Raw genomic sequence first — 72,089 nt, forward strand, 5'->3', positions numbered from 1 at the left:
CTACAGACTGGATACTCTTTTACTTTTTTATGGACTTTAATTTAACAAACCTATCCTTCCCCGCTCTGTAATCTGTATTTGTGTGCATGTAACTTCGAGTGCGTGTGTGTGTTTTTGTGTATTTGTGTGTGTGTGTGCGCGCGTGTGAATGTGTGCGTGTGTGTATGCACATGTGTGTGCATGCGAAAGTTGGTGCACATTTTATTATTTTACCTAGATTGGTTTTAAGTATATTAAAACTAACCTCTTTCTTTGTTAAACTGAAAACAACCTGTCCTATTGGTTGTTTTATGATCACAGCACATAAACAGTTAAGTACTCACTGAATTAGCAAGTATCTTTTTCAAACAAAAAACCTGTTGCGGCCAAACCAGGATAGGGCAAAGAGGGGACCACACCTGGTTGTAACAACAGTCAACAGCACTTAAAAAGTTAAACACTCGCTGAATTGGTAAGCATATCCTTTTAAAAAGAAAAACCTGTTGAGGTCAAAAGAGGAGTGGAAAAAGAGGGGAACCAGTCTACATCTCCTCACTTGGTTGTAACACTTAGTAAGACTATTGGTAGAGTACTGTGTGCAATTCGGTGCTCCACATGATAGGGAGGATGTTGAGACAATAAAAAGGGCACAAAGCAGATTTATAGGGTGCTAGGTTCTGACAAAAGATCATCAACCTGAAATGGTATCTGTTTTTTCTCTCCACTGATGCTGACTGACCTGCATTCTTTCCAGCATTTTTTGTTTTTATTTCAGATTTCCAGCTTCCACAGTAATTTGCTTTTGCTTTTACCCATAGGATTCTTAATGGTATGAAGAAATGCAAAGATAAAAAATGGAAAAACTATGGTTGCTTTAGGACAGAGTATTAAAGACTGATTTGTCAAAAGTATTTAGTATTATGCAAGGGTGGAGCTGAGTAGATGGAAACAGAAAATTTCTAGTAGTTAAGGTGTTGTGACAAAAGGAAATATAGATATAAGATTAAATGTATGAGATTTACAATGAAGAACAGGTAAAGCTTTCTTACACAGAGGTTGTGAAGCTGTGAATTGCGTTACTGAAACAGAGACCACGTCAACATTTAACATTTAAAAACAGGTTACATAGATGGTTGAAGGAAAGTAGCAGGGCAGGCCTGTAAGATTATGGCAATGATCAACAACGGGGACATGTTAGGTCAAGGGGGCTGCTTTTGGGTTGTACTTTATATTTAATTCTATGCAATTTTGACCATATTGGCCAATTGTAGTGCAATAATTACCACTCTGGCTGTGATCAGTTAACTCAGTACGGATCAGGAATAAGATCTGAGATTTTCCTAGGCTGTATTATTCAGTCCACACTGGACAGTGAATTAACCAGCCAAGACACAAGGGGAGCGTGGGAAGATTTTCATTGGAATTCTTCAGTTGACAGGGATAGGAGATCCAAAACTGACACCAGAATACACCGCCTGGGATTTTTCAGCCCCATCATGGCGGGTCCCGGCGCGGGAGATTCGGCAGCCCAGCCAAAAGTCCATCGGCTTTTGGCGGCACCAGACGATCCCAGTGGTGGCTGGGGCCAGAAAATCCCGCCGTGCCTAAGGCAGCTTCACTTGCTGTTGAAGAAAGTGAACATTTAAACAGAAATTCAAATTATGTTTAAGAGTAAACTTTCCAAGTCTCCAGACTGACTTGTGAGGCCTTGCACAAAGCAGAGATTATCAGAGAATCACAGGCAAGCTGCCCAGGTTTTCTCCATTGAAGTCAATGGATGGAAAAAATCTGCACCACACACCTGCCGTTTTCATTATGTGCTGGCTGATTTCAGGAAATTGACCCTATGCTGTGCTGCAGAAGTGCTCCTGATTAAGTTGCAACCAAAATGTCCGGCAAGATAACGTCAGATATCAATTGAAAGTGCGCAGTACCATTGTAGCATGTTTTAGTCAACAAACCCAAAGGAGTGCAGAGGAGGAACATCGCTTTGAGTTTTGTCACAGCATGGGCCATTTTGAAGTTGCCCAGCATGCAGAAGATACAAAATGTTCCTAATTTCTGCCCTTAGCAGAATACATCACTGAAAGTCAAAGAGCTTTGAAAAAGAAGATGAGAGATTGAGGAAGGTCGTGCATACCAAGAAAGCTCCAGGTTCGATTCACTGACCACCAAGTTAACTGATCTCTGCACTCAATACAGGGAGGGAATCTAAAAGCACCTCAGCCCATCAGGTTAAAGAAGAAAACAGGCCAGCATCCTATTCCTGACTCTATCCGGTGGCCTCTGCTTGGAGTGCATGTGTGTTTGGACATTAGGTGAGCACCTATGATATAACTCAAGGGCAACTAGGGATGGCCCAGCCAGCGAAATTCACATCTCATGAATGAATTAAAAAAATACCCTGTGATCAAATAGCCTGTAGCACTCAGTGTGAAGCCTCACCTTTTAACATTGGTGATTTTGGCAACGTACTGGAGTGTGGCTGACAAATAAAATTATACCCCCCAGGAAATAGTCCGTTTTTCCAAATAGTAGGAGAAGAAAATTTCAGAACAGCAGAATGCAACAGAATATTGAGATGCTTTGTAGTCAGAGCCTCACATTTCATTGTAACTGGCCACTAAACTTTATGGTAACAGTTTTGGGGGATCTTAACCTCCTAAGAGTGATGGGTTTGGTTCAGGTGGGTGATTAAAAAGCCACAAACTTGAAACAGGAACCCACTTCAAATACACCCACTTTTGCTTTTAACAGAGGCGAGGAAAGGACCGGGTGTCCAATCCAATCACAGGAGGAAATTTCAATATTTCATTTTAACAGTGTTTCTCTTTTTATCCATTGTCAATCAGGTTTTTCCGACCTTGAAAAAACCAGCAGGTGAAAGGAGGCGAGAAGAAATGAATCCATGAAATAAGTACCTTTACAGCACAGCTTATGGGCACAGGGGAGGATAAAGCTGTTTCCTCCAAGCCTGAGAAGCTTACCAGTAAAGCCCCCTCACTGCAAACTGTCTGATCCACTCACCCAGTGATCGGATCCTACAAAACACCATCAGCTACCCCACCACCATGGCTCCACCCCACGCAACCTTATCCTCACTCACTCCTGACCAAACAACCCAGCTCCCCTCTCCTCACAATCTCTCCCATCCTCCTCCCCGATGGACTTACCTGCTCTCAGCTTCGATGTGGCTGTGTGCTGCAGGATAACCGCCTGACAAGCAGCGAGGCTGGCTGTGGGTGGGAAGCCTATGGAAAAAAATTGACATGTGGGATGTTCAGGAAACTCACACTTCCAAGTTTCCCCTTCCTAATTTCCCTCCCCCTCTCACCGCTATCTTACTCCCTCCACACATAAAACACAGATCAGAGGTGAGATTGGAATCTTTGTGTCAAAAGATAGAATCAAAGATTATTGTCAAAATGTTTCACTGGTTTTGTATTGTATATTCTTCTAATATACAAACCAAATCCCAGCTACTTCCACTGTACAGAAATCCAATGTACCAAACAAATCCTAGCCATTTCCATTTTGCAGAGATCAAGTGTACCATCCAAATGCCAGTCATTCCCAATATGCAGAGTTGGAATCTCTCAAACAAATCCCAGTCATTGTGCAGTATCCAAAATACTGAGCACTTTGCTATTGTACAGATATAACCTGACATTGAAAAACAAGACCCTAGTCCAGGATGCACTATTCTTAGGCATCAGTGTAGTAAGTATAGTCCACTACGAAAGAGCAGCATGTTTTAGAATTGAACTCTATCTGCTAAAGTTTATGATTTTTAAGAAGTTGCTAGTTTTCCTTACCTTGAATTGTTCTGTGTTACACAAGTTAATTGTTAAATTCAAGGGCAGAATTTTCCCGTTGGTGTGGGGGGGCAGGCCCCGCATGCTCACGCGTAAAATGATGCGTGGTAACGTCAGGTGAGTGTCCCGATGTCACTGCGCGCCATCGCGATATTTCATTGGGTGGGAGCATGATGATCTCCAATGTGCGCCCGCCATTAATTAACCGGCCACTTAAGGCCCTTGAGGTGCCAATCGACAGCGATTTTTTGGTGCCCATGCAATCTTCGGGTCAGCGCACGGGCACAACGGACAGACGGGTAGGACACATTTATCCATGGGTGGGATAAGAGGGCTCAGTGGGGTTGTCAGTGTGCTCTGTCAAATATTGATGTTTCAAAGTTACTGACACTTGCCCGTGAGATCTGCAATACTTCACAATGCATACCAGCTGCTTGGACTGGACTCACAACGTTCAGGTCAGCACTCTGCAGTGAGGAATCTTTTTTGGGCCTGCAGGTTTCAGGCAGCTTTCCCTTAGCCTGGGAATGGGAGCTGAACTCTCCACTGGAGGCACCTCCTCTGATGAGGAAGGGAGGGCTAGAAGGGGGAGGAGGCCAGGAGTGCACATTCAGCCTCCAGGGGAACCACCTTTGCGAGGCTAGTCGCAGGCACAAAGGATAGTCCGAGGCTGAAGGGGCCGCAGAAGATGCCACTATCCTGCTGCCAGGGTATACAGGCAACAAAGCAGCTACCTCAATATGTCTGAGATCCAGTGCCGAAGGAGGCTCCATCTCTCAAGGGAAACAGGCAACTATATCTGTCAGATGATTAAGCCTGAGATCTCCCCTAACTGTGTGGGTGGACACCCAATGCCATCGGCTCTAAAGGTCACAGCTGCCTTCAACTTCTATGCCCCTGGCTCCTTCCAGGGGTCAGTGGGTGATCTTTGCAGTGTCTCCCAATCAGCTGTCCACACTTGTGTCAAGCAGGTTACAGACGCTCTGTTCAGCCATGCATTGACCTTCGTCCTCTACTGTTGGGACCAAGCAAGCCATATGGAGAGAGCCAGAGGCTTCACGGCCATTGCTGGCTTCCCCTGTGTCCAGGGTGCAATAGACTGCACACGTGCGGCCATCAAGGCGCCAGCAGGTGACCCTGGAGCCTTCGTCAACAGGAAGGGCTTCCACTCCATGAATGTGCAGATAGTGTGTGATCACAAGATGCAGATTCTATGAGTCTATGCAAGGTACCCAGGAGGCTCCCACGAAGCTTACATCCTCAGACACTCCCAGGTGCCGGGGCTCTTCGGTGCTCCAGTCTGGCTGGATGGATGGCTGCTGGGTGACAAGGGCTATCCCCCCTGAAGGTGGCTCAAGACGCCTCTCCACCATCCAAGAACAGAAGCTGAGCAGCGGTACAATAGGAGATGTGGTGGAGAGAGCCATTGGTCTTCTCAAGACGCGCTTCCGATGCCTGGACCGCTCAGAGGGTGCACTCGAGGACCCCCCAGATCGTGTGTCGCTGATAGTGGTTGCATGCTGTGCTCTACACAATCTTGCACTGGAAAGGGGGAATGCAGTGAATGACAAAGACATCAACGCAGTAGCTGTGGCTGCACATGATGACTCCAGTGGTAAGTCCGAGGATGAGCATGCACAGGGAAATGCTGAGAGGGTAGACGCTGACCCGGGCATACTCCAGAGAGGCAGGGACACCCGGGGGGGCTTTAATCCAACGAACTTTCAGCTAGCACACTGCATATGGACCTCCAGGACAAGTCTGGGCTGTATGCCCCATATTCGAGACCCAAGAGCAAAATCTGCCTGATTAGGAACATTAACTAAGTTCCTTGTTAATAAAACTGAATATCCCACAAAGCACTCATTAAATTATTGGAAACCATCCACCTGCAGAGCAAAAGAGGCACCCTGAGCCATGGTGACATGTCTGAATTTAATATTACAACCAAAAAAACTTAATAAAACAAAATGAAAAAGGTGTTAAAAATCACACCAACTCATAAAGACCTCATTGCGGGCCAACACAGAAGCACCAATGATAAACCCGTGGTGTGGATAATATGCCTTATGTTTACGTTTTTGGGTGCTGCGTCTTGGTGCTGACCCCTCGCTTGGAGTGGCATCTGAGACAGCAGCTGACTCTGCTGTCCTGTTGGCCTTGATGACCTTGGCGGTTGTCCTCTGGCCCGTGGAGCCTGTGCTGGCCTCACCTCCCCAGTCATCACAGCCTCACCGGATGCAATGGTCACTGGCAGAGGGGCGGAGGAGCTGCTGCCCTCATCCGGAGCGCCCTGAGAGGAGCCCATAGAAATGACAGGCAACTGCTGCACCGACGTGAGGTTGCTTTGGACCTCCCTGTTCACCATGGATGGATGAGCACCGAGCTGGGAAAATTGGTGCCCAGACCACCTTTGACCAGCTGAGGTCAATGCCGATGTGAAGGCTGGCTGGTCCGAGCTCATCCCCAGGAAGCCCTGATGGGTCTCCTGGAGGAGCCTCTCCACGAGAGTTGCAACTCTCTCCATGGAGGACACATGGCGCTCGAACATGAGGCTTAGTGCTTCGGCAATAGTCTATGTAGACTCATCCACCACAGGCACCAAGCCAAGCCTCATGTATCTCCCTATAATGCTGCCTCACACCCGGCTGCATTTCTTGCACCTGCTGCATCGCGGACGACTCCGGAGGCACATCTTCAGGCACCAACTGAGCATGTGCCTGGTCCCCTGCAGTCCTCCGACTGCTGGCTCCATGGGCACTCTGTCTCTGCCAGCTCCTCCAGCGACTTTGAAGTGCCCTCACCATTGTGCCCTGGGACACTAGCCGATGTTCTAATTCCCACCGGGGTGCTAGTATCTGCGCTGGTGCCTGCCTGGCAGAGATGGTGTGACACTGGCAAGACTTCAGGGCCCTCTGCTGCTCCTCCTCCCAGCCCTGCTCCACTGATGCTGAAAGGAAAAACAAGGACATTGGATCAGTTAACGTGGAGACAATGTCAATGTGCATCCCTGTCCCCCGGATCATTATGCGCTCATCCTTCCATAAGCAATGGTCAAGCCATGTTGCAAACTTCAATCACTGAACATTCAGCACTGTCATGGCTGTTGGGAGAACAATGGTGACCTCACTGCTGGGCATAAATACCTGCCCGTGGCACCCCAGCTTCACTGACACCGGTGGACCTGGGCGCATGGCGCCTCTCCAAATCCAGAGCCTCCTGCCCGAAGCGGCTGAGAATCGCCAACTATGCTGACCTGCATCCAGTCCTCACCCTCTCGGCGGCATTGTGTGTATTCTTCTCCTGAAAAAGAGAGAAGACCAGTGATTAGTGTTAATTGTACCTGGACTCTCTTTGCGGACGGCCCACCCCAACCAGAGTGGGACATATCAGTGCTCCAGTACCTCCTCAACCCGCTGCTGCTGAACACTCACACAAAGATGCTAGGCCTGCCCCCCCACCCCCCCACCCCGATCCCCTTGGACACATGCTGCCTACATCACATTAGGCACGACACGGTATATCCTTCCGTAGCAAGGGGGCGCAAGCACATAGAGTGCAGAGTGCAGCAGATGGTTCATTGCCACGCCACCTTGAAGCTCCCCTCCCAGTATGTCATCACCCTGACTTTGACATGTCCTGGAGTTCCAGCACTGCACTTAGGTGCAGGTCCTCCAGGTTTCCCCCAAAACAGTCATGTGGGTCTCAGTGCACCACATGCTGCGGTCAGAACCCATCTCTTCACCATCCCCTCAGGGTGACCTTGGCATGGGCAATATCTGCTGGCCCACCCAGTGAAGGACACATGCCATCAATGATTCAATGCAGTCACTATACTCAGATTTGGAGGGGCATCAGGGGGGAAAGCCTGCCTGCTGGGTTAAGTGACTGATGCCAACATGGCGCTCACCCTTCCTGAGCACAACAGGTCACTGAGCGCTTCAACACTTGATCCAGGTGCGCTGTACCACATCGCAGGAGCTCACCACCTCCACCACCTCCTCCCAGGCATGTTTGGTCATGTGGGGGGGGCCTCCTCCTCCCATTCTGACGTACCAGCACCCCCTGCCATGCTGCTACCTCCTTGAGGAGGGCAGCAAGGCAATCATTGGAAAAACGAGGGGCACAGTGCCCCCCCTGCCCTACCCTCCTGCTTGGCCTGCTCACCAGCAGTGCTCTGCGGTGCCCTTCCACTGGTCATGATTCACAGCCTTTGAAAGGTTGCAGGTGCTTTTTAAAACAGGCTGGGTCGCCATTGGACCCGCCGGTCACTGTAGTCCTGCCGCCCGCCCTCTCCCACTGTCCTCAGGGACCGCAATTCAATTCCAATTAAGGCTCGCCCGTGTAAAATGGCGGCGCGGACCCAATCGTGGTCGGCGATCAGGTTTGCGCCCGCCCACACCCACTCCCATTCCACCCCCGTCCGCCAGCCAGAAAATTCTGCCCCAAGAGTTTATAATGACAAACCACACGTTATACTGATCATAGAACCAGAAGTCCCAAAAAGAGAAATGCTTTTATCCAGATAAGATGAAGATTGCACAGAAGTACGGAGAATAATCCTACAACTTGCTATAACATACAGAACATAATACCCCCAAATTATTATACTCCTTTTGCTAATATATTAACATCTTGTGATCAATAATGGGGGTACGGTAACACAATTGTTATGTTGCTGGACTGGTAATATGGAGGCCTGGACTAATAACGCAGGGAATATGAATTCAAATCCCACCATGGCAGTTTGAAACTTGAATTTAACTTAGAAAATCATTGACATAAGAAGCTGGTACCAGTCAAGATTGTCATAAAAGCGAAATGGTTCACTAATATCCTTTAGGGTAGTACCTCTGATCCTTAGCCAGTCCATCCTACAGATGATTCCAGTCCCACACCAGCTCTTGACTCTTAACTGTCCTCTGAAGTAGCCTCGCAGTTTTTTTTTCTTTTTAATGGGACGTGGGTGTCACTGGCTAGGCCAGCACTTTTACTGCCCATCCCTAATAGATGGATCAACTCACTGCAAAAACTAAAAGCACCTTCATCTTCTCATGGGCAGCTATGTATGGGAAATAGAAGCCTGTCTTGCTAGTAACACCTGCATCCCGAGAATCAAAAAACCTGTCTGGTGATTAAACTATGATCATTTAACAGGACAAGGATAAAATATATTTCTGATGAGCAACACTTAAAACTTCTGATCAAAGAATCAACAACCAATAATCGAGAACAGTTTCATGAATTTTTAAGCAAAGCCACATGAACACATGGACTAATGAGGCCATATCAAGCGTCTTAGCCAAAATGGGGCTCCCACCAAGAGAGTTCATCCTGAATTTAACTTGTACTGCCTGCTGATTAGATTAATCGCATTGTGCAGCAGGCAGTGATTGGAAATTAATCCTTGGTAGAGGATTAGTCACCTGACTGTGGTGGCCTCCTGTGCCTTAGAGCCTGCACATGGTATCGGCAAGGTAAAAACATGATGCAAGCAGCCCGTGAGCTAAGAGGTAAGAGTGGAAGACCCTGTCAGGGCTTCACAACAGAGCAGGAAGGCCCATTGGAAGAACTTCTAGAAATCTTTTGAGCAGTGTTTTGATAGCTGGAGTGGAAGGGGTTGGTGCAGGGATGTGTGCATACAGTTGTGCAGAGAGGGTGGGGGAACCCCAAATATTCTTAGCACCCAATATCCAGGATTTCTTAATGCAGCTCTGGCTTTGAGCTTGGATGACACTGAGCCTGCTGAAATGAAACTCTTGGTGATAAGTCTCCGAGCTCCATTTTCTTTAATTCTAGCACTTAGATTAGTGAAACAAGTTTGGCAATGGCAGATATGCCAATTATGTTTACGCAGTTATATTTGCTGACAAAATACTGACTGCGCTTGGAAGCAATTCATCGGCTGGCTGATACTTTGCGATATTCTAAGAATGTGATAAGGCACTGTATAAATACAACTTTTATTTTCTTTACGGATATTGATCCGAATTGGTCTGTAAATGGACACTTTGCTGACATATGCTGCAGACAAACCTCATCCTGACCTCACTGAGGTGTAGAGATAATGAAAGAATGTAAGAACATAGGTAATAGGAGCTGGAGTAGGTCAAGGCAGTTCCAGACTGCTTTGTTATTTAACAAGGTCATGGCTGAACTTCTACCTCAACTCAGCCTTCCCACACTATGCCACATCCCTTAATCTACCTATCGCTGAATTGAATATACGCATTCGCTGAACATCCATGGCTCCCAGTGATAGAGAATTCCAAAACTTTGCAAACTTTGAGTGAATAAATTTCTCCTGATCCATTATTTAAAGACTGTGACCCTGTGTTCTAGATTCCCCATCCAGGGGAAATATTTTCTCAGCATTTACCCTGCCAACCCCTTCAGAATTTTATAAGTTTTAATTAGGTCACCTCTCATTCTTCTAAAATATAATACTGGCCTAGTCTACTCAATCTCTCCTCATAAGACAATCCCCTCATCCTAGGAACCACTCTTGTGAACTTTCATTGCACTCTCTCCAGGGCAAGTATGTCCTTCCCCAGGTAAGGAGACCAAAGCTGCACACTGTACTCCAGGTATAACCTGCCCTGCGTAGTTGTAATAAGATTTCTTTACTCTTATACTCCAATCCCTTTCTAACAGAAGCTAACATATAATTTACCTTCCTAACTGCTTGCTGTCCCTACATGTTAACTTTCTTTGATTCATGTACAAGGACGCTCAAGGTCCCTCTGAATGCAATCACTCACCATTCAAAAAATATTATTTTTCCTATCAAAGTGGAAATCTTTATAATTTACCACATTGTATTCCTTCTGCCATGTTCTTGCCCACTGATCCAACCTGCCTAAACCCCTCCACATGCTCCTCACAAATTAGTTTCCCATCTAACTTTGTATCATTAGCAAACTTGGATATGTTACACTCAGTCCTCTTATAGAAGTTATGAATATAGATTGTGAATAGCTGAAGTCCAAGTACTGATCCTTGCGGTACCTCACTAGTTACAACCTGCCAAGCCAAAAATCTTCTGTTTATTCATGCTGTTTTCTGTTCATTAACCTGTCCTCAATCTATATAACAACATAACAAGTTTTTTTCTACCTGCTTAATGAAAGCACATTTTATTTTCTAGAATAAATTTTGCATCTTTCCAAATACTTTGAATATGGATAAGGACAAACTTCTGCATGGGGGCTTCCCAATTTTGGCTGCAACATGGGGGAAAGGCAGACCCTTCCACACCCTTCAAAGTTGAAGGAGGAACCATGGAGCGGATCAGTGAGGGAACTCTTCCCCACTCCTACAGCCCAGTTACCTCCAGCTACTTTAAATCTTTGACTCACTATGAGCAACACCACAGGAGATCTGCTGGAATTCTTTAGTTGGGTACCATTTATGCAAGAATAGATTTTACTTATTCTATGGAAGGAATCATTTGATAGAATAGACTTTATCCTTTGTTATTTTTCCTTCATTTCTGTGATGTCAAGATTATAATGATGCATTGGAAAAAGAAAGCTATAATGTGATATGTAATTATAGCACATCACACGACCATTGAAATAACTGACCTTCCAGCTTGCTTTGGACTGAATGATTAATAGGCACATTATTATACAGTTTATATGTTTCAGTATTAAGTTCCATACAAATTAATAGCTGTGATATGCTGTTAAAGGAATCCAAAGTGTTTCTGGGATGTGCTGTAGCTGTAAAATAATACATAGCCATTACTCAAAGTATGCTGGATTTGCATTCCTAAAGCATCAGGTATCATTGCATAATAATATCTAGTAATGGGTACTGCTACATCATCTGATAAAGCATTTCAATTTCTGGGTAGTGTTTACCACCTTTGTTTCTCCTACATTTTTTAAATACTAATTTGCATATTTGCTTCCTTTTACTTCCCTCTTAAATCGCTCTCTGCCACACATTGCTTGAGAGACCAAAGCAGGCCTCTTTCAATATACTCGTAAGAAATGACACAAATGTAGCAGAATAACTCTGCCAAGTCCTCATCTGAATGGAACAATGCCTTTCAGCCCCTCAAGCCGGTTCTGCCCTTCACTTACATCTGGAAGTGTGCTTAGGTGCACTTTTCTGTTGTGTAGTGTATCTGAATTTTCAAAAAACATTTAATAAGGTGGAACATAAGAGGTTATTACACACAATTGGGACTCATAGGATTGGAGATAATATATTATTATATTAATCTAAGAAACACTACATATTCCTTTAATAGCATGTCACAGCTATTAATTTGTATGGAGCTTATTACTGAAACATATAAACTGTATAATAATCATGTGCCCATTAATCATTCAGTCCAAAGCAAGCTGGAAGGTCAGTTATTTCAATGGTAGTGTGATGTACTATAATTACATAGCACATTATAGCTTTCTTTTTCCATTGCATCATTATAATCTTGACATCACAGAAATTAAGGAAAATAACAAAAGATAAAGTCTATTCTATCAAACGGTTTTTTCCATAGAGTAAGTAAAATCTATTCTTGCATAAATGGTACCCAACTAAAAATTCCAGCAGATCTCCTGTGGTGCTGCTCATCGTGAGTCAAAGGTTTAAAGTAGCTGGAGGTAACTGGGCTGTAGGAGTGGGGAAGAGTTCCCTCACTGATCCGCTCCATGGTTCCTCCTCCACCTTTGATGGGTGTAGAAGAGTCTGCCCATCCCCCATGTTGCAGCCAAAATTGGGAAGCCTCCATGCAGAAGATTGTAAGTGTTTGGAAAGATGCAACATTTATTCTAGAAAATGAAATGTGCTTTCATTAAGCAGGTAGAAAAAAAATACATTTGCACAAATAAATGGATTCATTCCAGTCTCACAGATTGAGGCAGCTGAAATAGGTGTGAATTTTATGCTGAGTAACATGTTTGTGAAACATAAAAATAGGTTAACTTGCCATTTTCTTTACTAAATATCCTAGCAACAGTACCTCACAGTTATTGACATTTCTAACCAAACTCCTTCCTTCGGAAGCCTCCTCAAATTCTTTTTTTTACCTATGCTTTTGGGGGCTGATTGGATCAGTTGGCTGAGAGTGTTTGCAGAAAAATGCCAACAGTGTGGGTTCAATCCTGTACCAGCTGGGTAGTTCTTGGTCTTGCCTTGCACCATAGAGATGCAGCTACCAAGCTACTGAGATGTCTTGGATTCTCCTTATCTCCAGGATCATGCACAAGCAACCGAGAGAGTGGAAGCAGCAGCATGCACCCTTCCCCCACTATAATCAAATTCCTTAGTGCAGCTTTAGTTGTAAAGCTCGATCTTCAAAATTACTTACTGCTTAGGCATACTTGCACAATGAGAAGTCTTCTTCAACTGCTATTATCTATGCCTTTGGTCCCCTCCCCCAACATTCCCCCTTCAATTGACAACCTTGGTTTTACCCCACTGTGAAGTAGTTTATTGGATTAAAGACACTGTATATTACAAGTCATTATTGCTGTAGGTGGGCAAGTCAAATTTGAGGCAATAAAACACTAGTGATTTGCATTTCAAGTGTGCATTGCACAAACATGGTATGAAATATAATTCAATATCAATTCACTATGAATCTTGGATGCAATGTGTCTTCAGTATGAATCATGAGCTGACATTACAGCAGTGTGCTGAACACGAAAATAGCTTTACTCTCTCTGTACTGAATGATACAACCTCTTACTAAATAGGCTAGACAATTGTAAGAAAGACCTCCTATAAGCATGGGTCGGATTATATTTCAAGGTAGTAACACACCTTAATATTGAAATGACAGTGATAAACAGCTCAAGATTATGGCCAGAATTTTCTGGCTCTGTTGGCGTTGGGCGTCGTGGTGTGCGGGGGTGGGGGGACAATATGGCAAGAAGGCCAAAAATCGGTTTCATGCCATTGTGAAACCAATTTGCGATCATCCACTCTATCCATCAAAAGCAGGCCACATTTGTTGCCGCTGCACATCAGGATCCTGATTTCAATACTTTAGCATCTCATTATAAGTCCTACTCGCTGGAATCATCCCCTTACCCTGGATCATCAGGGCAATCACGCTGATACATAAACAACGTGCAGCTGGCAACCTGCACTTCGCTCGGGACTTTGAGGTTTGTTTGCCTACCTTGCTTCAGGCAGCACTCGCGGCCATCAGTGCCAGGCTCTGCAGGCAGCACCACATCACTTTCAGATGGGCTTATGGGCAGGTGTCTACCTGTCAGACCAGCCATAAGGCGGGGGTGACTTTTAAAGGCTGCAGGGCTAGGGCTTGCTTAGGGAAGGGGGAGAAGTGGCCTCCAGCAAGTGGAGAGGCTGCAGGGCAAGGGTTGTACTGGGGAAGGGTGGGGTATTCCAGGGTGTGCATGGGCGCAAGTGTTGATCTGTGCAAGTGGCCTCAAGATGGTGAAGGCTGAGGCAGCAGTCTCCAGAGGAGATGAGGTCAGATGGGGATGTGAGGGTGTGTGTGAGAGAGCATGAGTGGTGATGTCCCTTGAACTGGCAGTGAGTGAGATGCCAGTGAATGTGAGATGGCCTTATTTGTGTGTGAGTTCAGAGTGATTAGATGGTTGCCTTTCCCTGACAGCACAGATGAGATCATTCATTTGTTTTCTGCACTAGATGGCTGACCTCCTATGTGCAGAATTGGCCCTGACCACCTCTGTCACCGCCTCCCAAGCTGGAGTGTTGACATTGATAGGCCTCCTGTGGCCAGAGCAGGGGCAGAGGACATCGTGGCGGGTCTCCACAGTGTCCAGAAGGCTTCCCAGGGATGTGTCACTGAACTGGGGGGCTGCGCTCTTCTTGGCTTTTGGGCCCATGTCTTCACTGGAGCATTGAGAAGTATGCACGCGGCTGCATCTGAAATATGGTGCCCTACATGAGGAAGCAGCGAGGTAATAGCGTGGCAGAGGTCTCCCGCCAGCGAGATGGTGTGTTTCCTGTGGCTGCTTAATTAATGAGGCGGGATGAGACAATACAGCATGAGAAGTCGCCATTGCAGCCGGCAGGTAAAACGTATTTTTTCCCACCCACTACTGCACTTAGTGCAAATCTGGGATGATTCCATCCTATGTTTTATAACTTCATTTGAATTCAGCAATGTACTACTGCCAAAGTTTTTTTATACAGATATCTGGAAACAAGTGGAAACGAGCAACTAATCAAAGCATTCAATAGTAACACAAGTCCTGCTGGACCTGTTTGTGACTAACAGTGAAAATAGTGGCATCTTAGCCTTGACAAATAACATAGTGTGTCTATTAGAAAAGCCTGCTGCTGTTGCAGATTATTCTGATTTGTATTATGGCTGCAATAACCTGGCAATACACTGACAAAAAACAAAAAAGGGAACTGTGCCTGTTACAAAATGCCGCATTCTAGCGATTGTTTATAATCTTGATCATGCTGAGGAAATTCTAATCTAAACTGCAGATATACGGAGGAAGAAACAGGATTTCTGAATTGAAACTTTAGTTTTCTTTATTGGTTACCTTCCCTTTTGGTGCTTCCTGGCTGTCACATACTTTCTACTTGCCAGAAGGTCCAACAGAGCCGATCTGCCCTCAGGCCTCTGTAGCTAGCTACATGGAGTTATGGAACAGCAGCACCTCACTGATTCATTCAAAGGTTCCTCCTCCAGCTTCCATGTGGAAAGAAGGACTTGGTCTTCCTCCATGCTCCAGCTAAAATTGGAAAGCCTCCTCAAAGAAAAATGTTCCACATCTGATTCTATGATGCAACACATTCCCAACACCATACTGCTGGGTTGCCAATGACACAGTGCTGACTTGTTAACTGTGTAGTCAGTTTTCCAGGGCCTTGTGACTTCACTTACCTGGAACATCAAGACTGCATCCAACCACCTAGCTATAGCTGTTTAAAGAGTTATAACCTTCAGCACCATAGATCCATCATTAGTTTAGTAACAGCTTTGCATTTTATCCCCATCTGTTTTCAGCACAAAGGCTTGTAATAAACATTACTCACCACAGGCTACGCAATGCAGAAAGAACAATGAAAGTGGAAACCAGTTAGACAATTTGATTTCAAAGTCATTCTACTTGTAAAACAAATTGTGGAACATATGTAATATGAAATGTCTTTGCATAATTTACCAAGGTATAAAGTATAACTTGAGTTTGTTACACACATTACAATGTGTTGTACACTCTTCACAAAATGCCATGCACATGAATTAAAATATAGTCTACAACTTAGTGGCATTACATAAAATATGCCATGTGTTGTGCATATATTACCCAAAACAGCCAATCTGAGAAGTATTAACAATCTCATTGGGTATCATTAAATGTAGGTCATGCTTTGTTCTTATATTTTTGGTATCATCTAAACATCTTGATTGTGTTGCAGGTTAGTGCCACTTAAACAACAGGTGCACTACAAAAATTCACTGATCTGGCCAGCCACTCTTGTTCCTGCAACAAATCCAGTTGCCACTTGAGCACAATTATACTGACTGTTTCAGTGGTCTTCCCAGACAAATTTAATTCCCTTTTTTCTCCTTGGTGAGATGAAGGATCACTTTACCCTCCTTACTCCTAACGTTCTAATTGTTTTAATTGTGTTCCTTGTTTTTCAACCTTTCATTAAATGGCCAATGTCTTGTTCATTACTGAAAAAAGAGACATGCAGGTGACATTTTTCATCTTGCACTCATCAGGACAATTCACAAGAATACCAATTCTAAAGGGAACAACAATTTATACTGCATGAGAAGAGAGTGCTGATTGGTTAGCAAGTAGACTTTGATTGGTAGAGGCATTGCCATGGGGAACGAACCAGAGAATGGCTATCCCTCAAGCTTTTTGTTTAGTTGAAAAAGGCAAAGTACGTAGACACATTCTTTCTGTTTGGTTGTCTGTAATTCTTAGCACAAACAGGATCGGTTAACAAGTGCAGTCCAATCGTGGAATCACATCTAACATCTAGGGCCGGGATTTTCTGTGCACGCTGGCTTCGGACGTGTTCAGTGGTGTGAGCGGGCAATATAGCAAGAAGGCCAAAAATCAGTTTCACGACGTCGTGAAACCAGTTTGCGATCGTCTGCTCAGCTCATCAATGACAGGCCGCATTCCCCGCTATCGGGCGTCAGGAGCCTAATTGTAACACATCAGCATATTATCATAAGGCCAGCCCTCCGGACTAATCCCTTCCACCGCCCCCCCCACCCCCCCCCAGCTGAACCATCCGCCCACTCCAGCGGGAAAACATGCTGGTGTGTTTCACAACAGCATATATAAGGTGTGTACTTGGCAGGCCACACTTTGCTCGGGACTTCAAGGTTCGTTTTCCTACCTTGTTTCGGTCAGCACTTGCAGTCATCAGCGCCAGGCTTCACAGACAGCACCACTTAACTTTTAGCAGGCTCATGGGCAGATCTCTATCTACCAGACCAGCCATATGTAGCTGGCTTTTCAATGGCTGCAGGTCTAGGGCTGGTTTAGGGAAGGAGGAGAAGTGACCTCAGTCAAGGGAAGAGGCCACAGGACAAGAGCTGTACTGCGGAAGGAGGGTACCCTAGGGTATGTGTGGGGGCGCGTGTTGATCTGTGCAAGTGGCCTCACGATGCTGAGGGCTGAGAGACAGTTTCCAGAGGAGATGAGGCCAGATGGACATGTGAGGGTATGTTTGTGAGAATGGGTGGTGATGTCCCTTGAGCTGGCAGTGAGTCAGATGTCAGTGAATGTGTGATGGGCTTGAGTGTGTGAGTTTAGAGTGACGAGATGGTTTCCATACCCTGACACTACAGATAAGATCATTCATCCTCTCTCTGCACTGGATGGCCAACCTCTTCTGTGCAGCATTGGCACTGACCACCACTGCCATTGCCTACCAAGCTAGAGTGGTAATGTTGCTGCCCTTCCTGCAGCGAGAGCAGGGGTAAAAGGCATCACAGTGTGCCCCCAATGGTATCCAAAAGGCGCTCGAGGGCTGCAGTCTTCTTGCCTTTCTGGTCCATGTCTTCTTTGCTGCAGCCCAGGGCTGGAAGCACTGAGCTCAGTTTTACTTTAAATGTGGTGCCTGGCACAATGAAGTGGAGAGGTGATGGCACGGCAGGCGAATCAGAGCCGCCCACCATTGAAACAGCGTGTATCCCAGGAAAGCATAGTTAATGTGGCGGGTTTGGGACAATACAGCATGAAAAGACGCCATTGCAGCTGCCGGGAATAATGTCGTTTTTACTGCCCACTACAGCATATAGTGCAAATCTGGGATGATTCCACCCTATGTTTTGATTTTTTCAAGCACGGTCTGGTTGCATGCATTCAGTGCTTTGCCTGTTGTGAACAGACGAAGAGATATGCGGTTTGAGAAGATCTACCAGTTGTTGGGACATATGGCCTACATACCTGGCATCACACCAGCACTGAAATTCAGAACCACATTACTAATTTGTGTGATAGGCAGAATGTCTTTTTGGCTTAACAGCAGCACCCTGTTAGTGAAAAATACTACTCATGTTGCTATTGCATAATAGTAGCATGAAACGGCTAGCTTCAACTGTTATTCACATTTTCAAGACACCTTATCCTTCCAGGGTAATCTGATGTAGACTAGGCACTTTTCAAGAGCAAAAGTGGCAGCCTTAGACTCATTCATGCGTTTGCACAATATACAGCAGACAACGATATGATCAGGATAGCTACTATCCCGCAGGATTGATTGCCCTGTTCCAGCATCAAGCTTGTATGGTTAGCAAATGGCTCGTGGTCTATTTATATTTATGCTAAGAATTACACTGACAACCAAACAGAAAGAACGTGTCTGCGTATTTTGCCTTGTTCAACCAAACAAAAGTTTGGGGGACAGCTATTCCCTGGTTCATTCCCCATGGCAATACCTTGACCAATCAGAGTTGGCCTACCTGGTTTGAACTTAAACAAAAGCTTGGCAGTTGCATTTTCCATGGCAATGCCTCTACCAATCAGCGTCTGCTTGCCAACCAGTCAGCACTCTCTTCTCATGCAGTATAAATTATTGTTCCTCTAGAATTGGTATTGCTGAAAAAAGACATGTTGAAGCTTTTTGTCTTGCACTCATCAGGATACTTCCCCAGAATACCAATATAAGGGGAAAACAACAATTTATACTGTATGAGAAGAGAGTGCTGATTAGTTGGCAAGTGGACTCTGATTGGTAGAGACGTTGCCATGGAGAATGCACCAATGATGGTGACTGACAGTTAACTGCCACGCATCATCTGAAATTTAAACCAGGCAGTTTGACTCTGATTGATCAAGGCATTGCCCTAAGAAATGAGTCAGTGAATGGCTGTCAATTATTTTGTTTAGCTGAAACAGGTGCAATGTGTGTACATGTTCTTTCTGTTTGCAAAGAACAGGGCCCTGTGTATTAATATATGTAACTTCCAGTACACACACATGTGCCACACTGCAAGCCCGTCTGACAATCTTAAATTGGTTGTCAGCGTAATTCTTAGCACATTGAGGATTATTTAGCAAATGTCGTCCAACTGCAGAATTATATCTGATATTGGAAATTGTGTTATGGGTTTTGCAAGCTCGGGCTGGTTGGTTACGGTCTGTACCTTGCCTGTTGCGAACAGTGACTGGGACATGCTGTTTGATACGATCTGCCAGTCTTTGGGATGTACGGTCTACATACCTAGCATCACACTGGCACTAAAATTGCAATGTGTCCTGATGAGTGCAAGACAAAAAATTTCAATGTGTCTCATTTTTCAGCAATACTCAAGGTCTGTACTGTGAAATGACTAAATGTCTTGGTTCATTGTGAAATTCTGGAGGTAACAGTTATGGAGAAACAGCCCCATCTATTTACTCTGCAAATAGTCTATTTAAAAATAATCTTTACATTAAAAAAGGAAAAGAGTGTAAAGTCTGCAGTTTGATGACTTGACTGGCTTCAGGCTGAATTCAATGGTCTTGATGCTTCCGACTGAAAGATGTAAATGATTAAGTTGGTTGTTCTTCAGGAGATGGTACTGCTGGGTTGGATTCTTTTCTTAAATTTCTGACTGTAGCACGGCATCACTGGATGATCACAGTCAGCAGATAGTTTTGAAGCCTACCAGGTGGGTTGGAGAAAAAAGGAAGCAGGAAGGGCCCCACTTAGGTCATCTCCTGAAGCTGCTTGTCCTCAGTTCTGCTGAGAAAACATGTACTTAAAATGTACAAAGGGTTGGCTTGTCATGTGACCTTCCTTCTCCAACTGCCAAGGGAATTCAAAAAAAGACATTGTCCATGTATTCCAAAAGTGACTTGATTCACTCATCTGTGGAAGCTAACTTAGCCATGGTTCCATTGAACAAGCAATTAGTCTTAATGGCCCATCTCCAACAGTTGAATACCTCAGGTGATTGCCATAGATACCTTGTTAATAAGAAAGGAGATGTGAGTCCTTCACAATCCCCTGAAGACGTTGTCTTTCATGAGTTCTACAAACAAACTGACCCCACTGCAATAAATTTGAATGTGGAATGAATAGTAATGCACATTGGGGTTAGTCATCTTGGGCTGCGAGTTCAAGTCATTTTAGGCTCTGTGTTCTTAAAACATCTGTTTTTAAAAGTTAAATTCAGGTTTCCAGCCAACGGATTAAAAATCATTATTTGGCATAAAGCACATCTGCAAAACACCTCCACATATCAGAAAATTAAACGTGGCAACAGGAACATTTCATTACAAGGTTGTAATGAAAAAACATAAACACATATTCCTCGTCAAACACTCACACCTCAATCTTACACTGTTATATTTATGCTCTGTTAAACTTTTGTAACAAGGTTGAGGTGCTGAGTTAAACTCTGGATATAGCATCAGCTACTATATTGTTTTTCCTTGCAATGTAGGTAATCTTCAGGTGGTAAGGCTGTAAAAGCAAGCTCCAACAAAATAGACTTGAATTCTGAGTTTTAAATTTCTCCACAAATGTCAAGGCGTTGTGATCTATACGGTCTCTCTACATCAATTTCGGACATATACTTCAAAGTGTTTGAAAGCTAGTAAAACATCCAGAGTTTCCCCCTTTTCGGTGGAGTATCTCTTTTGGTGTCTCTAACTTTTTGGAGAAATACCCAGCTGATGCCTGATCCATCAACCTAGAGCAGGATGGCACCTAGCCCGAGGTCACTAGCATCGACGGGTATTTTAAATGGTTTATTGAAGGTTGGAGCTGCCATCACCAGTTCATTGGTTAACATGATTTTCAGCATTTTGAAAGCTGTTTGACACCTCCCTGACCAGACTACCTTCACTATTTTCTGTAACAAATCTGTCATTGGGGCGACAATAGTGCTGAAGTTTGGGATGAACTTGCAGTCAAACTCTCATATTCTAAAAAAATCACATTATTTCCCATTTACTTGTGGGGGTTGGGGAATCCATCAACACCTGCACACTTGCTGTTCTGGGCAACAGCCGCCCTTGACTCTCAATATGCCCAAGAGAGTTTACCTGAGCTTTAGCGAACTTGGTCTTAGCAAAATATACCACCAAAGCAGCTGACTATAACGTTCACAGTAGTGCTTATAACTGGTCTAGGTGGCAGCAGAAAACAGACAGAAAAAGCACCAAGGGCCTAGCGACTGGAAGAAGCAGCAAGAGAAATTACCTGAGGAAAAGGATAGCTCAGGTAAAGAGCACCAGCAGAACTTGAGAAAAGGCTGCAGTGAAGGGAAGCTATGGAGAAACTCCTACCTTTACCAGAGGGCTTCAACCAAGTGGGAGGGCCAAATCAAGCTGAGAAGCGGCAGAACAGGCATCGCAGGTTTACCAGGTATAGAATAGCCTTGGAACTAGCAAAGAAAGACTATGGATTTTTCTGCACAACTACTTCACCCAGGTAGCCACAAGCTAATGGAGAGGCTGAAAGAGGAGCAATGATGGTAAAAGCTTCGTTGAAGAAAAATGACGATCTCAACTTAGAACTGTTATGCTACCATGCCACGCCACTTCACAGTGGTTTGGGTCTGTCAGAACATCTGATGGGAAGATGAATATGGACTCAACTTCCTGTTCTTCCACACACATTTATGCCTTGTCTCAAAGCAGCAGACATAAAGAGAGTGAGACAGGATGAGGGTGAGAATTGTGCAAATCAAACCAGAAGCTATAATCAACGCCATACAATGCATGATTATCCAAAACTCCAACCAGGTGAATCAGTCAGGATTTGTGATCAGAATCTCGAAGGCCAAGTCTTGGAAAAATCACAATGGTTATCACTGTGTACTGGGGTGAAGGCAGAGACTTCAGGGAGAGATGTAGGATAAAGTAATGTATTTAATAGTCAGAGACTTGGTGGGGAGATGTAGGATAATGTGATCTTTTCTAGTAGAGACTGAAATTGGAATGGGGAGAAGAAACAGAAGCGCACTTGTATCTACAAGAAGACCATCAACAGAATGGACTAACTATCCATATGATCAGGAAGACAACCTGAACAGAGAACCAATTGTCTCTGATGATTCACCAACCACTCTACAGAGTTCAAGAGAGAACATGGAGAACTTGAATCCTATACAACCTTCGAAAGAGCTGAGAACAAGATCAGGGAGACTGGTGAAACCACCACAATGGTTATCACTGTGAACCAAGGGTGAAGGCAGAGACTTCAGGGAGAGATGTAGGATAATGTAAATAATGTATTTAATAGTCAGGGACTTGGTGGGGAGATGTAGGATAATGTAAATAATGCATTTAATAGTCAAAGGTTTGGTGGGGGAGATATAGTGTAAAGGTTAATGTTAGATATGTAAATAGAAGTCTACATCATCAGTGATGTAATATCACATGACAAGAGAATGCTGAGAGATAGTTCCATGTAGAGCCTGTACTGTACATAGTATAATATCCAATAAAAGGTAAAGGTTATCAAGAGCTTTGCCCCCAGCAGCATCTGTAAATCCAGACCATGGACAACCTCATCTAAGAGCCACAACAATGATAACATAGCAGACAGCCCCTCCACTGCTACCTTGGCAGAAATAGTTTTGGGGAACGGCCTCTGAAAATCAGGTAGCCATATCCATAATGGGGAGAATATGCTGTATTTGGCAGAAGCCACACACAATCCACCAACACCCTGCTGAAGGGTTGTTCACAAGCTGGTATGGGAAATAGTGGAGGCAGCTTTTATTGCAGGTTGGGGCTTCTCCACAACCTGGCACATATGGGAAGTTTTACAAGACTCCATCACACATTTGTGGAGGTGTGGCCAGTAAAAATGCTGGCTTAGGAGGGCTTGGGTTTTTCACATACTACCATGTCCAGCCATTGAAATTTCATGGGCTATCCTCAATATCCCCGTACAGTACCACAGCGGCACCACTACCTGGTGAACCACTGTTTAGTTATCATTTGCAGATCTGTGAGGAGGTTTCCACTTTTTCATCAGCACCTCATTTCTTAAATTGTAACACGCCGGGCCTTCCCCTGCTTCAACTTCAGTGTGGGCAGTCTGTGCTAACTTTTTTAACGCTGGGTCGCCTTGCTGAGCCTTGACCAAGGAAGACTTGCTTAACACTTCCTCTGGCTGATCTAAAGTTCTGAAGAAGGTTTCTTCGGGTTCATCTGTCCGTAGTGCTGGTTCAGCCTCCTCTGATGGAGTGTGTTTGCTATGGACTGAGTTATCACACAGTCAGGGAAAATGCCAGGGTCATTCTTCTGTAACTGCTCTGTCTTTCTGACCATGTTCTGCCTCTCTTGGACCACTGGGGAAGCTACCATCTTCACTCCACCAGGCCATAAGCGAGCAGCAGCTTGACCCTGTCCACAGGTAAACTATGGGCCAGTCTCCACAGTTACCAGCCCTGAAATAAGGTTGCCCTCCAGGTGCACCTGATATAAAGGTACGGATAAATATCCTCCTCTGATACTTATACTAATACTTTGACATTCAATGTGCCCTCTGGTGGAAAGGTCATGCCTTTCCCCAGCTGAAGAGATTGGGTGGCCCCCGTATCCCTAAGTTTGACAATGGGCTTACTTGCCTCACTCAAAGGGTATGAAGTCATTTTTCCTTTAAACACAAAATCCTGGTAACTCTCAGGATTTTCGTTAAACTCTCCCACATTGACAGCTGTACGTTTACAGGGACTTACTGCCGTGGTTAGGGCTACAGCCTTGTCTGCTGTGCTTTCTGTAGCTGCTTTTCTGTACTGATCAGGTGCACACTGGTATATCCTATAGATTGTCCCAGTAACTTCCAACAGTCAGCTCGAAGGTGACCTGCCTTGTTGCAATGGAAACACACAGGCTTTTGGGCTTCACTCCTTGTCTCAGCACGTTACTTTTGGCCTGAGGAAGGCAGTTTGCATTTCCATGGCTGTAGGAGAGGAGTAGTGGTATTGTCACTGGATGAATAATCCATAGGCCCAGGGTAATGCTCTGAGAACCCAGGTTCAAATCCCGCCACGGCAGATGTTGGAATTTGAATTCACTAAGAGTCTGGAATTAAAAATTTAATGATGACTGTGGAACATTGTCGATTGTTGTAAAAACATACCTGGTTCACTAATGTCTGTTAGGGAGGCAAATGATGAGGAAACCAACAAGACACATCTGTCCATGACATTAGAGGTAGGCGTGACCACCGCACAGTCCCAGCTTCACATTGAGGATACCCTCCCTCGTGTTGTGTGGCACGATCACCATGCTAAATCAGATAGATTTTGAACAGATCTAACAGCTCAAGACTGGGCATCCATGAGGCGCTGTGGGCCATAATCAGCAGCAACAGAATTGTACTTGAACCTCATGGCTCGGCATATCCCCCACTCTACCATTACCATCAAGCCAGGGGATCAACAATGGGTCAATGAAGAGTGCAGGAGGGCATGCGAGAAGAAGCACCAGGCATACCTAAAACTGAGGTATCAACCTGGTGAAGCTATAACACAGGACTACTTGCATGCCAAGCAGCATAAGCAGCAAGCGATAAACAGAGCTAAGCAATCCCATAACCAACAGATCAGATCTAAGCTCCGCAATCCTGCCACATCCAGTCATGAATGGTGGTGGACAATTAAACAACTCATTGGAGGAGGAGGCTCCACAAATATCCCCATCCTCAATGATGGAGGAGCCCAGCACATTCATGCAAAAGATAAGGCTGAAGCATTTGCAACAATCTTCAGCCAGAAGTGCCAAGTGGATGATCCATCTCAGCCTCCACCGGAGGTCCCCAGCATCACAGATGCTAGTCTTCAGCCAATTTGATTCACTCCTCGTGATGTCAAGAAATGGCTGAGGCACTGGATACTGTAAAGGCTATGGGGCCTGATAATATTCTGGCAATAGTACTGAAGACTTGTGCTCCAGAACTTGCCACACCCTTAGCTAAGCTGTTCCAGTACAGCTACAGCACTGACATCTACCCAGCTATGTGGAAAATTGCCCAGGTATGTCCTCTACACAAAATGCAGCACAAATCCAACCCGGCCAATTACCACCTCATTAGTCTACTCTCCATCATCAGTAAAGTAATGGAAGGGGTCATCAACAGTGCTATCAAGCTGCTCTTGCTTAGCAATAACCTGCTCACTGATGCCCAGTTTGGGTTCTGCCAAGGCCTCACATCTTCTGACCTCAATACAGCCTTGGTTCAAACATGGACAAAAGAGCTGAATTCCCGAGGTGAGCTGAAAGTGACTGCCCTTGACATCAAGGAGCTCCCAGCAAAACTGGAGTCAATGGGAATCAGGGGGAAAAACTCTCAACTGCTTGGAGTATACCTAACACAAAGGAAGATGATTGTAGTTGTTGGAGGTCAGTCCTTAGTTCCAGAACATCACTGCAGCAGTTCCTCAGGGTAGTGTCCTTGGTACAACCATCTTCAGCTGCTTCATCAATGACCTTCCTTCCATCATAAGGTCAGAAGTGGGGATGTTCGCAGATGATTGCACAATGTTCAGCACCATTCACGACTCTTCAGATACTGAAGCAGTCCATGTCCAAACACAGCCAGACTGGGACAACTTGGGCTGACAAGTGACAAGTAATATTCACACCACACAAGCGCCCAGCCATGACCATCTCCAACAAGAGAGAATCTAATCATCACCCCTTGACGTTCAATGGCGTTACCATCATTAAATCCCCTACTATCAACATCCTGGGCGTTACCATTGACCAGAAACTGAACTGGACTAGCCATATAAATACTGTGGCTACAAGAGCAGGTCAGAGGCTAGGAATTCTGCAATGAGTAATTCACCCCCTGACTCCCCAAAGCCTGTCCATCATCTACAAGGCACAAGTAAGGAGTGTGATGGAATACTCCCCAATTGCCTGGATGAGTGCAGCTCCCACAACACTCAAGAAGCTTGACACAGCCCAGAACAAAGCAGCCCACTTGATTGGCCCCACATCCACAAACTTTCATTCCCTACATCTCTGACGCACAGTGGCAGCAGTGTGTACCGTCTACAAGATGCACTGCAGGGACTCACTAAGGTTCCTTAGACAGTACCTTCCAAACCCACAATCACTACCATCTAGAATGGCAAAGGCAGCAGATAGATGGGAACACTGTCACCTGGAATTTCCCCTCCAAGTCACTCACCATCCTGACTTGGAAATATATCGCCGTTCCTTCACTTTTGCTGGGTCAAAATCCTAGAACTCCTTCCTAACAATGCTGTGGCTGTACCTACACCAAATGGACTGCAGCAGTTCAAGAAGACAGCTCACCACCACCTTCCTAAGGGCAACTAGGGATGAGCAATAAATGCTGGCTCAGCTAGCGAGGCCCACATCCCATGAATGAATAAAAAATAGTTTTTAAATTACTTCTAGGGATGAATTTGGTTCCCCAATACCAATTTCTCATTTTTCTGTAGGTTGATCTTGGATGCAGCCCCTAAATTACAAGTATGACAAGATGAGGAGGGGTCAAATAGCTCCCCTCTTTGCCCGCTCCTTGTTTGACCACAACAGGATTTTTGTTTGAAAAGGATATACTAGCCAATTCAGTGTGTAGCTAACTGTTTATGTGCTCTGATCATAACAGAACCAATTGGACAGATTTTTAATCAAAAAAGAGGTACGCTTTATTATACTTAAACTGATCTAAGTAAGCTAATAAGACATGCACCAACTTTAACACACACACACACACACACACACACACACACACGTCAAAGACTATACAGTCTGCAGTTTAGTCAGTTGGCTGGATTCAGGCTGAATTCAATGGTCTCGATGCTACTGATTTAAAGATGTAGATGCTTGAGTTCATTGCTCTCCAGGAGACCATAGTGCTGAGTTGAATTCTTTTAAGGAATCTCTGTCTGCAGTAGGGTGTCCCAGGATGATCAGAGTCAGCAAACAACGCTCGAAGATTACCAAGTGGGCTGGAGAAAAATGGAAGTAGATCTTTTCCCAAAGCTGTCTGTCATCAGTTATGCTGAGGAAACATGTAGTCAAAACATCAAAAGGGTTGGTATGTCATGTGACCTTACTTCTCCAACTGCTAGAGGGGTTAAAAAAAGATATTGTGTGGAATTTTCCTAAAAGGTGCGGTAGCAGGGGGGTAAAGTGACAATTTACCTGCTGGCCACAGTGGCGGGTTTTCACGCCGTATCTTTCCAAACCTACCTCATTACTTGCACACTCCCGGGAAACATGCCATTTCCGTGGCAGGTAGGCTCTCATTCACCTGCCCGCCATCACCCTGCCACTGCATCACGCCCAGTGCTATGTTTAAAGTCCAGCTGCAAGCACACATCTCAGTGCTTCCAGCTCACCACTGTTGCATGGAAGAATGGCCCTGGAACTGAAGAAGACTACAGCCCCCAGGTTCAGCAACGAGTCTCTCAAGCAACTTTTGGATGTCGTGGAGGCCCACCCGGATGTCCTCTACCTCTGCTCTGGCTGCAGGATGGGCAGCAACAGCCCCTAACCTAACTAATCCAACTTGAGAGTCAGTGCCAGCGCACTGCAAAAGAGGACAGCCAACCAGTGCTGCAAGAGGATGAATGATCTCTTCTGTTCCGCCAGGGTAAGTCACTCATCTCATCACTGAACTCACACACTCACAAACCCATCACACATCCACAGGGCCCTCACTCATGCCGGTTCAAGGGACATCACCATTTACTCTCTCACACTCTCCGTCATTGTCCTCATACCATCCATGGGACCACTCACCACCCACACATGCCAGGCATACTTGTCATCTGGCCCGGCAGTTGTCCTGCTTACACTCTCTCCATCTCTATCCATGCAGGACAATCTGGCACACAACAATAGAGATATATTGCAGACCCAGGCAGTCACGGAATGCCCGAAATCAAGGCCCTCACGGATTTTGAAAGCAGCCACCCAGCTGCTTGGCCACAGTCCTGTGCTGAGGTTGCCAGTACTCTACCAAGTGAGGGCCTAGCAGTGCAACATACATCAGACAACCATGTCGTGAGTGATGTGTCCTGTTTCACAGGCCACTGCCATGCACTAATTATCTCCCCTTGCTTTCACAGGCACATCTGTCAAACAGCCAACAGAATCCATGACCTCCAATCAAGCTCCGAAGAAATCTCTGGAGAGGAATCTGGAGGCATCCTCCCTGAAGTCCCATCACAGTGCTCACCCACACCCTCCACCAGCGCAGACACACACATCTCAGTGGGACGTAGCTTTAGAGTAGCTTCGGGATCACAACCTGGTGAGCACATCGCACTTTCTGATCCACTGCAGGCGGCAGCAAGGATTTCCCAGATGTCTGGCACTTGCAGGATTGCTGGAGGCTGGAATGTTGCTGAGTCTGAGTCAGATGATGAGCCTGTGGATTCCGTCATGTCAAAGTCACTGGAGCTGCAAAGGCAAGCTCAGAAACATCAGGAAGGGATGTCCGCTGCTCTCCTCAGATTGCAAGGCACAATGGAGGAGTCTGTCCACCTTCAGTCTGAGGAGATAGCACCGGCTGGTCAGAGATTAGTGCACTGCATGGCTTCCCAAAACCCCACCACTTCCACTCCAGTCCACCCAACCAATTGGCAGCAGATTTGCCCATTGGATTGCAGGCTGTGCTCTCAGCTCAGGCAAAGGCATTCTCCTAACCGTGCTGCATGGCTGCACTGTTAGTTTGAACCATGGGCGAGACTGATCCAAACTGGGATGCTGAGATTGCAAGGGGCTGTGAGCACCTCCGCCAGTGACTGCTACATGGCCAGCTTTAGCGAGGAGATTGTACAACGTGTGCAATCCAACTGCTCTGTGGTCCACTAAAGTGCTCCTGAATTTGCAGTCTGTGCCAGAATGGGGGGAAGCTCTGTAGAATTTGGTGGCACTTTGATGCCTCTGCGTTGCTTGAGTGGGCAGATAAGCTAGAGGCCCGACTCCACACATGTCAATGTGGCTGTGTCTGAACTGTCCCATTTGCAGAGGAATGATCATTTTCTACAGGTCTCCCAAATGCGTAGCCATTCCCCTTGACCATCCTAACCCCCCCACCCCGAACGCTTGTGCGCTATATTCAACAGCAGGGCTGCCCTTGCTGAACTGCCCACACCACCCCACCCACCACCAGTCACCTCAGAGGCAGGGCTGTCATTAAGCACCACCCCTCCCGCCACCAGTTGCCTCAACAGCAAGGCTGCACTTGCCCACCCTCACAAGTCATCTCAACAGCAAGGCTGCACTTGCCCTCCACTCCACATCACTCTCAAAAGTCACCTCAGAAGCAGGGCTGCACTGTCCTCCTGATTTCCCCGAGAAACGTGGCCCACCTTTGGCGGGCTGAGCAGACAATCACAAACTGCCCTCCTGCCATCGTGAAACCAATCGTGCCATATTGCTTGCTCATGCCATCTATCATGCCCGCCGCCAGCAGGCACAGAAAATTCCACCATTCCAAAGGTGATTTGATTCACACATGTCTAGAAGGTAACCTAGCCAGGGTGCCACTGTCCAAATGATTAGGCTTAATTGGATGTCTCCAACAGTTGAATACCTTAGATCAAATGCCATAGATACCTTACTAATGAGACAGATGTGAGTTCTTCACACTCCCCTGAAGTAATTGTTCTTAATGGGTTTTGCAGATTGACTGACTCCACTGCAATGAATTGCAATGTGGAATGTATTGTAATGCAAATTGGGGTTAGCCATCTTGGGCTGTGAGTTCAAGTCACTTTAGTCTCCGTGTTTTTTTAAAAAGTCTCTTTTTGAAAGATCAATTCAGATTTCCAGCTGGTGGATTAAATATAAGTATTTGGTATAAAGCATATATTCATGACATAATAACACTGCACCAGGTTAACACTCTTAAATGCATCAATGAATATTTTTTAATGCAAAAAGGAAAAAATAAACAAGCATATTCTGCTCTGTTCACTGATTTCACTAGTTAAGATTTTATATTTGTGAATGTGGAAATGAATTTTAGGGAACCTTTGAACTCTAGGCTAATCAGAACAATTTTGCAACTGTGCTCAAAGTGGACACTTTCCCTGGTTGCTTTGCTATTTAACTATAGATAATAACAGAAAATGAAATATTAAACAAAAATAAGAATAGAATGTATGAATTTGAATGGATTCTGTATTACATCTTTATATCCTGCTCCAAATATTGTCCACCCTTAAACTTCCTTCACTGAATGACTATGATTGATTCCTGTGTGCATAAATTTTAAACTGGGTTTAGTCAATAGAATTTCAGGAATAAGCATTAAGCAGGAGAAGATGGCCCTCGCTAATGCTGCTAATTGATATCAGTGGATATATATTTTTAAATTATTGTTATTTTTCCCTGTGACTGTGTTCCTGCAGGAAGGGTACCAGGCATGACTTCCACCCAATCCAACTTCCTCTATCATGACCCCAGAAGATCTTCCAGGATTAGCTCATTAAAATTGTCTGTAGCTCCAACAACGCTCAAGAATCTCAACACTCTCCATGACAAAGCACCCCTTTTGCTGGCACACCAACCACCACTTTCAACATTCAGCCCCTCCACCACTGACATACAGTGACAGCAGTGTGTACCATCTACAAGAAAAACTGCAGCAAGTCTCCTTCAACAATACCTTCCAACCTGCAATCTCTACCACCTAAAAGGACAAGAGCATCAGATGCATGGGAACACCCCCATCTGCAAGTTCCTCTCCAAGCCATGCACCAATCTGACTTGAAACTATATAGCCGTTCCTTCTTCACTGGACCAAATTCCTAACAGCACTGTGAATGTGTCTACACCACATGGATTGCAGTGGTTCAAGAAGGCAGCTCACCACCACCTTCTCAAGGGCAACTAGGGATGGGCAATAAATTCTGGCCTAGCCAGTGCTGCCCACGCCCTGTGAACAGACAAATGAAAAAAAATCTCTAGCAAAAGGATTCTTCTACAGCTACAACACTGACATTTCCCAACAAAGTAGAGAATTTCCCAGGCATGTCCTGTCCATAAAAAGCAGGACAAATTCAATCCAAACAATTATTACCATATCTGCATACTCTCAACTACCAGCAAAGTAATGAAAGGCATTATTGACAGTGCTATTAAGTGACACTTAGCCACCAACAACCTGCTCGCCAATGATCAGCTTGGGTTTCACCAGGGCCATTCATCTCGCCATTGTTACATTCTTGGTCCAAAGAGAATTGAATTCCAGAGGTGAGGAGTGACTTCAAGGCAGTATTTGATCAAGTGTGGCCTCAAAGAGCCATAGTAAAATTGAAGCCAATTGAAATCAGAGAAAAGTCTCCAACTTGTTGAAATCATACCAGGAATCGAAGGAAGAAGTTGTAGCTGTTGGAGGCCATTCACTTCTTCCCAAGGACAACGTTGCAGAAATTCCTCAGGGCAGTGCTCATCTCTCAACCATCTTCACCTGCTTCATCAATGACAGCTCTCCATCATAAGATCAGAAATGGGGACATTCACTGATGATTGTGCAACGTTCAGCACCATTCACAGCTCTTCAGATAATGAAGCAGTCCACTCCTGCAAGCAGTAAGACCTCAACAACATTCAGGCTTGGGCTGATAGTAGCAGGTAACACATGTGCCACACGAGTGCCAGGCAATGACCATCTCCAACAAGAAAGAGTTCATTCACCTCCCCTTGACATTCAGCAGCATTACCAACACTGCATCCCCTACTATCAACATCCCGGGGATTACCATCGACCAGAAACTGCATTGGACCAATCATATAAATACTGTGGATGCAAGAGCAGGTCAGAGGCTGGCAACTAACTCATCTCCTAATTCCTCAAAGCCTGTCCACCTGTAAGGCACAAGTCAGAAGTATAATGGAATGGTCTCCACTTGCCTGAATACGTGCAACTCCAACAATACACAAGAAGCTCAAGACCATCCAGGGCAAAGCAGCCCACTTGATTAGCACCCATCCACCAGTTTAAACATTCACTTGCTCTACCAGTGGCGTGGCTGCAGTGCGTAACAGCTACAATATACACTGCAACAATTTGCCAAGATTTCTTTGGCCCCTCCCAAACTGGCTATCTCTATGTAGAATGGACAAGGGCACCACGTGCATGGGAACACCACCACCTTCAACTCATATATGACCCTGACTTGGAAATATTTCACTGTTCTTTCATCGTTGCTGGAGCCCTCCACCCAACAGCATTGTAACTCTTTCAAGTACAAACCCATTTCCATCTGTTTTTCAGATGAAGTTACATTGTTTCATAGTTTGCCTTTGTGAGATTTGAACTCTTGATCTTGGAGTTCCAAACCCAGTACCATAACCACTTGGCTATTTAGGCCAAGCCCCAACAGCATTGTACGAGTACTTTCACCAGAGGGGCGGCAATGGTTCAAGTTGATAGCTTACCACCACCATCTCAATAGCAATTATGATGGGCAATAAATTCTGAGTTTGCTAGTGATGCCAGCATCTGTGATTGAAAAAGCTAAAAGCATGAACATGGTGACCTCTCAGCTTTACTTGGGCTGACGGTGGGAATGGTGTCTGCTGCAATATGGGATGATCAATAGTATCGACAGCAGATTTTTAAAAAACTTGTTAAACTCCCTTGATAACCATTATCTAAGATGCCTCTTTAATCATTAAGTTCTCTACAATGACACATCAGCAACACTGGATATCAGCTGTATAAAGTTGTTTCTGGCACCCAATATTAGCAAGACTTTAAGGAACAGAAATACATCAGATTATGCTTTGCCACCATTAACCTGTCATTTTCACTTTCCAGTTATATTCAGCTTTCAGTGTAATTTTCAGAGAATAATCCCAGAAGCGAAAATTGAGGCTGGACAAAAATCCTGATCTGGATAAATATGGAATTGGACAAACTGAATTTTATAATAAGTATTTATAATGAGTAATGAAGAAAATTCAAATGGAAAGGTCTGGTGTGTTTTCAATTCCACTGGTGACTTGGTGACACTGGTGAGAGAAACAGCATTAACATTTTGAGTCCGTTTGACTCTTCTTCAGAAATCTTAATCAATTCACCTCTCAACCTTCTGTATTCCAAGGAAGACAAGGTTAGTTTATGAAATCTCTCCTTGCAATCTAAACCTTGGAGATCTGGTAACATTAGGCAGAATTTTTCAGCCGGCATGCAGGGGCGGGCCCAACACACCAATGCGTAAATGACACATGATGAGGTCGGGCGTGTGTCCCGGTGTCATCGTGCAGTCCCACGATATTTCATTCGGCGGGCGGGCACCGGAGTCGGCTGTGGGCCCACCGATATGTAAACAGCCTATTAAGGCCATTAAGAAATTAATTAAAGTACTTGTTAACGCTGCCCGTCCAACCTTACAGTTGGCAGGCAGGCGAAAAGTCAAAGGGGCCTTCATTTTTTTTAGAAAACCTTATCCACGAGCGGGATGAGGTTTCTTAAAGCTTTTACTCAATAAATAAAATTTTTCTCATACACATAAAAACATGTCCCATCTCATATGACACAGTCACATGAGGAGACATGTTTAAATAAATTTATAAACTTTTTATTTAATAATTTTAATATCAATTCAATCTCCCTGAGGCAGCTCCGTGCCTCAGGGTGATTGAAACACTCTTTCAAGATGCGGACGAAAGAGCACTGGCCCCAACTCTCCCTCCACCCCCTCATCTACACAGTTAGCGCTGAATGCTACCAGCTGCATATTATTGCCTTAATTGGCCTGCCCACGTAAAATGGTGGCGCAGAGCTGATCGCTGGTGGTGATCAGTTCCACGACCACCCTCGCCTGCTCCCGCCGAGCCCACCCACCATATGAAAAATCCTGCCCATTCTGGGGAACTCCTTCCAAAGTCAAAATATAATTTGTAAGCTCAGATGTCCAGAACTGTAAACAGTACTCTGGATGTGGTCTACTAACCACAGCTTTATACAACTATTGTCAAAATTTCTCCTCTTCGTGTTACACAAAGATTATTAGCTTTCTTTAAATTTCTTTTTGTACCTGACTATTACATTTTAATGATGTGTACATGGGTCCCTAAATCTCATTGAATCTTCACAGTCTCTAGCTTTCGCATAGTTTTATAAAATATATATCTATGACGTCTTTTGGTCCAAAACGGATGAACTAACTTTTACCTGCATTGAAATCCATCTATAATAATTTTGCACATTTAATTAATCTATCGATGTCTCTGTAATTTTATGCTCCCATGTGCATTACTTACTATACCACCAATCTTTGTGTCATTGGCAAACTTCGATGCATGTTCTCTGTTGTGTTATCGAAGTCATTAATAAATACATTGAACAGTTGAGCTCCCAGCACAGATACTTTTGTGACACCATTAGTCATTTCCTTCCAATGTGAGTACATAACCATTATCTCTACACTGCCTTCTACCAACTAGTCAATCTCTGAACCAGGTCAATAATTTGCTTTCAATTCAATGAGCTTTAATGTTAGTTAAGAGTCTCTTATGTGGAATATTACTGAATACTGTCTAGAAGTTCATATAATTCACATCTTTAGGTATTTCCTTGTCTATTACTTTAGTAATTTCATAAATAAATTCTATTAGGTTTGTTGGATCTGGCCCACCATTTATAAATCCATGTTGACTCTCTAATTAGATCAAATTCCTTCAAGTGCTCAGTACATCTGTCCATAATGATCGATTCCAATAACTTCCCCATTACAGATGTTGGACTAACTTTTCTATAAGTTCCTGTTTTATTTTTCTCTCACATTTTTCTTAAATAATTTCATTACATTTGCCATTTTCTATGCTAAAAGGACAATTTGTAGATCTAGAGAGTTTTGCAAGATTATGGCCAAGGCAATTTCTTCACCTACTTCCTTCAAACCCCTGCTGTGTAAACCACTGGGCACTTGTCAGTCTTTCAATCATTAGGAAAATAATAATCCTACTGAGAAGAAAAACAAATCAGTAGTAAGGACAAAATCTGTCACAAATGTTCAATAGTAATTACAATCAGAATGGGAAAAATATTCTGGAATAAGGAAAGACAGATCGCTAGGATTAAAGTATTTTTCTAAATGATTTTTGAAATGAAGAGGCTTAGCTTGTGTTTTTTGGGAAAGATCAAGAGATAGGACAGATATTCACTACCCTGGTCCTGATGTTATTTAGTGATGCAATGCTAGGCGTCAACAAGATTGTAAATTATTGCACTGCCTTTGGAAACAAAGTGACATGGCTTACCAAAGTGACCCCAAAAAGATGCCTTTAAAATCTTCACTCTCAATAGGGTTCTAGTTTCTGTTTAATATAGTTTAGTTCTGGAAAAATGACATAGAATGGCATAAAATGCACAGCACAATACGAGCCATTCAGCTAACTGTGTAGTGCTTACTCCCCATGTGCCTCTGCCCAATTTACCTCATCTCACCCAATTAACATATCTTTTCTTCCTGATATATTTATCGAGCTTCCCCTCAAACGCTTCTTTTGCTTTTAAATGTGCCGTCTGCTAGGTATTTTCATTTCTTACTATTATCAGGTATCAGAAACATAGGCTGCCCAGTTTGCCCATTAAAACGAACTTAAAGCCAAACGTGGCTTAAAAGATTTGAGTTGACTGCAGAGTGGAGACTAAGTCTAAAGTATTTTAAGATGTTTCAAAATCACAACCAGCTCATTGTAAAACCTTGCATTCGCAGTAACTTTACTGAATGTTCAATAAATGACTTCCAAGGACACTGACTCTTGTTGTATAGGCAAACACAATAGTGTGTAAGGCACAACTGGAAAAAATAGATTTCACTAAAACTTTTCGGAATGTGATGTTGTGAAGCCTGCCCCTGTGCTGCGTGTAGACATTTAGTGTTGTCAGATGGTGTAAGTGTATTAAGGGCAGCGCCTGCTCAAAGCCCCAGCAATAGGGAACACTCTGTTGGCAGGGACTGACGCTGACTGATTCCAACACGTTCATCATTAATAATCGGCACAATGGAGGCTTTGTGTTATTTTAACATTCGCCATCATCCATCACTGTTTAACTTGACACCAGACATCACAGGATCTAATGCTCAGGCAGGGAATGAATCGCAAAGGGTTTGAAAAAACAAAGTAGTTTTTGATTGGTGCGTATGAAGACTATCCTGGGCACGGTAGTAATGTCGAAATTCGATGCTAACTCCGGAATACTTGCGGGCTTTCTGTGAAAGTTTACAAGGTGTGAAGGCTGCTGGTGAAAGTGAAAACAGGTTCGAAATGACCTTTCGCTACCCGTGTCCAGAAACACACGTGTGTGTCCAAAATATTCAGAGTGCATCAGCATTGAGAGCACTTCAAACATCACCGCGCCGGCTCGAAACTATTCCATTCAGTTACCCCTTGCATTGCCCCAAGTGTGTGGATGTTCCAAAATCCATCTCCAACAAGTTCATAATGGGGGGAATTGTAAAACAGTGATATTAGTTACACTGGGCCAAGTATACTGAAAATTATATCTAAAAGGAAGTTGAAGCGATAAATGCCAATTTTTCTCTAGTAAATAAACATTGTCTGTATTATTATCCCTGGGAGTTAAATATTTTCACATTGAACCAAAACAATGGGGCTTGAGGCTCCCACCTGATCCTCCAGCTGGTTCCAAATCTAAACAGGAGCTGCTCCCACTATCATTCAGGAAGAACATTAATTCGTCCGTGTGGAGACTTTAAGAAACCCTGAACAGATTTGTTATATTATTGACCACGAAAGAAAGCACAGCGAGTTTCCAACTTTGACATCAGCATAGTTGTGTTCGAAAACGAAGACTTGTTTTAAAAATCATTCGGGTCATAACTTTTCAGTCAATTCGCCGCCGCACTCCAGGGAATAGGTGAAATCAGGCTGAAGTTCTGATGCACGACGACAGCTAAAGGGTTGGATAGAATTTCTGCGCTTTCTATATATATCTCAGTGATTTCATGCCAGCGGAGACTTTAAATGCCACCTAACAGTTGGCGTCGACATACTCTTCTGCAGTTGGTGCTTGAGATAACTTGAGACTAAAAAGCCCCATTGATAATGGAGCTCTTCGAAACCAACCCTTATTACTTTACAGACCAACGCTTTTTCGACAACGAAAGTGTGTTCCCCTCCCGTTTGCAAGGGTTTGAGCAGCCCGTATACCAGGAGCGGCTGGGGACTGGTTTGTGCACCGATGGCAGATCACTGGAAGCCGGCTTGGAGGAGCACGTGTACCCGGTCTCGGAGATCCAACAGCAACAACAGCAGCAGCAGCAACAGGGCTGCCCCGGCCAGTGCTTGCTGTGGGCGTGCAAAACCTGCAAGAGGAAATCAGTGACCTTGGACAGGAGGAAGGCGGCTACCCTGAGGGAAAAGAGGAGGCTGAAGAAAGTGAACGAAGCTTTCGAGGCTCTGAAGCGCAGCACTTTGCTGAACCCCAACCAGAGACTGCCCAAGGTGGAGATCCTCCGCAGCGCCATCCAGTACATCGAAAGACTCCAAGCTCTGCTCAGCACCTTGAACCAGCAGGACAAACTGCACTACAGTGGCAGCAGCACACGCCAAGCGGCAAGTATCCCGCACACAGCAGAAGGGATGGACCAAACAGTCCAGTCTAGATACCACAAGAACCAGCATAGCCAACCTGACAACCCTGGAGACCTGCCCAGAGCAAACCCACCAGTTGATGGGCTGGACACTGGTCAATAGTTTGGGATGAGTGGATGGAGTTCATCACCCAGCTTTGCTCTGGCACCATCTCCAGGATTGTAAACTGTTTTTGTTTTAAAGAAAAGCTAGCCTCTTGTTGGCCTTTTTGTTCTACAGTCTAGTAAACCTTATTTTCGAAGGTTAGAAAGAAAGTGTATAGAGCGCCTTTCACCGCCTCAGAACGTCCCAAAGCGCTTTGTAACCAGTTAACTTTTTTTTTAGCCTTGCCACTGCTGCAATGTGGGGAATCCTGCTCAGAAAGTTCAGCAAGGTCTGGTCTCTGCAGTCCCTAACTGTAATCCACTCAGACCCCATTTACCTTATCACTGCTCTATTTAAAAATGGCATTGATATCAAAATAGTCTTGTGTAGATATCCGGAAGACTAGACGGGTTTTAGTCGAGTTTGAATTTTAAGTATTCACTCTAAAGAGTTCAAATATTTTAAAACGACAGCGGGACGAAAACACTCATTTTAAAAGCTTGAAGTGACGGCTTTGTCTCGTGGGACGGACAAAGAAAGAATTACATTTCTGTAGCGCCTTTCATCACCTCAGGACGCCCCAAAGCGCTTTATAGCCAATGAAGTACATCAATTATGCAATTTTACTGAAAGAAGTTGATCGAAACATAATAATACCTGTAAATGGACGCTAAACAAATTTTGACAGATTCACCAGTGGAAAGGGGTCAGTATTTCACCATTTCACATGTGAAACATTTGATTTGATCACAGCTTCACACAGGGAACGGGGGTTTTGAGTAGGGTTTAAAACAGCTGTTGAAAGAAAACAATAAACTTGAAATATTGTCACTCTACAAGTTCAGAAGACTGTAGATCCGAAGGCAGTTTGACTTTTGCTATAAATAGTCTATAAATGCCATCCACCCCTGGTCATTTTTCCATTACTGCAATTGTAGGTCGGCGTACCCAGCGAGTGTGGATCAAACAGTGCCTCCTGCAGCCCCGAGTGGAGCAGCTCCTCTGATCACTGCAACACCCCGTACAACAATCCCAGGGGTAGGTACAGTCCATAAATAGATTGGTGGGAAACTCTTTTTATTTCCAGTGAGGAACCATATCACCTTTGACAACATTATGGGCCACCTCTGATGTAGAAACAAAAGACCCATCTCCATATTTTGAATTATTCTGTTAATTCAGATTCCCTTAATAAATCAGTGAAGTGGAAATAGAATGTGCACTTCTGCAGTTGGAGCTAGTTTGGGTCCTAGGAGGTACATTTCTAGCCAATGGCCCATCATCTCATTATCTTGTCTAATGCGTTGTAATGTTGTGCTTTTAATTCTTCACGCATTACATCCACCTTTCAAATAATAGCTCCTCTTAAAAGAGGGCAAAATTTCACATTGCATAAAAACTATGCGTAAAGACAGCAACAGAATTGTTCTAGAGTGCCCACACCATTTTGGTCAGCCAGGGAGAAAGCACAGACCAGCTTATCACTGCCTGCATAGATTTCATCAGCTTTCTTTGACCAGCCCACCAGCAAGCAGGCTTTAGTAGACTAGGAAGTGAGCCACACCACCACCAGATATCATTCCCCGCACAATCACCAGCTCCGAACCAGTAAAATTAATCTTCTCAAGGGGCTCCAAATGAAAGACCCATAAGTTGGTTCTCAGGCCTGAAGTACAATGTATCTGAGTCACACAACTTGATTTGCCTTTAACATAATGAAGTCTCCCAAGGCAGTTTGCAAGGGGAAAAATTGAATACTGGAGAGTAAAATCAGGAGAAGAACAATGGTCTGGTGAAATGGATAGCTTTTAAGCAGAAATTCAAATCTGCTAAGAGATGTAGTGAAGTGGAATGTTTTAGGAAGACATTTCCTGAGTTGAGGACACAAATGACTGAAGCACTACCATTGATGGAACAGGAGAAAAGGAAAGCCGCGGTAAACCAAGGTCAGAAAAACTGAAGGTGAGAACTGGGTATTTGGGCTGAAGGAGCTTGCAGAATAAGGCTGAAGTTAGGCATTTAATCAATTTGTAAATGAGGGCAAAGATATCAAAAGCAATGTGCTGAGGGAGGGGGATCCAGTGAAGGACAATAGCAAACAGAATGTAGTATGGGATAGGACGTGGCTAGTAAAGTATTGGATAAGTTAGTTTGTGCAGGCTGGAGTTTGGGAGGTGAATTATTAGTAGGATGCAAACGTTGAGACTACAGGTGATTAAAGTGTGGAGGAGCCATCAGGGGAATTGAGCATGAGGTGAACAATACTGGTGGTGAAAAAAACTCTCTTGAAGAACTGGATATGATATTTGAAATGCAACTAGTGTGAATATAGCATGTTGTGACCAGCACTATCAGACTCAGACAGAGGAAGCAGTCAGGAAACAGATAGAGGACAACTTTGCTTTTCCCAATGTTGAGCTGAAGGAACTTTCAGCCAGGCAAACAGGCAGCACAGTAGCAGTTGAGGATGATATTGGAGGGCTACACCTGGATGGAAGTTGAGACATGCTGATGGATAACAGTGCTGACAGGCAGCATATAGTTGAAGAATAAGTGGAGTCCAAGGATGGAATATTAAGAATGGGAAGAAAAGCCATAGCTAGAGATGCATTGACTATGTTATAATCTGCACTAATGTAATCACAAAAGGGTAATGTCACAGAGGTAGACCACAGCAGAAAGGCAGTAGAGGGAAGATGGGGGGATCAACAGTACCAAGGCCAAGGAGAGAGAGCAGGGATAATGCAGCCCAGTCTGTCATAACAATTATCACTGGAATTGATAAAGATTCATTGCTAGGTTTTAAGCTTCAAACTAAGAAGACATGTCTTCAGCCAGGGTATGAACAGAATTTCTGACTTCTATAGTTACATCATTTGTCCCATGTCTGGCTGTGTTTCTTGAGAAGGAAATGGTTACTTTCCAACAGGCAATAATGGCACAAGCTCCAGTGCATCTCTTATTCTCCCATTCCAATTGTCAGAATTCAAACACTAATGTTTCCATGATGTAACACTTCAGATTGTTAATCAACAAATGTGACTCAAATTCATTACCTATGTTGTTTTTTTAGATCACCTGCTATCTGTGAATAAGGTCCAGTCATCTGGAAGTACCAGCTTGTGTTCTCTCTCCTCCATAGTAGACAGTATCACACCAGAGGATTCACCAAATAGCTTCTTGGAGGACAACACCCCAAACTGATCGATAGCATTTGCTCCATTGTCTTTTTATAATAGGAAGCTTTTTTATTTTTATACATTTTTGATGTGTGTTGTGCAGAAGGTTTGTTGACTCAAAAGGGTTGCTTTATTAGAAAAAAAATCATTCCTAATTCTTAAACCTGTTTAAAATGGCCAATCCTTTTTATAGAGCTTTATGACCAATGTGTGCTTTTGTAACTAAAGAGTCTGAAATTACTGTTGTAAATATACATTTCTCCTTTTTACTATTCATTTGTTTTGAGTGAGTTTGTTACTTGGATTTTTTGCTAAATTATTTTGCTTTTTACAATAAAGTTATTGTGATAAAATATTTCAAACGTTACATTATTGAGGGAAACGGTTTAAATGATTTGGCTCATTACTGGAATCCATAACAAATTGAAAGGGTAGAGAGCAGCCCACCCCTAAAAAAACAAAAACTTAATTAAAACAAATATCAGACTGTGCGCATCAAGTTCTTCTATACCTATCCACAGCACTGCAAATTGCTGTAAATTACATTGTTATTGTGCTGCTGCTATCTTTCCTTCTACAAGGCTTTAGATAGCTCTGCTCAGATCACTTTATGGAATGAGGCCCAAATACTTGCAGTGGCACATGTTGAGACCTGCATAACGCCTCTTTAATTGACTGTTAATTGATCCCTACATTCGCTCCTTTAGTTTATGGCTGCCACACAGTGTATGTTGTTTCAGTGAGGGTGTGCCAGAGAGGTCTCAATAATTTCCAACATCACATGTCTACCCAAATTGACTAAATTTAAAATCTGTTTGATCAAACACTGGAACCTGTGAAAAGTCAAATTCAGATTTCAGTTCAATTCCATTTTATTACTGCTTTTAATAACAGCTCTCTGCATATTTAGAATGCTAAAAGTGCAGACTCTCGAAATGCCCCATGGTAAAACTAAGATTAATTTCCAAATCTAACACGTTGTTTAACAGGCCCTGGAAATTCCTTTCCTAACTCTAGTCTTTATCTCCTCTGACAAGACTTTTAAAGCCAAATCTCAGTCTGCAGTAATCACTATGCCCTAGTTTACCTCAGATTTTTCTCTGCTCCCTTGATGTTGTCACTGCAATGGGTCTTGGCCCTCATCTTGGTTATGCAATGTATAGAAAAGGAGATCCAGTGCAGTATTAAGAGTTTATAGGCCTCTTCTCAATGAGCAAAATCTCACTGTCATTTGGAGTGCACAAGAAATAATAAAGCATGAGGTACATTGTGACTTGAGATTAGGCCTGTTGTATTCTGTTAATGATCACAATTACATAGCGATCAGTTTAAAAGTAACAGCATGGAAATAATAGCAGCGACCTTTAGCTATCACAACCCTCTAAATCCCACGGTGGTGCCTGGAACTTAACTTCTGAATTCCATTTGTTTTCTCTGCATGTATCTAGCTCCTACTGATGGTGTGATTATTTTTATAGTTTTAAACCTTGCTTATTAATGTTGTTACTGGAAAAGGTAACTGGAGGGGTGAATTCAATCACAGCTTGATACTTACCCACAGAGTTCTTCTATATTAAAAAAACCTATGTTCCAGTCCTATTGAAATCTGTTTATGGAGGCGTCCCATGGAGCCCTGTAAACTTCCACTTCAGCCAACCTGTCAGGGGGTGGTGGGGTGGGGAGGCACATCCTGACAATACAGAAGAAAATGATAATATTGAATCCAGTGTTATTTTTGACATCAAAATAAACAACACATTTTAAAGTGGCAGTCTTCCCTTCATAAAGCACACAATGCTTTACCCTGTAACATAGAAGAAAAATTGATCATCAGATCAACTGGCTCATAATGCCTAGCCCACACCATGATGGCCAGAGCAACATGACTAAACATTTCTTCCCTCCAACCAACCTTTCCCCTCCCCTCTTATTTAATAGACCTCCATTAGGTCACTTACAAGTCTACGCTGTCCTGAAGTAAATAGACCAAGGCCTTCGAGCCTGAATAGCTGAGGTCCTTTATGTTCCCAGAAGGAAAAAAACAGTAAAAACTGGGAAATAAGATATTGGTCAAAATTGGTTTTGTGTACCTTAAAATGAAACACCAGTAAATACTGGGGAATAAGAGTACTAGTCCGAACTATATTTTTTCTTCTGGGTTAGGAATCATTCTCACAGTTCTCCACTGGACCTCTTCTAAGGCCACTATCAGACAACATGTACGGAAACTATAACTGGGCTCAATATGCTAAATGTAGCCTCACCTGTAAAACACTGAAACACAGACAAGGATGCAATCCCATGGACAAAAATAGCATCCCAAGACACACCTACCCATTTTTTTTAATGCAAACTAGCAAAAGAGGCATATCGCAGAGAAGCAAATTGTAAGATTATGTGCTTCTGCAAAAAATGATTGAATATTCCTCATACTGCTAAGATTTTGGAAAGAAGTATGACAGAGGATGTGATGAAATGCAAACTCTATCCAACTTTTCCAATAACTGTGGTGGCGGAAAACTGTGAAATTGGTGACACCAGCCCTTTAACCTCTATCAAAGCTAGTTCGGTGGTAGGTGTGGCAGCAGCTGTTGCTCCAATGTCACAGAAGCATGTGTTAGTTAGTTAGCTGACCCAAGATCATGGGAACTGGAGGAGGACAGAGGCTGAGGCCTCCTTATGAATTTACATAGGACCAGTTTGTTTCTGTGAAAATCCCTTGTAGTGAAACCTGTCTCTGCAATTTAGGCCATTTTGGCAGAAAAAGGATACACTAGATTCCAGGTGGAAACAAGGCTACACTGAATCACCCCCTTGTTTCTCATTTGAAGAGTTTTGATGGATCTGCTGTGCCAATGTCCTAACTCGCTCCAAGTCCCATTCATCACTCAGGCCTGTGCTCGCTAACCTACATCAGCTCCTGGTTAATTAGTGCGTCCATTTTAAAATTCTCAACCTTATTTTCAAACCCTCCATGGCCTCACCCTTCCATATCTCTGTAATTTTTTCAAGACCCTCCCGAGATATCTGCATTCCTCTAATTCTGGCCCATTGAGCGTTCCAGATTTTGACTTCTCTGGCTCTGAGCTCTGAAACTCCCTCCCTAAATTTCTCTACCTCTCTCTCCTCCTTTAAGGCGCACCTTCACACTTAACTCCATGACCAATTGGCCATCTGCCCTAATATCTATTTATGTCGTATGGTGTCAAATTTTGCTTTATAACTCTCTAGGGAAGCACCATGGATGTTTTATAATGTGAGGGGCACATATAAGTATGAGTTAAAAACAAAATACTGCGAATGCTGGAAACCTGAAACAAAAAAGTGCTGGAAAAACTCAGCAGGTCTAACAGCATCTGTGGAGAGCTAACATTTCGAGTCTTTATAACTCTTCTTCATAGCTAAAGAGAAGTAAAAATATGACGAAATTTATACTGTAATGAGCTGCTGTATTTCAGGCATTTTCAGTTTTCTTTAGCACGTGCTGTTTTCTTTATAAATAAAAATATGTTGACGTGTTGTGTTATTTTGGGGGAGCGGGTAAAAGCTCTATAATTATAATGCATATTGATGTTTTGTGATCATTATAGATCGCTCTTGAAAACAACTCATAAAATCATAAAAAGGAGCAGGAGTAGGCCATTTAAGCCATTGAGTTTGCTCTGCCATCCTATAAGATCATAGCTGATCTGATTGTGGCTTTATCTCCACTTTCCTGCCTGTCCCCCCATAACCCTTGACTCTCTTGTAGATTATAAACCTGTCTAACAGCCTTGAACATATTTAATGACCCAAGCTCCACTGTTCTCTGGGGAAGAGAATTCCAAAGACTAACAACACTCTGAGAGAAGAAATTCTTCCTCATCGCCATTTTAAATGGGAGACCCTTAGTTTGAAAATGCACCCCTGAGTTCTGGATTCCCCCATGAGGGAAACATCCTCCAATCATCCACCCTGTCAAGCCCCCTCAGAATCCTATATATTTCAATAAGATCACCGCTCATTCTTCTAAAACTCTAATGAGTTTAGGCTCAATCTGCTCAACCTTTCCTCATTAGACAACCCCTTCATTCTAGGAATCCATTGATTGAACCTTCTCTGAACTGCGCCCAATGCAAGTATATCCATCCTTGAGTAAGGTAACCAAACTGTACACAGTAGTCTAGGTCCCATCTCACCAACTCCCTGGACAGCTGTAGCAAGACTTCCCTACTTTTATACTCCATCATTCTTGCAATAAAGGCCAATATTCCATTTGCCTTCCTAATTACTTGCTGAACCTACACGCTAACCTTTTGTGATTCATGTACTACAGGGGTGGGGAACCTTTTTCTTATTGAGGGCCACACACGTAGACAAAATAAGTCACAGGCCACACATCCATAAAATACAACTTAATTTATTTCTTTTAAGAGAGAATACAGAAACATTCACTGCTTTAATGTGACAGCTGAGTTTGCTTTTCTTTCTATTTCTCAATCACAACACTCTTGAAATTCAGCTCAATTTTTGCTTGCTTTCCTTTCCCATTCTCTCTCCCTCTCCTTTCCCACTTTGTCTGTGGGTTTCTCTCTTTTCCACTCTGTCTCTCTCCCTCTCCTTTCTCATCCTGTCTCACCCCCAAGCCAGCCCAGGGCAGTGACTCAATAACCCAAGGCTCTGGCCAACTCCTAGTCTGAGGCTACACCTGGGCCTGGAGCCTGGAGCCTGGACCTCTTCCTCAGTCTGCAGGGGCTAAGCACCTGTCCTGGGACACCAATGGAGTTGGGAGGGGAAGGGGGTAGTGGAGGGCAGGAAACGAGCCTCAGCTGTAGCAGGTATCCTGCTCCCTTTCGCCACCTTCCTGGGCTACTCACACTTCAGCACCCAATCGGCAGCCAGCAGCTTGCTGTCCCTGCCCTGTGCTCCTGCTCCTGGATCTCAGGTCTCGATTTTTCCCAACAGCCTGGACCTCTGGTAACTGCAGCTAAGGCTCAAGCTGTGGCTGATCCAGAATGCAGCACATGGTGGGGGTGGGGGGGCTACGATTTTGAAACCTCCCTGTGGGCTGTATGAAAAAGTGTAATGGGCCAGATCCAGCCCCCAGGCCGGGGATTCCCCACCCCTGATGTACAAAAACACCCAAATCTGTCTGTGCTGCAACATTCTGCAGTCTCTCTCCATTTAAATAATATTGTGCTATTCTATGCTTCCTGCCAAAGTGGACAACTTCACAGTTTCCCACATTATACTACATCTGCCAAATTTTTGCCCACTCTCTTAGCCTGTCCATATCCCTTTGCAGACTCTTTGCATCTTCCTTACAACTTGCTTTCCTACCTATCTTTGTATAGTCAACAAATTTGGCTACAATACAGTCTGTTCCTTCATCCAAGTCATTAATATAGATTGGAAATAGTTGAGGCTTCAACACTGATCCCTGTGGCATTTCACCAGTTAGATTGCCAACCTGAAAATAACCCATTTATTTTCAATCTTTCCTTGTCAGCCAACCCTTTATCTATGCTAAATCACTCCCAATAGCATGAGCTCTTACCTTGTGTAGGAACCTTTTATGTTACACCTTATAAAATGCCTTTCGGAAAACCAATTACACTACATCTATCTACTGGTTTCCCTTTATCCACCCTGCTTGTTATATGTTTCTCATACAGTCTTTCTCTCTCATGGATTATATCTTTGCGGAGATATGAAATATCTCCTTAAATGTCCAATATTACTACTTCTCTAGCATTTTATCTTTTAACTTATTTTCCCGGTACATTTTGGCCTATTCAGTCTTCATAGCCTTGTATTTGCCATTATTTAAATTCAAAACATTAGTTTTAGATCCATATTTCTCACCCTGAAGCTGAATGTGAAATTTTATCATGTTAAGATCACTCCTATCTAGAAGATCTTTTACTATGAGGTCATTAATTAATCCTGTCTCATTACATATGACCAGGTCTAAACTAAACTGTTCCCTGGTTGGTTCATATAAAGTACATTTTCTCTCATTTCTTCCAAGGAATTGTATTTGTAATGCTCCTATAATGTAAAAATACATCAGAATGTTTTACAGACATTTATTCAAACAAAAAGCGCTGATCCAAAGAATGAGAAATTAGGAGCGGTGACCAAGAGTAGGGTTTTATGGAGGGTTCAAAGGAGAAGAGGGAGATGGAGAGATGGTCAACTCTGATTCTCTCTCCACAGATTCCTGACTTGTTGAATATTGCCAGCATTTTCTGTTTTACACGAGATAAGTGAGTTGCGCTTCATCAGGCTGAAGGCTGAGCTCCTTCCCAGATCTAACTGGGATGACTGACCTTCGAAGAACAAAAAATTTTGAAGATGATTCTTTCTCTTTTCACCATATCTGACCACAGGAAGTGGGTAGGCTATCACCCGAATGCCTTTCCTGTTTAGTGATTTGACTGTAGTCTTGTCAACACAACCAGCTACCCACCACCACCAAGGTCTGAATTTTTCAGGTAGCAGGGTCTCTCTTCCCACCATCCGAAGCCCCGCTGTCTCTGAGTGCCCTGCAGTCATTTCACACTCGAATGAACAATAAGTGGTTGCAGAAAAGACTTCCGCCCCTCACCCAGGAGGAAGTTCCGCCTTAGAGGGCTGCCAGCCAATCTGATTGGCTGGCAGGTCTCCATTCCCTGCAGCAACAAGAGCTGCAGTGGACTGAAGAGGAAGTACATCAACATGCCTGAGCCTAAGTCCTGGAACTGGAGGACAAGGTAGGTTTAAGGGGTCCCAGGGCAAGGGATTTAGGGAAGGCCTAAGGCAGTGGAGGCAAAAAGGGGGCAATCGAGGTGTCATGGTAAAGGCCAGGAGGGGAGGTTGGTCCTAGCGGCCACTGGACCTTAAGTGGGGAAGAACAAAAAACCTCGAAGATGATTCTTTCTCTTCTTACCATATCTGAGCACAGGAAGTAGGTGGTAGAAAAGGTGGAAGAAAAAGATGGTAGGGGGCGTCCACAGTCACAAGAGGGCTTCTGATGGAGGCACCTTCCTATCCCCTTAACACCTAAGATCTAGAACCAGTCTTTCTCAGTCTTCCTCTACACCAGGTAAATCAGCCTGCAAGCCTAGAAATTGAGGCTAGGTGGAAAACGGCCCTTAAGTGGCCATTAATTGGCCAAGTAAGGGGCACAACTGGGACAAGGCCAGGCTTCCCGTCCAAGGCCTTGCCCACACCAGCGTAAAATTACTGTGTGGTTGGAGTGGGCGGGAACCCAGCGAATCCCATCCCTTCAATTTCACACTCCCCCCCACTCCCCCAACCCACCTAAAAACCCGCCAGCAAGAGAGTATGAAATTCTGGCCCAAGGGTGGAAGCTCAGCACACAGCACTGGGCTCAAATGAGTAAGTCAACCTAATAACAATAGTCATGGATATTCATAGAAAGGCATGACAGCAATGGTTAATATTTAAGAAATGAATGCATGCATTGTAACATGTTACACATTCCTTTGTGGTGCAAAAAACACAACAGGAGAGGCGCAACCATTGCTAACAAAAGAAATTAAGGATAGTATTAGACCCAAAGAGGAGCTCCATAAAGTTGTTATAAAAAGTGGCAAGCCTGAGGATTGGGAACAGTTTGCAATTCAGGAGGACCAAGGGATTGGTTAAGAAGGGAAAAAATAGAGTATGAGAGTAAACTTGCAAGGAGCATAAAAGCGGTCTGTAAAAACTTCTTTAAGTATGTGAAAAGAGAAAGATTAGTGAAGACAAATGTAGATCCATTACAGTCCAAAACAGGAGGATTTATAATAGAGAACAAGGAAATGGCAGAGTAATTAAACAACTTCTTCTGTCTTCACAGAGGAAGACACAAATGACTTCCCAGAAATACTAGGAAACCAAGGGTCTGGTGAGAAGGAGGAATTGAAGAAAATTAGTATTACCAAAAAAATAGTGCTGGAGAAATTAATGGGACTGAAAACTGCTAAATCCCTAAGGCCTGGTCATCTACATCCCAGGGTACTAATGGAGGTGGCCATGGAAATGTGGATGTGTTGGTTGTCATCTTCCAAAATTCTGTAGATTATGGAACAGTCCCACAGACTGGGGGTGGCAAATGTAAACCCACTATTTAAAAAAGGAGAAAATAGCAAATTACAGACCGGTTAACCTAATCTCATTAGTAGGGGAAATGCTACTATCTATTATAAAGGATGTGATAACAGGACACTTAGAAAATATCAATGGGATCAGACAAAGTCTACTGGATTTATGAAAGGGAAATCATGTTTGACAAATCTACAGGTGTCTTTTTTTAGGGTATAACTAGCAGAATAGATACAGAAGAATCAGTGGATGTACTGTATTTGGATTTTAAGAAAGCTTTTGATCAAGTCCCACATGAGAGGTTAGTGTGCAAAATTAAAGCACATGAAATTGTGGGTAATATACTAGCATGGATTGAGAATTGGTTCGCGGACAGGAAACAGAGAGTAGGAATAAATGGGTCTTTTTTGGAGTAGCAGGTGGTGACCAGTGGGGTACAGCAGGGATCAGTGTTTGTGCCCCAGCTATTCACAAAATATATCAATGATTTGGATGAGAGAATCAAATGTAATATTTCCAAGTTTGCTGAGGACACAAAACTTGGTGTGAATGTGAGAAGTGGGGTGGTTGTTAAGGGGCTTCAAGGCGAATTAGACAATTGAGTGAGTGGGCAAATACAAGGCAGATGCAGTATAACGTGGAGAAGTGTGAAGTTAAGCACCTCGGTAGAGAAAAACAGAATGGCAGAGTATTATTTAAATGGTGATGAATTGGAAAATGTTGATGTAGAAAGGGACCTGGATGTCCTTGTACATCAATCACTGAAAGCAAGCATGCAGGTGTAGCAAGCAGTTAAGAAGGCAAATTGTATGTTGATCTTCATTGTGAGAGGACTAGTGTATAGGAGCAAGGATATCTTAGTGCAATTGTAGAGGGCCTTGGTAAGACCACATCTGGAGTAGTGTGCAGTTTTGGTCTCCTTACCTAAGAAAGGATATACTTGCCATAGAGGGAATGCAGTGAAGGTTCACCAGACTGATTCCTGGGATGGCAGGATTGTCATACGAGGAGAGATTAGGTTGACTAGGTCTGTATTCACTGGAGTTTAGAAGAATGAGACGGGATTTCATTGAAATATATAAAATTTTGACAGGGCTGGCCAGGCTGGATGCAGGGATGATCGTTTCCTCTGGCTGGGGTGGGTGGTTTAGAACAAAGGGACACAATCTCAGGATACAGAGTAGGCCACTTAGAACTGAGATGAGGAGAAACTTCCTCGCTCAGATTGGGGTGAACCTGTGGAATTCTCTACCACAAAAAGCTTTGGAGGTCAAGTCACTAAATATATTTAAGAAGGAAATAGATAGATTTCTAGACTCTAAAGGCGTCAAAGGGTATGGGGAGAGTGCAGGAGTATAGTGTTGAGATAGAGGATCAGCTGTGATCACGTTGAATGGTGGCGCAGGCTCGAAGGGCCGAATGACCACGTCCTGCTCCTATTTCTAGTTTCTACGTAGCATAAAGAACGTAACCTCTGCTCAGCAGAAATGTTAGGAATAAGTCAAAATTAATATTACCAGTACCAAAACTCTTTCCTTTTCTGAGCATAAAGTAAGGACCACTTGTATTTTACTTACAAGCCCTTCCAGTTTGCAGTAGTTTCTTTTTACCTCTATAGCTCATTGGCAAACTGGGTCAGAGAGAGATGCTGCAACGTGAGGTTTTTGCAGCTCATGCTACCCGTGGAACTGAAAGAGTAGCTAGCACATATCGGCCTTCTTCCTCAAACCTCACTGTGAAACTGGAGAGGGCCCGAGGACACAGCTCTCCTTAAATGTTCTACATTGGAGAAGGATTACGAAGTATATGTGGGTTGTCTGGATTCCCCAGGCACATCCTAAATCACTGGCAGCGTGATGCGCTGAAACCACTCCAGCTGAGATTCAAGCTAATGCAAATCAGTGTCGGGTCCCATATATAATTGATCAGTGTTGGCATTATGGCTCCGATTTATTTTGTTACATGTTACATGGCAGCTGGTACACTAAGAATGGGCGCAAAAGAAAAGAAACAAAAAAGTAATCACAATCACAGCAATGTCCGTATCAGTCAATCTTTAATCTGTGATGATACTCATTGCTAATGGTGCACCTAGAACAAGTCATTGTTTCAGGAAACTGTATTTCAATTGACTTTTGACTTCAATACATGAAGTATTGTATTTCACTGACTTTTATGGGTGTGAAGGGCCAGAATCTGGATAGCCCAGTTTTTGGGACAGACGGCTGTGATTTGCAACATGTGGTTCTGAATGAAGTGGGCAGCACATAAAACTAATGCAGCCAACTCATCTCAATGGTTGCAGCAGATCCCATGCTGAACTGCTCTCTGTAGAACTGCCAGCAACTTGTGTGCACCTCAGTGAGCTGAATAGAGTTCTGAACAAACTGCATGCTCCAGGCAGTCATCCTTTTACAAAGGCATTGGACAGTGAAGCTGCAACAAGGCACTGCAGGCTGTTGGATAATCACTTTGGATCACTGAGGAACAGTGGATGACACACCCCATCAAGTGTCGCACCCCTGGAGGCATTGGTTAGACAGGTGGAGGCCAGAAAAGAGGCTATGCTTCTAACAGGGGACAGAATGCCCTCACAAACGAACCTCAGAAGTGAATGGAAGCAGGTGGCAAGGCTGTTAATGCCCAGAGTGTCTCACCAGTGCCAAAGAGAGCTAATGACCTCATACAGGTGGTCAAGGTGCACAAATGCACCTGCAGATGACAGACCCACCACCCTACCCATATCTCATACTGCTCAATGCACCACACCTCCATCACTCACACAGCAGCACACCCTGACATTCAGGATTCACCGCTAGCATCCTTATACCACCTCACCTGCATGGACCTCTACATGCCTTCACAAACTTACAGCTATTTAGCTGGATCAGGCACATCCAAACACACTGACATTCTGAAGAGAAGAGGAGCTTCTCTTCAGCTCTGGAGAAGGGTCATACGGACTCAGAACTTTAATTCTGTTTCTCTCTCCACAGATGCTGCGAGACCTGCTATGTTTTTTCCATCATTTTCTGTTTAAATTAATCCCACTCCTGTCTTAACAGAAATTGGGAGCTCACATGTGGGGTTGATCCAATTTGAATTTGACCAGAGTCCAAGTTAAAAGACTAGCCAAATTAGAGATAAAAGAGTCAATTGGAAACAAAAAGAGGGAAATTCGGTGGCTGGAACTAATTTTAAGACAAGGAACTTACCACAGCAAATTCCTTGTCCTAACACTAAGGAAATGGCAACATTTGACGCCCAAATGTTTGTCCAGCAGGAGAATTTAAATAGGGAATATTTACCAGCCCTTAGCACAGATCAGTCGAAAGCTGTAGCTTGGGAGATACAGTTAAAATTGCCCAGCAAAACCAAAAGGAACGAATTAATCCTGGCATTGGTAGGACATCTGAATCTGACGTCACTAGTAGAGCAGTCAGAGGAAAAACTCAGTCATGACTCCAAATCTCTTCCCCTAGCCAATTTCAAGCTGGAAGAGCTTAAATTGCAGCTAGTATTTCAGGAAAGAGAAAGAGATTGAGAGAGAGGGAAGCTCAGGAGAAGGAAAGAAAATTGGAAATGGAACGAGCAGCTCAGAGGGAGAGAGAGAGAGCAGACAACTAGACGCTGCAAGAGAAAATCTCCCGCTACCTGGCAGCATCCCCTGTCCCTCTATCCTGGAACCATTCTCTGAGGCCCTGTGAGATTCTTTCCCAAATTTGAAGAGACTGATGTGGAGTCATTTTTTACCACCTGTGAGAAAATAGCAGTGCAGCTAAAATGGACCTCAGAGATCTGGGCATTTTAAATTCAAGGGCAGCTGTCAGTTAGAGCCCAAGACATCTATTCCATGCTGCCTCCTGAGCTGTCCCTAAATTATGAGCAGACTAAGTGCCTACGCGTTAGTCCTAGAGGCATACTGCCGCAATTCTGGAAATTAGGAGGAGGTGCTGGCATGGTGGTATTGTCGCTGGACATGTTGATCCAGAGACCCAAGGTAATGCTCTGGGGACTAGGATTCAAATCCCACCACTGCAGTTGGTGGAACTTGAATTAAAACTCTAATGGTGACCATGAAAATATTGGCAATTGTTCTAAAAACCCATCTGCTTCATTAATGTCCTTTAGGGAAGGAAATCTGCTGTCCTTACCTGGACTCCAGACACACAATGTTGTTGACTCTTAAAAATGCCACTCAGTTGGTATCAAACTGCAGCAAAGTCTCAAAAAAGGAATGAAACCGGACAGACCACCTGGTATTGACCTAGGCACCGGAAACGACAACAGCAAAATCAGCCCTGTCGAACCTGCAAGGTCCTTCTTACTAACATCTGGGGACTAGTGTCAAACAACAGCCTAATATAGTCATCCTCATGGAATCATATTTTACAGATAATGTCTCAGACACCAACACCAACATCACCATCCCTGGGTAAATCCTGTCCCACTGGCAGGACAGATCCAGCAGAGGTGGTGGCACAGTGGTATACAGTCGGGAAGGCATTGCCCTGGGAGTCCTCAACATTGACTCCAGAACCCATGAAGTCTCATCGCATCAGGTCAAACATGGGCAAGGAGACCTACTGATTACCACATAACATCCTCCATCAGCTGATGAATCAGTGCTCCTCCATGTTGAACACCACTTGGAGGGAGCACTGAGGGTGGCAAGGGCACAGAAGGTACTCTGGGTGGAGATTTCAATGTCCATTATCAAGAGTAGCTCAGTAGCACCACTACTGACTGAGCTGGCTGAGTCATAAAGGACACAGCTGCTAGATTGGGTCTTTGGCAGGTGGTGAGGGAACCAACAAGATGGAAAAATATACTTGACCTCATCCTCACCAAGCTGCCTGCAGCAGATGCATCTGTCCATGACAGTATCAGTAGGAGTGACCACTGTACAGTCATTGTGGAGACGAGTTCTGTCTTCACATTAAGGAAACCCCCCATCGTGTTGTGTGGCACTACCACTGTGCTAAATGGGATAGATTTCAAACAGATCTAGCAACTCAAGGCTGAGCATCCATGAGGCGCTGTGGGCCATCAGTAGCAGCAGAATTGTACTTGAACACAATCTGTAACCTCATGGCTCTGCATACCCACTCTACCATTACCATCAAGCCAGGGGATCAGCCCTGGTTCATTGAAGAGTGCAGGAGGTCATGCCAGGAACAGCAAAAGGCATACCTAAAAATGAAGGGTCAACCTGGTGAAGCTATAACACAGGACTACTTGCGTGCCAAACAGCATAAGTGATAGACAGAGCTAGGTGACCCCACAACCAATGGATCAGGTCTAAGCTCTGCAGCCCTGCCACATCCAGTCATGAACAGTGGTTGATAATTAAACAACTCACTGGAGGAAGTGGCTCCACAAATATCCCCATCCTCAATGATGGGGGAGCCCAGCACATCAGTGCAAATGATAAGGAATTTGCTACAACCTTCAGCCAGAAATGTCAAGTGGATGATCCATCTCAAGCATCCTCCTGAGGTCCCCAGCATCACAGATGCCTGACTTCAGCCAATTCGATTCATTCCATGTGATATCAAGAAATGGCTGAAGTCACTGGATACTGCAAAGGCTATGGGCCCTGACAATATTCCAGCAATAATGCTGCAGACTTGTCCTCCAGGACTTGCTGTGTCTCTAGCCAAGCTGTTCCAGTACAGCTACAACACTGGCATCTATCTGGCTATGTGGAAAATTGCCCAGCTATGTCCTGTACAGAAAAAGCAGGACAAATCCAACCCAGTCAACTGCCATCCTTTCAGTCAAATCTCTATCATTAGTAAAGTAATGGAAGGGGTCATCAGCAGTGCTTTCAAGCAGCACTTGCTTAGCAATAACCTGCTCACTGACACCCAGTTTGGGCTCCAGCAGGGCGACTTGGCTCCTGACCTCATTATAGCCTTGGTTCAAACATGGACAAAAGAGCAGAACTCTTGAGGTGAGGTGAGAATGACTGCCCTTGACATCAAGGCAGCATTTGACTGAGTGTGGCATCAAGGAGCCCGAGCAAAACTAGAATCAGTGGGAATCGGGGGAAAATTCTCCACTGACTGGATTCATACCTAGCACAAAGGAAGATGTTGTTGGAGGTCAATCATCTCAGTTCCAGGACATTACTGTAGAAGTTCCTCAGGGTAGTGTCCTCGGCCCAAACATCTTCAGCTGCTTCATCAATTACCTTCCTTCTATCATAAGGTCAGAAGTGGGGATGATCGCTGATGATTGCACAATGTTCAGCACCATTCACGACTCCTCCCTTTCTAACAGAACTGCGGGTGTACCTACACCACATGGACTGCAGAGGTTCAAAAAGCAGCCCATCACCACCTTCTTAAGGGCAACTAGGAATGGATGGAAGCAGTCCATGTCCAAATCTAGCAAGACCTGGACAATGTCCAGCCGTGGGCTGACAAGTGGCAAGTATCATTCACACCACACAAGTGCCAGGCAATGACCATCTCCAACAAGAGAGAATCTAACCATCATCCCTTGACATACATTGGCATTACCATCACTGAATCCCCCACTATCAACATCCTGGAGGTTACCATTGACCAGAAACTGAACTGGACCAGCCATATAAATACTGTGGCTATAATAGTAGGTCAGAGGCTGGGAATCCTGCGATGAGTAACTTACTTTCTGACTCCCAAAGCTAGTCCACCATCTACAAAGCACAAGCCAGGATTTGATTAAATACTCCGCACTTGCCTGGATGAGTGCAGCTCACACAACACTCAAGAAGCTTGACACCATCCAAGACAAAGCAGCCTGTTTGATTGGCACCACATCCACAAACATTCACTCCCTCCACCACTAACGCATGGTAGCTGCAGTGTATACCATCTACAAGATGCACTGCAGGAATTCACCAAGGCTCTTTCGACAGCATCTTCCAAACCCACGACCACTATCATCTAGAAGGACAAGGGCAGCAGATAGATAGGAGCACCAACACCTGGAATTTCCCCTCCAAGACACTCACCATCCTGACTTGGAAATATATCACAGTTCCTTCTGGGTCAAAATTCTGGAACTCCCTTTCTAACAGAATTGTGGGTGTACCTACACCACATGGACTGCAGAGGTTCAAAAAGGCAGCCCACCACCACCTTCTCAAGGGCAACTAGGAATGGGCAATAAATGCTGGTCCAGCCAGCGACGCCCATATCCCATGAACGAATTTAAAAAAACACACATGAGAAGTCCATCCAAACTTACATTGAGTTTGAACGGCTGAAACAAATCACCTTTGACTGATGGATGCGATCCCTAAAAATCCCACGCACGTGTGTGCTAGTACTGTTGGAGGAATTCAAGAATTGCCTACCCTCCAATCTGTGAGTACTTCTAGAGGAGCAGAGAATCCTCAGCCAGGGGTGCAGCAGTCACAGCAAACAGCTATAACCTCACCCATAGACCTGTAAACTCAGGCAGACCCTTTCCATGAGTATTGGAAAGAGAAGCAGGGTGATCTAAATAGGAAAGAAAAGAAAACACAAAAGAGGGTGCAAGAAGACAGCCCCACCCCTCCCAATATCCTGTCAGGAGAATTCCCAGAGGCCGGTGTTTTCTCATTGCAACAAAATAGGCCCACCCAGAAGGAAAAAACAGTAAAAACTGGGAAATAAGAATACTAGTCCAAACTATTTTCTCCTTCTGGGATTCCAGGTCTGAGTGCTGGAGACTGTGAGGCAAGCCAGCTGGCCTAGTAGGGCTTCACATGTGTAGTCCCCCGAAGGATGGACAGTGCAGCAGAGCCTCTCATTATAGAAACTTACCCTTTGGATGGCATGGCATGATGCATACCTGAGCTAGACAAACTCCCAGAGAGCTTCCAGAGTTTTGTCCATTCAGGAACGGTGTCCCCATACCTGGCCCAAAATGTGACCAAGTCTGTGGTACTGCCCTGGGACACAAGGGCCACCCAGTCCTTAATGTTAGAGGGAAACCTTAACCTACTCCTGAGTCATCCCTGAAGGCCAAAGCCCTGCAGTGGGGTGGAGGGGGACCTGTGTTTGTACCCCTCCACAAGGCCCACCTAGAGTGTGACCTTGTTACAATAGGAATTGTCCCGAAGCTACCAGTACCAGGAATTGATTTCCTCCTGGGGAACTGTTTGGCTGGCAGCCAGGTGCAAGCCAGCAAAAGAAAAGAGGCCAGGACCAAACAGCAGAAATCTGCAGGAGGGCAGAAAACTGGAGAAGGTCCAGAGGTCCAAGAAGGTGGAATAGCACCCAAAGACCTCGAGCAAGAGTGGCTCGAAGGTAGCAAGGCCAAAGTCAGGCCAGTGGAATTAAACAGGTCCAGAGAAGGCCCCAAGAATCTGCAATAGATTCCCCAAATATCCCTGAGTTAAAAGGGACCAGAGAAGTCGTAATGCAGGGAAAGAAATGGTGAGGGAGGTGCTCCACATAACCGAACAGCCTGAAAGAAGATAGCTTATTAAGTCTGGAAAGGAAAAGGTTAAGGACTTGCCTGATGTATGGCTGGCAGAAACCTCCTTTCCGGCCTTAAATAGGGACAAAGGGAGTTCCCAAATCAATAAGCAAATAGGGAGGGACATGCCTCCCCCAGTCAAAAAGCCACCAGGGAGGGTAGATGGAGCTGCACCTCCACTTGAGGGCTGTGGTGTTCCAGAGAACATGGAACATGTTGGGAAAGAACTCCCCCCACAAAGCCAAAGGCCCCGGCCAGGGAACAGTGATTGATTTCACTGATTACCTTGTGGCGAATTTAAATATGGAGCAGACAAGTTCCCAAATTGGTCTAGAAAGAGTGATGCCTCACCCAGTTGATAAGCCACCGAGGTACAGCAAGAGCTGACCATCCCCCTGAGAGCAGTAATTTCCCAAACATCACTCCACCTATCATGCAACTGACCAGCAGAGGGACCCCAGCCAGATTGGACCCCATGCTCCCCATGCCCAGCCACCATCATGCAGAATTGCAAGAGGACCACACAGAATTAATCCCCCCCCCACCCACCCCACCCCCCACACACAAATCAAGCCACAGCACTGTAGCCATATCTTGTATGGATGTGGGAGAAGCCCCTGCCTGAAGGCCATCTTCCTGTTATCCCAGCCCAGAAAGGCTGGCCCAAGTTCAGGGGCCACCTGCCCACCTGCTATCAACCAAAGGCACCAGAAGAACTCTGCACTCGTGCTAGCACCCAAGCCGGACCCCAAACTGGAATCCCCTAAAGAGTTAAAGGTCCCTTTAAAACACCCCACTGTCCTGACCCTCAGCCAAACCCCAGTCCCTGGGTCCGAACGCCTGAGCCCACAGCTTACCAAAGTCGATGGGCAGAAGCTCAGCTGGACAAAAGCAACTCAGCCCCATGATCCCAGGGCCTGGCTCGCACGGATTGAGATGTCCAGCACTCCCGTGCAGATCACTGAGAGCAGCCTAACTGTCACTCACCCCCCTGAGAGTTAACCACTCTATAAACCCCCCAGATCCTTTTTAAGGAAACTTAGTCAGGAAGTTGGAATGTTTGACCCCCAACAGAGGGAAGTCAGAACTGTAGCACCAAAGAGACTTCCCCATGCAGCAGGGAACTGCCATTTCCCCTGCTGAGTGTCTGATGTGCCAGCATGAATGAGAGAATGCCTGGACACTTCTGCACTTACTATTCTTCCTTCCATAAGACCGCATTAAAAAATGTACGAAATGAAATGGAATTTTTTTCATTTTTCTCCAACAGGGGAGGTTTGTCCCGTCCAGAGGACAGGAAGGAATATGTATATATATTTACATCAACCTGACTACTTTATTAAATTATTTTATTTTTAAAATGAACAAAGGCTTTACCCTGACATGCCTGACTAGTCACGGCTTATACCAGAGGAATTCCTAACTTTCAGAAATAAATAGGGACCCCATTACCTTTAAAGAGGTGCTAATGCTTCCTGTGACTGCGGAAAATCAAAATCCAAAGAAATGCACCAACACCCTTTACATTTCTAAGGCAGAGCTCCAGCCAATGGAGATGGTATGTCTACAAGGACAAAAGGGACCCTGACTCCTCTCAAGGTATTCAACCTCTCAAGATTCCAGACCTGAAAAAATACATCCTTTGTCAAACACAGAGGAGAAGAAGTGGGAGGTATGTTACATGACCTCCCCCAAGCTGCTAGAACCTGTTATATTTCCATATGGAACTGAACTCAGGTAGTCTACCATTTTACCACTGGACAGGTAGCACTAGAAAGAGCTCGGTCCAGTCACATTGCCTGGGGCTAATCTAGGGCTGTGAGCTACTGGACATCGGAACACCTGTATCTCTGGGCTTATAAAACTAATTCATCCCTACTTGTCCTCTTCCATTGGGGAAGTCCTTGTTTCCAGAAAGACGGATGCAGCAGTTTCAGCCTGCTGACCTCTGAAGGAATACTCCACTGGACTTTTCATTCTGGACTTTGGGCTCACATGAAACCATATGTTTAACATGGTCTTGCCCTGTACCCCTTTCATTCCCTTATCCCTCCTTTATTGCATGAGTGCAAAAGGAGACGGATATGGTGAAATCTCTTCTCGCACTTGTGTGCAACATATACCAACCCTCTTATTTTACCTTATTTCGGGATTGCTGTAGAGTTATTAACTGAAGATTGGATCACTCCAAACTGAAGGGTTGGGGAAACTACACCACCACTTATAAAGGGGGAAATCAGAAATCAAAACCACCTTTGTTTTTACGGACGGGTGTGGGAGGAGAGGTCAGGACTGTATCAGTTAATCTCTCTCCTGTCTGTAACACCACTCTCTTGCAGGAGAAGGTGACACCCAACAGATGAGAAACCATGCCTGCTTCCCGTCAGGGCCGATGAGATGGTTGATAGAATCATCAGGTCCAATGCCACAGAGCCAGGGGTACCTGGTGCTGCCAATGTCATTCAGGAGACTGTAAAGTGCTGTAATGGAAACTCAGACAGTTGGCTTGCAGGCTAACAGTGCAGGTTTCAGGTTCTCGGGGCAGTCTGGTAATCTGTCCTCTAGATTACTTGGATTGCTAAGGCACCACTCCATTACAGTGGCAGTGATGTGATTGTACACAAACCTCTCGCAGGATGATAATGTTTGTGCTCCTACCGCTGCCATTCTGCTAATGTCCTTGCTGCTGCATCTCAGCCAGCCAACCCAGGCTGCTACAGTCCACACCAAGGTGATGCAGTCCAAAGTTGGTCCTTCAAGGCCCTCAGCTGGTCAAGGAAACCTGCAAGGCCAAGTGCAGTCTCCGCCAATGAAAATCAGCTGCCTTCCACCAGTCATACTGCAGCCACTGGGGTAGCTCTGCATAAAAGTATGAGGTTAGGCAAGGTCACCTGGAGGACAGGCATGAAGAGGATGCACAAGGGTGATTTGTCCTGTTTTTTTGTATTATTTATGTGCTGCAAGATAAAGTTGTTGAGCGAAGACATTTGCTGTTAACCTTTATTACGTGATGTTGGCCAAGAAGAATTTGTGATAGGAAGTCTGAAATGGACATTCTGGTCCTGCCAGCAGTGGGAGGCGGCAGAACTTAATAAGGCCAAAAATCAGTTTCCTGACGGTGGAATGAAGTTTTGCAACTAAGTTCTCGGGACTTTAAAGGCGGGTTAAAGGTGGGTTATGCTTCCTGATGAACAGTGTCAGGAAACCCTTTTGCATGTATTAGTATGTCATGCATGCTCATTAAAAGGCCAGCTCTATAGAATTAAGTTCCCCTTCAAAACTAAGTTCCCTGCCAATCAGAAATTAGAACGTTCACAGGAGTCAACTGGATGTCAGTCATGCTTAGTTGTGTTCTCTTCTGTATGGTGAAGCTCACACAGCAGCAGGTTTACTCCCTGACTCATGAGGCTCATAGCATCGAGAACTCAGCAAGGTCGGGAGCTGCAGGAAAACCCTGTGCTAATGGCAACTCAAGATGACCAAGGTAGGGGGGCGGGGAGGCAGGGTGCGGGAAGGAGGGAGGGAGGCACGGGTTAGCTCCGGAGGGCGCAGGTGGTGGACAACGTAATGTGACAGTTTACATTCTCGAGGGTCCCTGGTCTTTGGTTAAAAATCTATCGATCTACTAGTTGGACATACTCAATGACAGAGCCTCCACTGCCCAATGGGATGGAGACTTCCAAACACACTCCATCCTCTGAATGTGGAAATTCCTACACAGCTTAATCCTAGATAATCTACCTCTTACTCTGAGACTATGGCCCCTTGTTCTGGACAATCTATCCATGGAAAAAATCCTTCCTGCAGAGCCCTGGAAAAGGTCTTTACGCTTCACCTAGACAGTCTCTCAGTCCTCTGCCCTCTCAAGAATACAGGCCCATTCTCCTCAGTCTCACCTCATAGGATAATCCTAAAGTCCCTGGAATCAGTCTGATGAACCTTGATTGTAATCGCTTGATGGAAGGCCTATCCATCCCTTGCTAAGGAGATGAACAGGACACGACTCCAGCTGAGGTCTCAGCAAAGTTGTAGTCAACTGCAGCCAGGCCTCTTTAATCCTACACTCGATCCCTCTTGCAATCAAGACAACTTGCCAGTTGCCTCCTTATTGTCATCTACACCTGCATCTTAGTTTACAGTTACTTTTGAACAAGGGCAGCCAGGTCCATTTGGCCGTCCACACTTCTCCTTATCTCAACACCTAGGAGAGACACTGGTTTTCTATTCCTCTGACCATAGTGGATAGCCTGACACTTTTGACCCTCATTCTCTATCTGCCATGTTTCTGGCCACTCACTTAGCCTTTCTAACTCTCCTCGAGGTCTCTTTGCATCCTCCTCACATCAGACATCAGCAGGAAATGCAATGACTCGGCTCAAACGCTGCACAGACGACATTCTCAGATCCAGGTGAGCAATACCTGCTTGGTTGCTGATGCCTGCCTAGGCCGGACATTCACAAATACACAAATCATGGTATTCAGTGATGATACTGATGATGTGATACAATAAATGGTGCAACTGTAGAATCACATCATCAGAGTCTAATCAGAAACCAGGTGCGATGCCCTTTAATCCCCACCATTGCAGCAATTAGCAGCACAATGAGAAAACAGCAAACCTAAACACCACGCAATTAAATATATATTTAGAAGTGTGAATCATTTATACAGTGATTGCCTTCAAAATTACTTCATCTTTCTTCTATTCTATGCCAAGCTGCAGCCCTGACATCCACAGCTGAGGTGGAGTCAGTCTGCTGCCTGCTGTTCCCTGTTGACTGTGAGAACATTGGCGGGTGTCCTCCCGTGGCCTGAAACCTAGAGGGCCCCGGCCTGCTAAAGGTCCCCTATACAGATGCAGGTGCACACTCCTTGGCCTGACCTGCTGGAGGCGATGGGGAGGTGGAGTAGCAGGGCACCCTTGGAGTGACCTGGGATGAAACCACCGAGGTACCTCGCTGCTGCTTCTCCTCCGTGTGGGTGGGCAAAGGCACCTCTCTGACTCCTTGAGGAGAATGGGCACCTGGAGGGAGATTGAGTGCCCCATCCCCTTCTCACCTAGCCACTGCTGCACTAAACCCATGGCTAGAGTGATGGAGTGCGGGTCCGAGCGTAAATCCGGCAGCCAGTGTGCGTTCTGTTGGACCTAGCTCTCCAAGGCGGCCTGCACCCTTTTCATGGAGGCAGCCAAATGCTTCCAAGCTGGAGCCGTGACAGTAGACAGAGCCTGGTTAGATCCCTCCAGCCTTTGGCCCAGTCTATGCATGGCCTCTGGCATCTCTGCCTGATGTTCCACTGCCTGTCTATGCGTCTCCAACAGGTCTCTTATGGCCGAGTCCAGAGGCTTGTCATCAGCATCGGACTGAGCAGGGGCCTGGTCTCCAACAGCTCTTCAAGTGTCAGATTCTGCAGCTGTTGCCAGTGATGTGCTCACCAGATTGTAACCCTGAGTTTAATCTAGAATGTACCCCCACCGAGATGAATGTCTCTGTGCTGTTGGAGGGTGCAGGGGTATGCCGTGAAGGTGCATCTTCTGAGGCATCATCCTCAAAGATGGGACTGGGTCTGGTTCGCTTGCTGGTCTCCCTCGTTGGCCTTCCCCTTTTCTGGCTGGTACCTGAACTGGAGAAGAGAAAGATTTAGTGGATGCCTAAGCATCCTATTAGAGCAATGTCTCACTCTGTGGGCACATCTGACAACAGCAGGCTGCAGGTATCCTCACTGGCTTCCTTGGAGAGTCCAATCTTGCCTTCAGCACAGACATGGTCCTGCTCCTTCCTCACCATATCCGCTGCCTCCACCTTGAATGGGGTGAGAATTATGGGGGATGGTGGTATTGGTGGCATAGTGGTATTGTCACTTGACTGGTATTCCAGAGACCCAGGGTAATGCTCTGGGGACCTGGGTTCAAATCCCGCCATGGCAGATGGTGGAATTTGAATTCAATAAAAAAATCTGTAATTAAAGTCTGGTGATGACCATGAAACCATTGTCAGTTGTTGTAAAATTGCAACTGGTTTACTAACGCCCTTTAGGGAAGGAAATCTGCTGCCCTTACTTGGTCTGGCCTACATGAGACTCCAGACCCACAGCAATGTGGTTGGCTCTTAACTGCCCTCTGAACAAAGGCAATTAGGGATTGGCAATAAATGCTGGCCTAGCCAGCAATGCCCACATCCCATGAACGACGAAAAAAAAATTCTATATTGCGGATTGACATAGAATAAAAGTATCATGGGTCCTGCCAGGAGAGCAGGCAATCACCAAAATGAATTATTTAGTGTGGTCGCACACCAACTCCAAGTTCAGAGAGAGGTCGCCCCCGGGGTTATAATGTTTCTCCCCAGTGATGTGGGACATGCGCTGGGCCATGTAAGCTGCATAGTGCCCTGCCCTTTCAATAAGCCTGCTATCTTGGCAAATTCATAAGCCCTTTCAGCCTGTGTTCCTTCTGACAGAGAAAACGATGAAGTCTGCCATGCTGGTGGATGGTGCCTTTTTGACCTCCCTGCTGTATCTATGGACGGCAAACTGTAATATGTGACTGATGTTGCCTGCTACTGTCCGGTAGGATGCACTGGGATATGTTAGGGGCGACAGTGAGCTTTGTGGCTATAGGTCAGTGTGAAGGAGGCGGCACTGCTCCTTCATGGCCTCCTAGGTGAACCACAGCCTCCTCAGGCACTGCCCTTGCTCAGGCAGATGGGTGCTCCCAGAACACCCCTTGTTAGTAGGCCTCCTATGGACAGGCTTAATTCCTTTCCAACCTCATTGAGCTTCCCAAATCTGACTCCTCCTCACCATGTCTTTCTCACATTATGGTTCAACTGTCCTGCAACTGGCCCATGCCTATGCTAGTAACTGGTTTTCCCTCCCTTTCTATGGTCATCAACAACCTCTAAATTGCTCCAACCACTCATCACTTGCCTTAGCATAGCTAAGTCAAAAGCACCCCAGTTGCAACTTGTGAGTAGCCCCTTAAATAGCGCAATAAGAGATCAGCTTGCTCCATAACACATGTTGTTCCAGAAGCGAGTAACATATGTTGACCAAATTTGGTATTATGGCTATTCATCAGCCAGTTCAGGTCACTGGCATTATGACAGCACCCATTCAATATCTTTGGGTGTGCGCAGTGGATGCATCTGCATAAACCTCTTCAACTCACTAATGCTGCAAGGGCCGCACTGGAAGCAGACACATCGTGTGCATGAAAACCGTCTTCATAGCAGTGCACAACTCAATTTTGCATCCAATATGTACTTTGTTTATTAAATGTAACTTTTTCTTCCAGTTGCTACTTGGATCAACAAAGGATTCTTTAAGTTTGGTGCCATTAATTTGTCACAAGGAATAAACTGGATTTGTACTGTCTTGCCTAGATATCAGTAATGAGATTTATTGTGCTAATCAAATTCTTTTGCCACATGGTCATGTCTCATGTGAATCCATTGGTTTTCGGGACAGAAATTGGATCTAGGAGTCCTGGGTAGGCCAGGGCCATGATGAGAGCTATGTCCATCTATATATCATCTTCAACTCCATCTCCATATCCCAGTCAACTCTACCTCTGGGCGCAAGTGAACTCCAATTCCCAGGGCACTTTATGCTTATTTCCAAGTCAGTGCCAACACCACATCTATACTGATTGGAGGTTAGTTACACTCTATTTGCAGGTCCACATTTAACCCCAGACCTGCTTCACTGGATAATCGTCAGGGGTGCACCCTTGCCGATGTCAAACTCCAGCTCCTGGCTCCCTTTGTTGCACAATGAGGCTATTGGTGAATTACTGAAAATCAAGCTACTGCAACAAATGAAACATAGCATTTGATATTTAGCCATTTTTAATACTGTAGATGGAGCAGTTGCATCATTTTTCCTGATGCATATCTCAAAAACAACATAAAATAGATAAAGAATTAACATAAAGGAAGGAAATCCTGGAAAAACTCTACAATTATTAACGTTTAGAGAGGGGTTCCAAAGTCTTAACTATAACCTTGCTTTTGTCTTTTAAATTATTTTTCAAATTCTTTTTTGTTGAGCTAAGCACATGGAAAATGCTTTAAGTTACATTCATTTGGAGATAAATGGAGATATGCAAATTCATTTGATATATTCCTGAATTTTATAGGGAAATTTTCAACCTCACCTCAGTAGTAACCTGGTGATTAGCTCTGCCAGGTACCACACCCAGGCAATTAAGTTGAAATTACCCCCTATACAATTTGATTTTCATAAGAATTTACACTTTAGAATGACGTTGCAAGGTGCTAATTCAATATTAAAGATAGGAACTGTTCTGTTCAATTTCTCAATACAAAACTTTGAAATGAATTTTAATTTGTAATACCTTGATTCAAACACTTCTGTGCTTCAAGCCATGAAGGAAATAGAAATTGTAAAAAAAAATTTTAATTTTAAGTTGCAATTTTTTTTACACTAGTTATATTTTCTCAATTCATTGTAAGTGCCTTTCTGCAAGCGAACCTTGTGTCTCCTACAAACTCAAATGTGTTTTTATTTGGCCAGTATCTTGGTAAATGTAATAAGTCCCAGAAGTTGCACAGAGAACTCATGTCATATGTCATAAACCATTACATGATCTCCGAAACTTCAATAGGCAGATGAATTCACATTTTATCAAACTGAAGCTCAAGTTAAAAGCCAACAGAATAATTTATTCCAAATTAAACAGGTAAAAGAACAAGATTCTATAAAGCAATAAACTTACAATAGTTTCAAACTTTACTATTCTCCTTGAAATGCTGAACAACATAAGGCTAGCTGCCCACCTTGAAACATAAAATTGATCAAACAAGCACAGTCAATTCCTATGTGGCAAAACTGTTACTGATCTTTCCCAGTCTCCCCACTGGATTCAGAATGACTGACAACCAGAATAAAGTCAGGCACAGAGAGATAATTTGACATCCTTTGAAGATAGACTGAATCAAAGGAGGTTGGACAGCTACACCTCTCTTAATTACATGAGGTTAACAGCCCTTCACAGCTTGTCAATTACATAAGGTGTTGGTCCATGCAAGTACATCTGTCATTCACAGAAAAACTCAAAAGACGTTCTCTGAGCTGTTGTATATCTGACCACCACGTTAAGGTAGCCAAATTTAAACAGGGTGCATTTGGCTTGAATAATTTATTTGTTCAAGTTTTTGAATAACTTATGAGATGGTTCTCCATTCATGTACAACGACATGAATGAAAACATACAGATTAAGATCTTCCTGAACTTATATATTTCTGAATTGTTCTGATTTTTTTTAAAAGACTGTAATAGTACTTCATACAATTTGCAGAAACAGCAATGACTGACCTTAATCTTCCATGTGCTAAATAGAGGAAAGAATCTGAATAAGAATCTAAAACAAATGTGTCTACAATTGTAAGATAAAAATATAACTTGTAATACTGGTTGATTAAGTCTAGATTTTTATGTTTCACATCATCTATGACTTCTGGATTCCTAAGCAAATGATTCATTTTGAAATCAATCTGCTTATTAGACATTGCAGCTAGCAATTACACACATCCCCAAACCAACCAGGGGCCCAGGGCGAAACCCATTCGCATTACTGGTAGAAAAAAGACACAAAGGTTTTTTACGACCACCAGATGGTTCAAAGCACTTTATGACCAACGAAGAACTATTGAAATGTAGTCATTGCTGCAATGTAGGAAACATGGCAGCCGACTTGTGCACAGCAATGTCCCACAGATAGCAATATGATCATGACCATATAATCTGTTTCTGTAATGTTGATTGAGTGACAAAGTGATTGAGGGATAACTCCCCTGCACTTGTTAGAAATAGTGCCATCGCACATCCCCACCAGTAGGTTTTCAGGCGGGGGAGGGGGGAGTGTGAAATTGAAGGAACGGGATTTCCTCCAGGTTCCTGCCTGGCCCGACCACAAAGCGATTTCACGCTGGGGGCGGGCAAGGCCTTAATGGCCACTTAAGAGCTGTTTCCCACCCAGCCTCAATTTTTAGACTGGCGGGAGTATTTACCTGTGGGAGCTCCCCCTGACATCACCACGCATCATTTTACGTGTCGGCAAGTGGGCCCCGCCCCCACTCGCCAACGGTAAAATCCTGCCAATTTTCTGCAAGGCTGGTTGGTATGGATATGCCCTCTGATCAGAAAAATTAATGTGCTAGGTCAGTGCAGCCTAAGTAACAGCATAGTCAGTGGCCCAATACTGCTCCAGTATCCAAACCAAGCACCTACCCATCCTACAGGGCAAATCCACCTCTGCCAATATTATAGTTCATAACAGTCAAATTTTTGGGTTAATAAAATCAAACTGTGAAAGATAAGTTGTAAACAGAATCAACCTGCCCTTGATTGTAACAATTTCAAAGAGAAGACGTTTTTCCAGCATTTTCCGTTTTTGCAATGGTCTGGGGACCAGTGTTCGAAACCCACCAAGGCAGATGGTGGAATTTGAAGTGAATAAAAATCTGGAGCCAAAAGTCTAATGATGACCATGAAACCATTGTCAATTGTTTTAAAAACCCATCTGATTCACTAATGCCCTTTAGGGAAGGAAATCTGTCATCCTTACCTGGTCTGGCCTACATGTGAATCCAGACACACAGCATTCACATCACACAAGTGCCAGGCAATGACCATCTCCAACAAGAGAGAATCCTACCATCGACCCTTGATGCTCAATGGCATTACCATCACAATCTCCTCCTATCAACATCCTGGGGGTTACCATTGACCAGAAGCTGAACTGGACTAGCCATATAAACACTGTGGCTGCAAGAGCAGGTCAAAGGCGAGGAATCGTGTGACAAGTAACTCACCTCCTGACTCCCCAAAGCCTGTCCACCATCTACAAGACACAAGTCAGGAGTATGATGGAATACTCCCCAATTGCCTGGATGAGTGCAGCTCCCACAACACTCAAGAAGCTTGACACTGTCCAGGGCAAAGCAGCCCATTTCATTGGCACCACATCCACAAACATTGACTCCCTCCAACAGCAACGCACAGTGGCAGCAGTGTGTACCATCTACAAGATGTACTGCAGGAATTCACCAAGGCTCCTTCGACAGCACCTTCTAAACACACGACCACTACATCTAGGAGGACAAGGGCAACAGAAAGATGGGAACACCACCACCTGGAAGTTCCCCTCCAAGTCATTCACCATCCTGACTTGGAAATATATCACTGTTCCTTCACTGTCGCTGGGTCAAAATCCTGGATCTCCCTTCCTAACAGTACTATAGGTGTACCTACACCACATGGACTGCAGCAGCTCACCACAGATGAGGCAGGACCTCTTGAGGTCAACAATAAGTCTATCTCTCTCTGCATAGTTGCCGCATGACCTGCTGACGCTTATACAGTATTTTCGGTTGTTATGTCTAAGAAAGGTGTACAGGCTACCATATCAATGGGATCTTATTGCACCCATTTTACAGGCATAAAGCAGGTACAATGAGGCCTAAAATGGGAATGAAGAATGGTTGAAAATACAACCAACTGACTGAAATTGGGTCAGGCTATTTGTCAAGTGTCTTTGATGATGCCAATAATGGGCATGCTTACTTTACGTATACAGATGAGAGGCATAGCACCTGGCACCAGGCCTGCCCTGCTCAGGATTTTCTTCAACAATTACTGTGGCCACCAACTAAAGGTAAGTATTTATCTACAAAGGATATTTGAAAAACCTTCCTATGGAGAGAAAAGCTTCACAGCACTGACGGGCTTTGTTGGCCACAACTGGACTTACTCTCCCCCCACCACCCCCCCCACCCCTCCCCAACCCCACCGTCAATACTCAGAAAATACCTGAGGTAAGTTGCTGGTGAGGTAAGTGATCCAAAATTAATCTTTTGAATGGGTGAGCTATCAGTGGAGGCGTGAAAATTAATCGATGCCTAGTTTCAGGCTAACCTCCAAGTTTGGATGTGCACAGCTGGAAACATGTCCGGACAAATTTCTACCCCGTTAATGATCAAATAGCATCTTGTTGAGACACTTTAATTTCTATATTTTAATGTGTTTCCCTTTAATTCTTATGAGCAAACATACCATAGTATCATAGTAGTTTCTAAGTCAGAAGGAGGCATAAGCCTGAGGAATATCCATGTCAGCTCTTTGCTAGAGCCATCCAAAACTTAACCCCAAAGCTCTGGTGGCCCTCTCTCTGCTTCAAATATTTATACAATTTTTCTTTAATAGATAATCCGCAATCACTCACTGTGGCATAATATTTCATTCTCTAACAAACCTCTATGTAAAAGCTTCCATTGACCTCTTTTCTCAATTTCTTATACTCCCCAATTAGTAGAAATAGTCTTTGCTGATTCATTATAATGAATATTAAAATCTTCTATTAAATGTCCTTTTAGTCTTCTCTACTCCAGTGGGAATAGTCTTCAAAGTCAAGCTTCTCCTCATTGCCCATCCATGCCATTAGCCTGGTAAATCTTTGTTAGCTCTCTATGGCTTTAATGTTTTTTCTATTATGGGTCACCTAAAATTATACAGATAGCGGCTTAAGCACTGTTCTTTTTATTCATGTATTATTTGTTTACTCGTGTTATGCCTCTATTTTAAAAAAAAACAAGGTGCTGTTGGCCTTTATTTTGGCTTATTTACCTGCACTTTAAAGGAATTATTTATTTGAACCCTTAGGTCTCTGTTCTCCTGCACCTTTTCCATAGAATGCACACTACCATTCCTTTTTTTCTCATACCTCACATATATCCACATTAAATTGTATCTATCAGCTTGCCTATTCCAGTAACCTGTTCAAGTCTTCCTGAAGTCTTTCATAGCTTCCTTGCTGTTTACCAAATCATCTACTTTTGTGTGTCTTTAAATTTCACGATGATACCTTCTTATAGTCAAATTCAAATTATCTACATCAAGAACAAAAGTGGACCCAATATGCATTCCTGGGGTACCCTGCTCCCTACTAATATTCAAGTAACACACATTCATCCTAACTCTGTTTCTTGTTCATCAATCGATTTTCTTTCCATGATATATCTAACAAACTTCTTAAAGCATGAACCCAAATTTTTCAAACAACCCTTGTAAAGCATCTTATCAAATGCCTTATGTAAATCCATATACATCACATTCCATTTCACTTCTGCAAAAATCTCAAATTTATCAAACAGGACTGGCCTTTACAATTCTGTGCTGGCTGCTTTGGATTAACCCACACATTTTAAAATGTTCTACAATTTCATCTTGAATTATAGATTCTAGGGCCTGGATCTTTCCTATGGCGGGCTGGGTGGGAGTGGGCAGGAGCAGAGCTAATCGGCACCCGGGATCAGCTGCACACCGCCATTTTACAAATAAAGCCTGCCCAGCGTAACGCGCAGCCGGTAGCGCTCAGCGCTCCCTGTGTGGGTGGGGAGAAGAGGGAGAAAGAGCGCAGCAATCTCCCCGAGGCATGGAGCTGCCTTAGGGAAATTGAATAGAGACTAAAACATTTTAATAATTGATGTAAAAATTGATTTAAACATGTCCACTCATGTGACAGTGTTACATGAGTTGGGACATGTTTGCGAAGATGGGAAAATTAATTTATTGATTTTATAAAGGCTTCAGGAAACCTCATCCTGCTTGGGCTTTTTGGCTACCCGCCCAACCTTAAGGTTGGATGGGTAGCGTTCTTAACTAGTTTAATTGCTTTCTTAATGGCCTTAATAGGCTGTTGACATTTCAGCAGGCGCACAGCCAACTCTGGCGCGCGCCCATCGAATGAAATATTGCGATGGCATGCAATGATGTCAGGGTGCACACCTGACGTCATCGTGCGTCATTTTACGTGTCAGTGTGTTGGGCCTGTCACCACACGCCAACCAGAAGATTCAGCTCTAGGCGTCTTCCAATAACTGATGTTAGATGGTCTGTAGTTTCCTTCAATCTTGAACAAAGGTATAACATTACCTGCTATTTTTGTCTTTGTTTCAGATTTCCAGCATCCGCAGTATTTTGCCTTTCTCTTAGTATAACATTACCTACTCTGCAATTCAATGGCAGAAACTGCATGTTTAAGAAGCATTGGAGGATTGCAGTCAGAGCCTCGATCTCAAACGTGCTGAGAATCAATCCTTTTTCTGCTGTTTGCTCTGATAATTGTTCCATATCCTCCTCTAAAACATGTATGCTCTCACTTTATAAGAGCCAATGGAAAGTATTTAACATCGCTGCCATATCTTCATCCTTCACAATCCTTTACCTTGCTGAGTGGTTCTACTATTTTTGAACTATTATTTTGCTTTTCGTTTGCTTGCAAAAGCCCTCAGTATTTCCTTTTATATTATCTGGTGACTTTTTCTAATTTTCCTTTTTTGCATTTCTAAATCCCAATATTCAGCTCTAACTACATGTTCTATGTTTTCCAAAGAAACTTAGGAATAGCAGTAGGCTATTCAGCCCCTCGATCCTGTTCAATGAGATCATGGCTGGTCTGCGACCTAACTCCAA

The 72,089-nt window shown here is 44.3% G+C and overlaps 1 protein-coding gene across 1 annotated transcript; it reads left to right on the forward strand.

Moving 5' to 3' along the window:
* The first annotated feature begins 37,255 nt into the window (after positions 1-37,255).
* Positions 37,256-41,092, forward strand: myog (myogenin). The gene is made up of 3 exons (XM_041196121.1): positions 37,256-37,762; positions 38,827-38,926; positions 40,962-41,092. The coding sequence occupies exons 1-3, from the start codon at positions 37,256-37,258 to the stop codon at positions 41,090-41,092; spliced, it is 738 nt and encodes a 245-aa protein (XP_041052055.1).
* The last annotated feature ends 30,997 nt before the right edge of the window (positions 41,093-72,089 follow it).

The sequence above is a fragment of the Carcharodon carcharias genome, chromosome 9 (assembly GCF_017639515.1).
Source record: "Carcharodon carcharias isolate sCarCar2 chromosome 9, sCarCar2.pri, whole genome shotgun sequence".
Classification (NCBI taxonomy): Eukaryota; Metazoa; Chordata; class Chondrichthyes; order Lamniformes; family Lamnidae; genus Carcharodon; species Carcharodon carcharias.

What these genes read in the sequence shown, in the direction of transcription:
- myog (XM_041196121.1), top strand. Translation starts at nt 37,256, where the DNA reads ATGGAGCTCTTCGAAACCAACCCTTATTACTTTACAGACCAACGCTTT. An exon ending in GTGGCAGCAGCACACGCCAA is followed by an intron (nt 37,763 to 38,826) that starts GCGGCAAGTATC and finishes CTGCAATTGTAG; the next exon opens with GTCGGCGTACCCAGCGAGTG. An exon ending in CCCGTACAACAATCCCAGGG is followed by an intron (nt 38,927 to 40,961) that starts GTAGGTACAGTC and finishes TTGTTTTTTTAG; the next exon opens with ATCACCTGCTATCTGTGAAT.